The 71,494-nt window shown below is 44.2% G+C and overlaps 5 protein-coding genes across 6 annotated transcripts; 3 read left to right on the top strand and 2 right to left on the bottom strand.

The window, feature by feature from the left end:
* The first annotated feature begins 15,619 nt into the window (after positions 1–15,619).
* On the top strand, positions 15,620–16,483 carry LOC100277206 (uncharacterized). The gene has a single exon (NM_001150842.1). It carries the CDS (start codon positions 15,665–15,667, stop codon positions 16,061–16,063), a length of 399 nt encoding a protein of 132 aa, NP_001144314.1. The 5' UTR covers positions 15,620–15,664; the 3' UTR covers positions 16,064–16,483.
* An 8,048-nt stretch (positions 16,484–24,531) lies between these two features.
* Positions 24,532–29,694, top strand: LOC100281487 (uncharacterized). The gene is made up of 9 exons (NM_001154405.3): positions 24,532–25,170; positions 26,620–26,909; positions 26,997–27,168; positions 27,269–27,391; positions 27,484–27,612; positions 27,715–27,909; positions 28,009–28,095; positions 28,195–28,467; positions 28,929–29,694. Exons 1-9 carry the CDS (start codon positions 24,532–24,534, stop codon positions 29,088–29,090), a joined length of 2,070 nt encoding a protein of 689 aa, NP_001147877.2. The 3' UTR covers positions 29,091–29,694.
* Positions 29,695–31,648: 1,954 nt separating this feature from the next.
* Positions 31,649–32,218, bottom strand: LOC103646162 (uncharacterized). Its single transcript, XM_008670883.3, has one exon. The coding sequence runs from the start codon at positions 32,165–32,167 to the stop codon at positions 31,826–31,828; it is 342 nt and encodes a 113-aa protein (XP_008669105.1). The 5' UTR covers positions 32,168–32,218; the 3' UTR covers positions 31,649–31,825.
* A 25,249-nt stretch (positions 32,219–57,467) lies between these two features.
* LOC103646161 (uncharacterized) lies at positions 57,468–58,311 on the top strand. Its single transcript, XM_020549271.2, has 4 exons — positions 57,468–57,550; positions 57,629–57,738; positions 57,827–58,049; positions 58,133–58,311. Exons 2-4 carry the CDS (start codon positions 57,647–57,649, stop codon positions 58,268–58,270), a joined length of 453 nt encoding a protein of 150 aa, XP_020404860.1. The 5' UTR covers positions 57,468–57,550; positions 57,629–57,646; the 3' UTR covers positions 58,271–58,311.
* Positions 58,312–61,370: 3,059 nt separating this feature from the next.
* LOC103646160 (uncharacterized protein At1g65710) lies at positions 61,371–63,778 on the bottom strand. Of its 2 annotated transcripts, none has more exons than XM_008670881.4 (2): positions 62,427–63,778; positions 61,371–62,302 (listed from the first exon to the last, which is right to left on the bottom strand). In XM_008670881.4, the coding sequence occupies exons 1-2, from the start codon at positions 63,612–63,614 to the stop codon at positions 61,508–61,510; spliced, it is 1,983 nt and encodes a 660-aa protein (XP_008669103.1). In that variant the 5' UTR covers positions 63,615–63,778; the 3' UTR covers positions 61,371–61,507. The 2 variants fall into 2 exon arrangements, with proteins under 2 accessions (XP_008669103.1, XP_008669102.1); XM_008670880.4 differs by having other exon boundaries at positions 61,371–62,335; positions 62,427–63,774.
* Between the last annotated feature and the right edge of the window lie 7,716 nt (positions 63,779–71,494).

Below are 71,494 nucleotides of genomic sequence, written 5' to 3'. Positions count from 1 at the left end.
AGGAAGATGATGAGGGCCCAAGACCGCCACACCCAAGAGTCCACCAAGCAATCCAACGAGATCACCCCGTGAACACCATCCTCGGCAATATTCAAAAGGGGGTAACCACTCGATCTCGTGTTGCTCATTTTTGTGAACATTACTCTTTTGTTTCCTCTACTGAGCCACATAGGGTAGAGAAAGCACTTCAAGATTCGGATTGGGTGCTGGCGATGCAAGAAGAGCTCAACAACTTCACAAGGAATGAGGTATGACATTTAGTTCCACGTCCTAACCAAAATGTTGTAGGAACCAAGTGGGTCTTCTGCAACAAACAAGATGAGCACGGTGTGGTGACAAGCAACAAAGCCCAACTTGTGGCCAAGGGATATTCACAAGTCGAAGGTTTGGATTTCGGTGAAACCTATGCACCCGTAGCTAGGCTTGAGTCAATTCGTATATTACTTGCCTATGCTACTTACCATGGCTTTAAGCTTTATCAAATAGGCGTGAAAAGTGCCTTCCTAAGTGGACCAGTCAAAGAGGAGGTATATGTTGAGCAACCTCCCGGCTTTGAAGATAGTGAGTACCCTAACCATGTTTATAAACTCTCTAAGACGCTTTATGGGCTCAAGCAAGCCCCAAGAGCATGGTATGAATGCCTAAGAGATTTTCTTATCGCTAATGGCTTCAAAGTCGGAAAAGCCGATCCTACTCTCTTTACTAAAACACTTGCAAATGATTTGTTTGTATGCCAAATTTATGTTGATGATATCATATTTAGGTCTACTAACGAATCTACATGTGAAGAGTTTAGTAGGATCATGACTCAAAAATTCGAGATGTCAATGATGGGGGAGTTGAAGTATTTCTTAGGATTTCAAGTGAAGCAACTCCAAGAGGGCACCTTCATTAGCCAAACGAAGTACATTCAAGACATACTCACAAAGTTTAGAATGAAGGATGCCAAGCCCATCAAGACACCCATGGGAACCAATGGGCATCTCGACCTTGACACGAGAGGTAAATCCGTAGATCAAAAGGTATACCAGTCGATGATAGGTTCTTTACTCTATTTGTGTGCTTCACGACCGGATATTATGCTTTCAGTATGCATGTGTGCAAGATTCCAAGCCGATCCTAAGGAAGTTCACCTTAGGGCCGTGAAACGAATCTTGAGATATTTAGTTTATACTCCTAAGTTTGGCCTTTGGTACCCCAGGGGATCCGCATTTGATTCAATTGGTTATTCCGATGCTGATTGGGCAGGGTGTAAAATTAATAGAAAGAGCACATCAGGGACTTGCCAGTTCTTGGGAAGATCTCTGGTGTCTTGGGCTTCAAAGAAGCAAAATTCTGTAGCTTTTTCTACCGCTGAAGCAGAGTATTATGTCGCAGGCCATTGTTGCGCACAATTGCTTTGAATGAGGCAAACCCTTAGGCACTATGGTTACAAATTAACCAAAGTTCCTCTTCTATGTGATAATGAGAGTGCAATCCGCATGGTGGATAATCCCGTTGAGCATAGCCGCACTAAACACATAGCCATTCGGTATCACTTTTTAAGGGATCACCAACAAAAGGGGGATATCGAGATTGCATATGTTAACACCAAAGAACAATTAGCCGATATCTTTACCAAGCCATTAGATGAGCAAACATTTACCAAACTTAGGCATGAGCTAAATATTCTTGATTCTAGGAATTTTGATTGATATTTTGCACACATAGCTCATTTCTATACCTTTGATCATATCTCTTTCTTTGCTATGACTAATGTGGTTTTCAAGAGTAATTCAAGCTAAGTCATAGATTGAAAGGGAAATGGAGTCTTCGGCGAAGACAAGGCTTCCACTCCACTCCATCGAATTATTCATCCTTCGCCGTCGCTCCGCACCGCTCTCCAACTTTGGTATAATCTTCACTCATACATTATTTACCATAGGGGAGAAAGTAGTTGAAAGGGCTTATATTTCACTCACAAGTATCCGTTTTTGGCGATTCATGCCAAAGGGGGAGAAAGTATTAGCCCAAAGCAAAAGGACCGCACCACCACCAATTTCAAAAATGTAGTCTTTCAAATATGGATTAAGAAAAGATTTTTCAATTGGTATGTTTTTCAATAGGTATCTTATTTCAAATTAGTATACCCTCTTCAAAAAATAACATCTAAAATCCTCTTGAACACTAAGAGGAAGATTTCATTAAGGGGGAGTTTTGTTTAGTCAAAGGAAAAGCATTTGATATAGGGGGAGAAAATTTCAAATCTTGAAAATGCTTCTCAAAATCTTATTCATTTACCTTTGACTATTTGCAAAAGGACCTTGAAAAGAACTTCCAAAAGAGTTTGCAAAAACAAAACATGTGGTGCAAGCGTGGTCTAAAATTTTAAATTAGAAGAAAGCCATCCATGCATATCTAGTAGAAATAATTATTGGTTTCATTCCAAGTAACCTTTGCACTTGCATTATGCAAACTAGTTAAATTCTGCACTTTTATATTTGCTTTGGTTTGTGTTGGCATCAATCACCAAAAAAGGGGAGATTGAAAGTGAGAGCACCTAGAGGGGGGGGTGAATAGGTGATCCTGTAAAACTTAAACTTATAGCCACAAAAGCTTGTTAAGTGTTAGCACAATAATTGCCAAGTGGTTATAAAGGAGTCTCAACAACACAATACCACAAGAGATTAATCACAGAGATGACACAGTGGATTATCCCGTGGTTCGGCCAAGACCAACGCTTGCCTACTCCACGTTGTGGCGTCCCAACGGACGAGGGTTGCAATCAACCCCTCTCAAGCGGTCCAAAGACCCACTTGAATACCACGGTGTTTTGCTTGCTTTTTCTCAATCCCGTTTGCGAGGAATCTCCACAACTTGGAGCCTCTCGCCCTTACAATTGAAGTTCACAAAGAAACACAGAGCAAGGGGGGAATGAGCAACGCACACAAGACTTCAAAAGATCAGAGCAACAACACGCACACAAGTAGCAACAAGAGCTCGCAACACAACTCAAAGAGTTCACAACTCCACAAGAGCTCTATATGCTATCACAATGAAACGAATGCGCGAGATCTATGTCTTGGTGCTTAGGAATGTTGTAGGAATGCTTGGTGTTCTCCTCCATGCGCCTAGGGGTCCCTTTTATAGCCCCAAGGCAGCTAGGAGCCGTTGAGAACAATTCTGGAAGGCCATCCTTGCCTTCTGTCGTCGGGTGCACCGGACAGTCCGGTGCACACCGGACACTGTCCGGTGCCCGATTTCTTTCCTTAAACAGCGCAGCCGACCGTTGCAGATCTGGGAGCCGTTGGCGCACCGGACAATCCGGTGCCCCCTTCCGACCGTTGGCTCGGCCACGTGTCTCGCGCAGATCGCGCGGCCGACCGTTGGCCCGGCCGACCGTTGGCTCACCGGACAGTCCGGTGCACACCGGACAGTCCGGTGAATTTTAGCCGTACGCCGTCGGCGCATTCCCGAGAGCGGCCTCTTCACGCCGAGTCAGCCTGGCGCACCGGACACTGTCCGGTGCACCACCGGACAGTCCGGTGTGCCAGACCGAGCTGAGTCTTGGCTGTACACAGCTAAGTCTTTTGCACCTGTTTTCTTTTCTTCTTCTCTCTGTTTCTAACACTTAGACAAGTATATTAGTACACTAAACCAATGTACTAAGGCTTAGAAACATACCTTTACTCATGATTTGCACTTTGTTCATCCATGGGCATAGATTCACATTTAAGCACTTGTGTTGGCACTTAATCACCAAAATACTTAGAAATGGCCCAAGGGCACATTTCCCTTTCAATCTCCCCCTTTTTGGTGATTTATGCCAACACAACATAAAGCAACTAGAACAAGTGCAAAATCACTTCAAATAAAACTCAATTTCATTTTGATTCAATTTTGGCATATATGGATCATCCTTTGCCACCACTTGGTTTGTTTTTGCAAATCAAACTCAAATCTCTATCTCTAAGTCAAACACACATGTTGAAGCATAAAGAGAGTCATTCCAAAGGAGATTGATCAAGGATTTCAAAAACTCCCCCTTTTTCCCATAATCACCACTTCTCCCCACAAGAAGCCAACTTTTGACAAAAGAGACAATAAAAAGAGTTTTGACAAACCAAAAGCTCTACTCTACTATTTTAAAATCTCTCAAGTGGTAGCTGATCCATTTATTGCTTTGGCCTTTATTTTCTCCCCCTTTGGCATCAAGCACCAAAACGGGATTAATCTTGGCCCTTTAACCCCATTGCCTCACCAAAATCTTCAATTAAGATCAAATGGCAATAAGAGTTCATGAGATGGACTTGGAATAAGTTACCCTCTCATCGGAGTGCAGTGGAAGTCTTTTGTGGTCCAAGTCCACCTTTTCCCTTTCACTTCTCCTTCGAGACTGAATCAAGCAAACTCAAGCATATGGTTAGTCTCAAAGGGTCAAGTTGTAACACATCTCCCCCTAAACATGTGCATCACTTTGCAACGGACTTGTGAGGTCCAGGGAGTGTTTGTACAACTTGAGCACCACAATAAGCAACAAAATGCAGAATGAACATTATCAAAGGCATAAACACATGTATGCTACAATTCAATCCAAGTTCCGCGAATCTAAGACATTTAGCTCACTACGCAGCCTGCAAAAGGTCTTCTCATCTAGAGGCTTGGTAAAGATATCGGCTAGCTGGTTCTCGGTGCTAACATGAAACACTTCGATATCCCCCTTTTGCTGGTGATCTCTCAAAAAGTGATGCCGGATGTCTATGTGTTTTGTGCGGCTATGCTCAACAGGATTTTCCGCCATGCGGATAGCACTCTCATTATCACATAGGAGTGGGACTTTGCTCAGATTGTAGCCAAAGTCCCTGAGGGTTTGCCTCATCCAAAGTAGTTGCGCGCAACACTGTCCTGCGGCAACATACTCGGCCTCAGCGGTGGATAGGGCAACGGAGGTTTGTTTCTTAGAATTCCATGACACCAGGGACCTTCCTAAGAATTGGCACGTCCCCGATGTACTCTTCCTATCGACCTTACATCCAGCATAGTCGGAGTCTGAATATCCAATCAAGTCAAAGGTAGACCCCTTTGGATACCAGAGCCCGAAGCAAGGCGTAGCAACTAAATATCTAATAATTCGCTTTACCGCCACTAAGTGACACTCCTTAGGATCGGATTGAAATCTAGCACACATGCATACGCTAAGCATAATATCCGGTCTACTAGCACACAAATAAAGTAAAGACCCTATCATTGACCGGTATGCTTTTTGATCAACAGACTTACCTCCTTTGTTGAGGTCGGTGTGTCCGTCGGTTCCCATCGGAGTCTTTGCGGGCTTGGCGTCCTTCATCCCAAAACGCTTCAGCAGATCTTGCGTGTACTTCGTTTGAGAGACGAAGGTGTCGTCCTTGAGTTGCTTCACTTGGAACCCAAGGAAGTAGTTCAACTCGCCCATCATTGACATCTCGAATTTCTGCGTCATCACCCTGCTAAACTCTTCACAAGATTTTTTATTAGTAGAACCAAATATTATGTCATCGACATAAATTTGGCATACAAACAAATCACCATCACATGTCTTAGTGAAAAGAGTTGGATCGGCTTTCCCAACCTTGAAAGCATTAGCAATTAAGAAGTCTCTAAGGCATTCATACCATGCTCTTGGGGCTTGCTTAAGTCCATAGAGCGCCTTAGAGAGCTTACACACGTGGTCGGGGTACCGTTCATCCTCGAAGCCATGGGGTTGCTCTACGTACACCTCCTCCTTTATTGGCCCGTTGAGGAAAGCGCTCTTCACATCCATTTGGAACAACCTGAAAGAATGGTGAGCGGCATATGCTAGCAAGATACGAATGGACTCTAGCCTAGCCACAGGAGCAAAAGTCTCCACAAAGTCCAAACCTGCGACTTGGGCATAACCTTTTGCCACAAGTCGAGCCTTGTTCCTTGTCACCACTCCGTGCTCGTCTTGTTTGTTGCGGAACACCCACTTGGTTCCCACAACATTCTGCTTGGGACGAGGCACCAGCGTCCAAACTTCATTCCTCTTGAAGTTGTTGAGCTCCTCTTGCATGGCCAACACCCAGTCCGGATCTAGCAAGGCCTCTTCTACCCTGAAAGGCTCAATAGAAGAGACAAAAGAGTAATGTTCACAAAAATTAACTAATCGAGACCGAGTAGCTACTCCCTTGCTAATGTCACCCAGAATTTGGTCGACGGGATGATCCCTTTGAATCATCGCTCGAACTTGGGTTGGAGGTGCCGGTTCCGCTTCTTCCTCCATCACATGATCATCTTGTGCTCCCCCTTGATCACATGCCTCCTGTTGATGAACCTGTTCATCGTCTTGAGTTGGGAGATGCACCATAGTTGAGGAAGAAGGTTGATCTCGTTCATCTTGTTCCTGTGGCCGAACTTCTCCAATTGCCATGGTTCGTATAGCGGCCGTCGGAACATCTTCTTCATCTACATCATCAAGATCAACAACTTGCTCTCTTGGAGAGCCATTAGTCTCATCAAATACAACGTCGCTAGAGACTTCAACCAAACCCGATGATTTGTTGAAGACTCTATACGCCTTTGTATTTGAGTCATAACCTAACAAAAACCCTTCTACAGCTTTGGGAGCAAACTTAGAATTTCTACCCTTCTTCACTAGAATGTAGCACTTGCTCCCAAATACACGAAAATAAGATACATTGGGTTTGTTACCGGTTAGTAGCTCATACGACGTCTTCTTGAGGAGGCGATGAAGGTAGACCCTGTTGATGGCGTGGCAAGCCGTGTTCACGGCTTCCGTCCAAAAGCACTCGGGGGTCTTGAACTCTCCTAGCATCGTCCTCGCCATATCGATGAGCGTCCTGTTCTTCCTCTCTACCACACCATTTTGCTGTGGTGTGTAGGGAGCGGAGAACTCGTGCTTGATCCCTTCCTCTTCAAGGAACTCCTCTACTTGAAGGTTCTTGAATTCGGTCCCGTTGTCGCTCCTTATCTTCTTCACTTTGAGCTCAAACTCATTTTGAGCTCTCCTGAGGAAGCGCTTGAGGGTCCCTTGGGTTTCAGATTTATCCTGCAAAAAGAATACCCAAGTGAAGCGGGAAAAGTCATCAACAATAACTAGACCATACTTACTTCCTCCTATGCTCAGATAGGCGACGGGTCCGAAGAGGTCCATATGCAGCAGCTCCAGAGGTCTTGAAGTGGTCATCACATTCTTGCTGTGATGTGCTCCTCCCACTTGTTTACCTGCTTGACAAGCTGCACAAGGTCTATCTTTTTCGAATTGAACGTTAGTCAAACCTATCACGTGTTCTCCCTTTAGAAGCTTGTGAAGGTTCTTCATCCCCACATGTGCTAAGCGGCGATGCCACAGCCAGCCCATGCTAGTCTTAGCTATTAAGCATGCATCTAGACCGGCCTCTTCTTTTGCAAAATCAACTAAATAAAGTTTGTCGTCTAATACACCCTTAAAAGCTAGTGAACCATCACTTCTTCTAAAGACAGACACATCTACATTTGTAAATAGACAGTTATATCCCATATTGCATAATTGACTAACCGATAGCAAATTATATCCAAGAGACTCTACTAAAAACACATTAGAGATAGAGTGCTCATTAGAAATTGCAATTTTACCTAACCCTTTTACCTTGCCTTGATTCCCATCACCGAATATAATTGAATCTTGGGAATCCTTATTCTTGACGTAAGAGGTGAACATCTTCTTCTCCCCCGTCATATGGTTTGTGCATCCGTTGTCGATAATCCAGCTTGAACCCCCGGATGCATAAACCTGCAAGGCAAATTTAGGCTTGGGTCTTAGGTACCCAACTCATGTTGGGTCCTACAAGGTTAGTCACAATTTCCTTAGGGACCCAAATGCAAGTTTTATCACCCTTGCATTTTGCCCCTAACTTTTTAGCAATTACCTTTCTATCCTTTCTACAAATTGCAAAGGAAGCATTCAAAGCATGATATATTGTAGAAGGCTCATTAACTTTCCTAGGAATATTAACAACATTTCTCCTAGGCATATTATGAACAACATCCCTTCTACCAACATTTCTATCATGCACATATGAAGAACTAGAAGCAAACATAGCATGAGAAAAATCATCGTGCGCATTATAACTCCTATAAGCATTTCTAGTTTGTCTCCTATCATGATACAAAAAGGCATGGTTCTTTTTAGCACTAGTAGCCATAGGGGCCTTCCCTTTCTCCTTAGCGGGAATGGGAGCCTTATGGCTTGTTAAGTTCTTGGCTTCCCTCTTGAAGCCAAGTCCATCCTTAATTGAGGGGTGTCTACCGATCGTGTAGGCATCCCTTGCAAATTTTAGTTTATCAAATTCATTCTTGCTAGTCTTAAGTTGGGCATTAATACTAGCCAACTCCTCAGTTAGTTTAGAAACTGAAACTAAATGATCATTACAAGCATCAACATCAAAATCTTTACACCTAGTGCAAATCTCAACATGTTCTACACAAGAATTAGGTTTACTAGCTACTTCTAGTTTAACATTTAAGTCATCATTAACACTCTTTAAAGTAGCAATGGTTTCATGACAAGAAGATAGTTCACTAGAAAGCACTTCATTTCTTTTAACTTCTAAAGCATAAGATTTTTGTGCCTCTACAAATTTGTCATGCTCTTCATACAAAAGGTCCTCTTGTTTTTCTAAGAGTCTATCTTTTTCATTCAAGGCATAAATCAATTCATTAATTTTATCTACTTTAGTTCTATCCAATCCCTTGAACAAACTAGAGTAATCTATTTCATCATCACTAGACTCATCATCACTGGAAGAATCATAAGTGACATTGTTTTGATTACATACCTTCTTCTCCCTTGCCATAAGGCATGTGTGACGCTCGTTGGGGAAGAGGGATGACTTGTTGAAGGCAGTGGCGGTGAGTCCTTCATTGTCGGAGTCGGAGGAGGAGCAATCCGAATCCCACTCCTTTCCGATATGTGCCTCGCCCTTGGCCTTCTTGTAATGCTTCTTCTTTTCCCTCTTGCTCCCGTGTTCCTGGTCACTATCATTGTCGGGACAGTTAGCAATAAAATGACCAAGCTTACCGCATTTGAAGCATGATCGCTTTCCCTTGGTCTTAGTCTTGCTTGGCTGTCCCTTGCGACCCTTTAGTGTCGTCTTGAATCTTTTGATGATGAGGGCCATCTCTTCATCATTAAGACTGGCCGCCTCAATTTGCGCCACCTTGCTGGGTAGCGCCTCCTTGCTCCTTGCTGCCTTGAGAGCAATGGGTTGAGGCTCATGGATTGGGCCATTCAACGCGTCGTCCACGTACCTCGCCTCCTTGATCATCATTCGCCCGCTTACAAATTTTCCAAGAATTTCTTCGGGCGTCATCTTGATGTACCTAGGATTTTCACGAATATTGTTCACCAAGTGAGGATCAAGAACAGTAAATGACCTTAGCATTAGGCGGACGACGTCGTGATCCGTCCATCGCGTGCTTCCGTAGCTCCTTATTTTGTTGATAAGGATCTTGAGCCGGTTGTATGTTTGTGTCGGCTCCTCGCCCCTTATCATCGCGAATCGTCCGAGCTCGCCCTCCACCAACTCCATCTTGGTGAGTAAGGTGACATCATTCCCCTCATGAGAGATCTTGAGGGTGTCCCAAATCTGCTTGGCATTGTCCAGGCCGCTCACCTTGTGATACTCGTCCCTGCACAAAGAGGCTAGCAACACAGTAGTAGCTTGTGCATTTTTATGGATCTGTTCATTAATAAATGAAGGGCTATCCGAGCTATCAAATTTCATTCCACTTTCCACAATCTCCCAAATGCTTGGATGGAGAGAAAATAGGTGAGTACGCATTTTGTGACTCCAAAATCCGTAGTCCTCTCCATCAAAGTGAGGAGGCTTGCCAAGTGGAATGGGGAGCAAATGAGCATTTGAGCTATGCGGAATGCACGAATAATCAAAAGAAAAGTTTGAGTTAACCGTCTTTTGTTTGTCATAGTCGTTGTCGTCGTTGTCCTTTTGGGAAGAGGAAGATTCGTCGCTGTCGTCGTAGTAGACGATCTCCTTGATGCGCCTTGTCTTCTTCTTCTTCCCTTCCTTCCGTCTATGGCCCGAGCCGGAGTCGGTAGGCTTGTCATCTTTGGGCTCGTTGACGAAGGACTCCTTTTCCTTATCGTTGATCACGATTCCCTTCCCCTTAGGATCCATCTCTTCGGGCGGTTAGTCCCTTTCTTGAAGAGAACGGCTCTGATACCAATTGAGAGCACCTAGAGGGGGGGGGTGAATAGGTGATCCTGTAAAACTTAAACTTATAGCCACAAAAGCTTGTTAAGTGTTAGCACAATAATTGCCAAGTGGCTATAAAGGAGTCTCAACAACACAATACCACAAGAGATTAATCACAGAGATGACACAGTGGATTATCCCGTGGTTCGGCCAAGACCAACGCTTGCCTACTCCACGTTGTGGCGTCCCAACGGACGAGGGTTGCAATCAACCCCTCTCAAGCGGTCCAAAGACCCACTTGAATACCACGGTGTTTTGCTTGCTTTTTCTCAATCCCGTTTGCGAGGAATCTCCACAACTTGGAGCCTCTCGCCCTTACAATTGAAGTTCACAAAGAAACACAGAGCAAGGGGGGGAATGAGCAACGCACACAAGACTTCAAAAGATCAGAGCAACAACACGCACACAAGTAGCAACAAGAGCTCGCAACACAACTCAAAGAGTTCACAACTCCACAAGAGCTCTATATGCTATCACAATGAAACGAATGCGCGAGATCTATGTCTTGGTGCTTAGGAATGTTGTAGGAATGCTTGGTGTTCTCCTCCATGCGCCTAGGGGTCCCTTTTATAGCCCCAAGGCAGCTAGGAGCCGTTGAGAGCAATTCTGGAAGGCCATCCTTGCCTTCTGTCGTCGGGTGCACCGGACAGTCCGGTGCACACCGGACACTGTCCGGTGCCCGATTTCTTTCCTTAAACAGCGCAGCCGACCGTTGCAGATCTGGGAGCCGTTGGCTCACCGGACATGTCCGGTGCACACCGGACAGTCCGGTGCCCCCTTCCGACCGTTGGCTCGGCCACGTGTCTCGCGCAGATCGCGCGGCCGACCGTTGGCCCGGCCGACCGTTGGCTCACCGGACAGTCCGGTGCACACCGGACAGTCCGGTGAATTTTAGCCGTACGCCGTCGGCGCATTCCCGAGAGCGGCCTCTTCACGCCGAGTCAGCCTGGCGCACCGGACACTGTCCGGTGCACCACCGGACAGTCCGGTGTGCCAGACCGAGCTGAGTCTTGGCTGTACACAGCCAAGTCTTTTGCACCTGTTTTCTTTTCTTCTTCTCTCTGTTTCTAACACTTAGACAAGTATATTAGTACACTAAACCAATGTACTAAGGCTTAGAAACATACCTTTACTCATGATTTGCACTTTGTTCATCCATGGGCATAGATTCACATTTAAGCACTTGTGTTGGCACTTAATCACCAAAATACTTAGAAATGGCCCAAGGGCACATTTCCCTTTCAGAAAGGGAAATAGGCTTACACCTTTTCCTAATTGATTTTGGTGGTTGAATTGCCCAACACAAATAATTGGACTAACTAGTTTGCTCTAGATTATGAGTTCTACAGGTGCCAAAGGTTCACAACAAACCAATAAAAAGACCAAGAAAGGGTTGAAATAAAAAGAGCATAAGACAACCGAAGTGTGCCCTGGTCTGGCGCACCGGACAGTGTCCGGTGCACCAGGGAACTCTACTCCGAACTGCTCACCTTCGAGAATTCTGGGAGCCGCTCCGCTATAATTCACCGGACTGTTCGGTGTAACACCGGACTGTTCGGTGTAGCACCGGACTGTCCGGTGTGCCAGCGGAGTAACGGCTACTACAGCACCAACGGTTGTCTGCAACGGCAGTTAATGCGCTACAGTGCGCGCAGAAGTCAGAGCAGAGCCAGAAGGCGCACCGGACAGTCTACATGACCTGTCCGGTGCACCACCGGACTGTCCGGTGGCCCAGATGTCAGAAGCTCCAACGGTCAGAATCCAACGGCCGGGTGATGTGGCTGGCGCACCGGACAGTGTCCGATGGCGCACCGGACAGTGTCCGATGGCGCACCGGACAGTGTCCGATGGCGCACCGGACTGTCCGGTGCGCCATGCGACAGAAGCCCTCACCAACGGTTCTTTTGGTGGTTGGGGCTATAAATACCCCCCAACCACCACCCTTCAATGAATCCAAGTTTTCAGCCTTCACACCTCATACAAGAGCTATAGCATTCAATACAAGACACAACCAAAGAGATCAAATCCTCTCCCAAGTCAAAAACAATTCCAATCAAATAGTGACTAGTGAGAGAGAGATTCTTGTGTTCAATTGAGCTCTTGGGCTTGGATTGCTTTTCTTCTTCATTCTTTCTTGATTTCAACTCAATTGTAACCAAGGCAAGAGACACCAATTGTGTGGTGGTCCTTGTGGGGACTTAGTGTCCTGTTTGATTGAGAAGAGAAGCTCACTCGGTCTAAGTGACCGTTTGAGAGAGGGAAAGGGTTGAAAGAGACCCGGCCTTTGTGACCACCTCAACGGGGAGTAGGTTTGCAAGAACCAAACCTCGGTAAAACAAATCACTGTGTCATCTGCCTTATTTGCTTGTGATTTGTTTTCACCCTCTCTCTCGGACTCGTTTATATTTCTAACGCTAACCCCGGCTTGTAGTTGTGCTTAAAGTTTGTAAATTTCAGATTCGCCCTATTCACCCCCCTCTAGGCGACTTTCAGAGGACAACATGCTACCAGTCGCTTACACGTCAACCTACCGGAGCCTCAGAGGCGTGCTCCAGTATGTAACCTTCTCCTAGCCAAACATCGCTTACGCTGTCCAGCAAGTGTGCCTTCACATACACACACACCGGGACCCTCATCCCACCGCTCTTAATCGGATCCTCTGCTACCTCTGTGGCTCCATCAACTATAGACTTCTACTTCGACCCTTTCCAACGTTGGAGCTCGTGGTCTAGACCGACGCTGACTAGGCTAGTTGTCTGACATGCATGAGTCCACTTCTGGTTATGTCGTGTTCCTAGGCGCCAACCTTGTCTCCTAGGCCGCCAAGCGACAGGCTGTTGTCTCCCGCTCCAGCGCAGAGGCTGAGTATCATGTCGTGGCCAACGACGTAACAAAGGCCTCATGTCTGCGCTAACTTCTCCAGGAGCTTCATTGCCCCCTCCGGCACGGTACCCTCATCTACTGTGACAACGTCAGTGAGATTTATATGAGTGAGGACATCGATGCAGAACGCGATCCCACTACATATGAATAAACTATGAGAAGTCAAAATTCATCCAAATGGTTTTCAACCATGGAAGATGAATTATAATCCATGAGAATGAACAAATTTTGGGACTTATAGTTCATTCCCCAAAGAGCCAAAACAGTAGGTTGTAAGTGTCTACAAGACCAAGCGTGATACCAAAGGGAAAGTACAAAGATACAAGGCTAGACTTGTGGCCAAAGGGTTCACATAGAGAGAAGGTATTTACTACCATGAAACCTTCTCATCTGTCTCAATGAAAGATTCATTCAATATCATTATAACATTAGTGGCATATTTTGATCTAGAGCTCCACCAGATGGATGTACAGACATCATTCCTAAATGGAGAGTTTGTAGAAAATGTGTTCATGGCACAACCAAAGGGTTTTTGTCATACGCGGAAAAGAACATGCAAGATGTCGCCTAAGGAGGTCCATTTATGGATTAAAAATAAGCCTCCATACAGTGGTACATCAAGTTTGATCAGACTATCAGAAAGTTTGGTTTCGAGAAAAACAAGGAAGACAATTGCATTTATGCAAAGTTTAAGAAAGGAAAGTATAGCTTCCTTATTCCGTATGTCGATGACATACTTTTAGCTAGTAGTGATAAGGATCTACTGTCGGAAACAAAAAGGTTTCTTTTCTCGAACTTTGATATGAAATACATGGGAGAAGTCTCTTATGTTCTAGAAATAGAAATTCACAGTGATAGACGTAAGGGAGTATTAGGACTCTCACAGAAGTCATATATAGAAAATTTATTAAAGAGGTAAAGTATGCATCAGTGTAGGATCACGCCTGCACTAACAGTCAAGGGTGATAAGTTTGGGAATCATCAGTGTCCCTAGAATCAGTGCCAGAAAGATCAGATGAAGTTAGTACCACATGCTTCTACTATCGGAAGCATTATGTATGCTCAAATATATATTTGCCCTGACTTAGCAATTACTACTGGGATGTTTGGGAGATATCAGATCAACCCAGGCATAGAACACTGGAAAGCAGTTAAGAAGGCTCTAAGGTACCTATAAGGTACTAAAGGTCTCATGCTAATATATAGAAGATCTAGTTCTCTACAGATAGTTGGCTATGCTGATGCTGACTGAGGAGGTTGTAAAGATACACTAAAGTCTACTTCGGGTTATGTATTTACACTCTCCGGGGGAGTTATTTCTTGGAAGAGTCGCAAACAGACAGCGAGAGCATCGTCGACAACACACAAATTACACGCTGAGTTTGTAGCCATGTATGAGGCAAATGGGCAGGCAATATGGATGAAGAAATTCATACCGAATTAAGACTAGTTGATAGCATACTAAGGCCACTAAAAATTTACTGCGGTAATGAGCCAACAATGTTTTAATTACTCTTATAACAACAAGTCAAGTGGCGCTGCCAAGTTCATTGATACTTAGTGTTATGTTGAGTATAACAGAACATAGCAGATGCTAGCGGATCCGCTCACAAAAGGCCTTTCACCTAACGTGTTAAGACAACACGTAGCCGGCATAGGTTTAAGGGAGTGCCTATGACCTTGAATCACATAGGCTACAGATTGCAACATAATAAAGTATCTTTTCGTTCTGAAGCAGGGGAGCATGTCGTAGTCAATGCGTGTGGTGATACTTAATAGGTCATTGCACACAACTTGTGGAGGGATGAAATCTAGAAAAATTGAGTATAAAGAATGTAGAGAACAGATAGGAGATTGTTGGATGCATCCTCTACAGTTGGTCATCAGAGACCGGATTGGGCTTAACCCAACTAACCATCTCTCTAATCGAGCCCTTGATTGGGAGGGACCGGGCTAACCTCGGTTCGAGCCCCGGTCACATGACGCTATATAAAGGATTAGCCGTAGAAAAACCAACGCTAGTACCTCGTCCTAAACCCTAATCCACAGAATAACCTCATCTCTTAGGTGTCGGAGTGACTAGAAGAGCGACACCCTAACGGTGGCATGCGAGAACGGAGCCGACGTCGGTAAGGATCAAATCCATCTCCACTACTGCGGGGCGAAGGTATGTCTCTCTGTTTATGCACATAGATCCAAGAGGATCAATCTATCTGTTATTATTTAGTACTCTCTGGTTGATTAAGTGAGACTCAGTAGATCCACAACTTCTATCAACATCATCTAGTAGCTAGCGCTGAGAGACTTGGACATCGTGTGCTTTCCCTCCAGTCCATGGCTACTCACGCCCGAGCTGTTCGCCACCACGCATTATTGGACGTTCGCTGAAATTAGTTAGCTCATGCAGATGTTTCCATCCCCATCCTCACGACTTTCTTTGTCCTATATAAAAAGAGAGATCGACATTGTTAGTTAACGTGGAGACTCGTTGGTCTACAACGTAAACGATAAAGGCTGCGGCAGCAGCAAGCATGACGAGGTCGCGAGCTGTAGTGACGTTAGTGCTCCTGCTGGCCGTCGCCACGGCGAGCTGCAGGCTGTCGCTCGCCGCCGACGAGACCATCGCGGCCATCTTGGGCCGCGACCTGCGGGGGTTCATCGCCAGGGCCGGCAACCTCTTCAGGTCGGACGGCGGCGCCTGGCGCGCCGCGAACCTCACCGCCGCCGAGGCGAAGAACCTGAGGGCCGCCACCGCCAGGAAGTCGTCCTCCGGCGGCAGAGCGGGCTGCGTGAGCGCCGCGGCGTGCGGGAAGAGGCGGGTGATCTGCGGCAAGAGGTGCTCTGACGTCGCCTCCTCGCGCGCCGCCAGCCTCAGCCACGTCCCGTCGCGATGCGTCGTCAAGTGCAGGGAGTGCGTGCCCACCTGCTAGATCCTCGGCCCCTCTCTTCGTTATGCGATGGGTCTCCACTCTCGCCTCTTGGTGCTCAGCGCATATGCAGGCAATGCAGCTCCGACTCCGGTCCACACTTGTGTGTCGTAGGTTCAGTCATCAGTGGAATAAAATAAAAGATGCAGAGACTGTTCCACACGGCAGTAGGTAGTAGGTACACACGTACTACCAGTGACTATACAGTGACTATAGTGAACAGTGACTTGGACACTGTACTCCGTCTGTGAGTTCTTTCTTTTTTTTTTGGAATTTGGATTCTTTTTCTTTTCCTCCATGCTTGCAGTTGTTGTAGCTAGGGTATGGGGTACCGGGCGCCTATGGCTCCTTTCATTTTCTTTCAGTCATGAGTGAGCTTGCAGACGACTGACGGGCCTGACAACGGGCGTGAAGGCTCCGCTGAACGAACTGCTAACCACCGTTGGATTTGAAGGAGACGATTGTGAGTGAGATGGGCTCGACCGACCATTAACTGAGCAGCAGGTGGTAGCCCGTGCTCATTCGCCGAATCCCCATCTCACACCAAAACGCTGGAGCTGCAATGGAAAGAGACGTGGCCATTACTGCGTGCGGTTTGCAGTTGAGAGTCCGGCGGGGCTGTTGGCAGCCATAAAAATTCTTCTTCTGTACTCCAAACCCGAGTGCTCCGCGGATTTCAGACACGCAAAGTTCACGGCGGGGTGCGCTCCTGCTGGTCCACAGGTTCTGCCGTCATGGGTCATGCATGACGACGGGCGAAGTAACCTTAGCGTGCGCAGACACGCCGCTTCAGTGTATTCCGAACGGGCCGGCGGCGAACGGCCTTGCTTGGCGGCAGGAGAGAACCACGCGAATGGGCCATGCATTGTCAGTGACCCATGCCTGCCGGCGCATTGACATTGTCACACGCGTATTAGTGCAGTCGCCATCGCGCGGTTGCGCATTACCGCTCGACCGGAGCCGATGCGGATCGATGGACGTAAACCTGGGGAAGGCAAGTGCTTTGCTGCCTGCTACTGTACGCTCGCCCGGAGGGATGATAGGAAGACGGGTCTCATTAGTTGCCCGGCCGCGGCGCCGCGAATTGACGCGCAACCACACAACGCCACCATGCTGCGGTTCTCTCGCACGCACGCGCGCCTCGGCTAACGTCGTCATTAATTTGATTGTTTCAACCAGGCGACTGGCTGGTGCTCTGTATGCGCAGCTAGCAGGAGCAGGCGGCTGTTGCTAGGAGTGTTGTTGGGACGATGGCAGGTGTTAGGAGTGGCTCTGGAGTCTCAACTCGATCGGTCTCATTCATCTCCCAGTCATAGGCCGGCCACAGCAGGAGTCAACCATGTCCGTCCGTGCGAGAGAGTTTCAAGGGATTTTTTATTTGAGCCGAGCAGCCAGCCAGCTAGCTACTAGCGGTCATCACGCCTTCCTTGCCTCCGTCGTCAGTCGTCCTGGGTTGCCGGGCCAACGACGCGTGGAGAACTGGAGGCGTCCAACCATTTGCTGCTGCCTGATGATGGTGCCAGATATACATACAATCGCAGTACCACACCGTACGTTTTTCTTTTCCCCTTCCTTCGTGTCCTTCTTTCGCCAATCATCAACTCCAACGTCGACTGCCACAAATGCGATGTACTCCACGTCAGTACTAGTACTACGCATTAGTACCAACAACAACAATTTCCCTTTTCGATCAACATCAAAACTTGATTAACTTGCTTTCAGACCAAACATCACGCAAACATACTAGGAGAATACATATTAGGTTAGGTCAAATTCACGTCCATATATACAATAGAGTAGCACCCACATAAGAGCAATAAACGCAGCGACACAACACCAAGAATGCAGACCACAAGAGCACACTTTATCTAGAACGACTGTCTCTACTCAAATAGGGTGCTCCGATCTCTCAGAATGGCTTCAAACTGTTGCACAAGTGTTTGGGAACGATGCTCGGCTCTATTGGTGATTGATGTCTCGAATGTGCTGTTTGGAGAGGTATTTATAGACTCAAACCCCTCAAAGAGTCATTGAGTAGATTGCTGAAATTATGCTTTCCTTGGGTGCGCCACTGGACCTCCAATGGTCAACTCAATCAACGTGATCTGCTATGACCTTGCCTTGCTCGGTGGCACCGGACCGGTTCGGTGCACCACATGACCCCCGCCATGTGTCCTGCCATGTCAGCTAGATGTTGCAGCTAACCGTTGAGAGTTGAAGTTTATGCTGGACCTGACTAGTCTAGTGCACACCTGACTAGTCTGGGTTGCCGAAGTTCCTTAGTATCCTCTGTAGACCTCTCTGGTAAAGTGGTATGGTGTGCCAGGCCACAGGAAGTCATTTACAGATGTCTCTGGTTAAGTGATCTGGTGCAATAGGCCACATGAACTCCTTTGCAGGCGTCTTGGGTAAAGTGGTCGTGTGCCCCATGGGATAACAGAACATCGAGTCTTTTTGGATTTTCTTCTCCAACTCAATTATACTGTTCTTGAGAGCTTTTCTATGACCTAGACAAACTTATTTAGAGAATGTCCAACTGATCTAAGTCATAGGTTCTTACTTTTGCTCATCTCCAACTTAGATTTCTAGTTTAGGCTGAAACTTGGCTCCAAATGCAACTTTCTAAAATTTGACTTTCCAAACTCTCTAAGGTTCTCAAAAAACATTACAAGAGCATTTAGAACTTATCCAAACTTGTGAACTACTCAAAGCTCACCTTATCTAAAATATGTCATATTTTGCCTTTGTTTGAGCTAAGTGTTGAGTAGAATTTCTCAATTTGACACTTATGAACCTATAAACACATACTTAGCAAAGTAGTTAGATCTCAGGGTTGTGTTGGTCATTAATCACCAAAATCAAACTAGAAATGGCATATAGCACATTTCCCTTTCAATCTCCCCCAAACTAATCAATCGACATTAAGATTATTCTTAAAGATCTCCAACTGTTTGAGTGTTAACGAAGTAGTGAAGCCATCTATAATCAATTGAGGAGACAAAGTCAATTTTTATTTTTTAGTAGCCACCTTACAACACTTTTTCTGAACGAAGTGATATTCAACCTCGATATGTTTCGTGTGAGTAGCAAATATTAGATTAGCAGACAGATACTTAGCCTCTAGATTATCACACCACAGCTTTGTTGCTCTAGGCGTCTGAATCCAATTTTATGCAATAGTTTTTGTACCCACATCATCTCTGCAGTAGCATTATCAGCCCTATATTCTGCTTTTGTGCTTGATCTCGACATAGCCGCTTATTTCTAAGCACACTAAGATACAAAATTCAGTCCTAGAAAGACCACAAAACCACTTGTAGACCTTCTGTTATCTAAGCATTCTACTCAAACTGTGTCTCAACAGACACTAACCAACATCGACTCGGACCTACTTATAAATTAATATTAAGAGTAGCTGAATGTTTGGCATATCTTAGAATACGCTTGATGACGATACAATGGTTTGTTTTAGGAGCATGGATATATTGACAAACCGTATTCACTACAAACCATCTGGTCTCAATGTCAGGTATTATAAAGCTCCAATAATAATCTTGCACTGAAAAACATCATTGGGCCTAAGTGGTGTGCCCTCTATAATGGACAACTTTTCACTCGTTGATATAGGTGTGCTAACCGATTTGCAATCATTCATAACTACCCTATTTCAAAGACCCTTTGCATATTTTACTTGAGGCAACAATATTCCATCATAAAGTTTGTTAATTTACATCATAAGAAAATAATGTAGATCACCAAGATCCTTTAAGATTATTGGGTTTAAATGTTGAAGGCTAAAGAAGCCAATTTGGCTTGTTAATTGCTACATAAAGCCCTTGATTTCATAATAATCATATGGCAATATAATATTAAGATTGCTTAAGAGCGTATTCTTCAACCAATAAATCAACATGTTGTTTTACCCTCTAATTTCTTAAGTCGTTCTACAACCTTATTAATAGCAACTGCAAGATTATTATCGACTACAACTTTATGATCATATGATGTATTAGAATAATTAACATAGGTGGATAAGGATTAGTTGCCCCTTCATTAACCATTGCCTCTAGTGGTGTAGTATATGTAAATATATAAATGTTGAAGCAACGATATCACCAAAATTAGCCTCATAGATTGGGTCACCTTGTCTCACTGATCTTTAGTACAACTGCCCAATAAAACATTCAGATCAGCGTGAAGCTTGATTTGAATCTTCTGATGAACCTCATCGGGGAGATCTTCAAGCGAGATGTCATGTGGTTGATGTTCTTAAAATTGAAGGGATCGGTGTGATTCTCTCCATCTTTAGGTCTATGATTGCTTGATATGTTGTAGTAGATTCAATCTTGATAGTCTTTTTTCTTCTCTATCGAAGTCACCAAAAAGTATGTTGACACCGGAAAAGATTCAAATCAAACACGATTAATGGCTAGCACTCTTGCGAGCGACACATGATTTTACACACGATGGAGAATGTAGCAGACCAACAAAACCGATCTAGAAACTAGTTAAGCCAACATTGGTCCTATTATTCACCTATAGACTTGTGAACTCCTCCCTAAAAGACCCATCGAGGAGGAGCATCAAGAGATTGTCCTAGGATCGATAAGGCCCCCTAAAACATAGTTAAATCTCATCAAAATATGCGACGAACAATAAAATAAAGAGGACAAAATGATAAATGAGATAGTAGATATATTTTTGACCAATTAGATGTTGGATACCTCAATTAATCATGATTCTCTCACATATATAAAAGTATAGAGGGGATGGTCTTATCCTTACAGGAAACAACACCAAAACATGTAAGACAAGTTTCTAAGTCCCAAAACTGACTTGAAAATAAAACAATTAAAAAAACAGTAAAACCCGCCTAGTCGACCACCAGTCGACTAGATCAGATTTTACGAGAAAATCTACAAGACCCTAGCGACTAATGGACCAGCGGTAGTTACTCCTGACAACCGTCTAGGATCATAGAACCAAACATGCTTAACCCAAACATTCTTTTGAGATAGGCTTCCAAAAAGGTGTATCACCTTATTGGTATGAGTATTCTATCAATCCCATGAAACATTAAGCCAAGATGTCACAATGCACCCCCTTAAAGACTATAATCCTCATTAGCCAACCCCAAGCTAGGAGCTTCCACTCTTGGCCACGTTCGTGTGTCTAGTGTCGTCATATGCCATGTCATATGACCACTCCGATCCATATGCATTATGCACAATATGTCTGAATCCCTACACCACACACGCCCGTGAAACTATGAGGATCAGCTACTATTGAATATGTTACATACACGTGTTGCTGCGTTTATCCGATTGATCCACGAACGACAAATTCCTCTTTTGTTTGGCTGCCTCTATTTTTATGAGAAGAAACTAAAGCAATGCTTACTTGTTGATTAATCATTTGATTAAATCTTAAATGAGCCGTGTCTAAGGCAAATGAACGCATTTTTGTTCCAAAAAAGAAAGTGCACCTTACTAGTAGGAGTATTATATCAATTCTATTAATCCTAGGATCAGGATGTCAAAAACAGCTACTACAGTCCGATCAGCCTAGGTTACAGTTTGGCCGACTTTGCTATGGTGACATGCGAGGGAATCTGTTATTTGCCATTACAACAAAAACACGTTCGCAAAATGGCCATTGGACCAACATTTCTAGACCTAGATGGACCCACAGTTCATATACACAATGGTAATCATACTAAGGAGACAACATTTCACATGAAAAAATACCAAATATTTCGGACTGACCCGGCTCTGTATCGGTACATTTGTTAGTGGTCTTTATTTATATTTCCTGCCCTAGGAGTAGACGTAACGTAGCTTTAGTCGTAGCTTTGAGCATATCCACCACAGCCTCTATTCGACTCTATACCGTCTAAATCCGTCTTGGGTGGCATGCTGACCCTAGGATCTTACCCCTTCCGAGGGCAAGATCCACTTCATTTAAGATTTGATCGTCGCAGTGAAATTGAATCTTGATATCTCAATCCCTAGGTGACTCCATGTAGTCCGGGACGCCCTAGGTGACCTATCGAGCTAGAGCAACCTAAGGTCTCTCCCCTAGGGGGCGAGACCTAGGTTTCTATGAGGAACAAGACGACCCTGCGTCATTGCGGACCATCCGGTCCAGAGCACAGACCATTCAGAGCGACACAGGGAAGATCCACTCCCACAGTAGGGTCGTGAACAGTCCGTGCCACCGCAAGGGAGCACCGTCATGTGGCCCGGTGACCTGTCATGGACCGTCGCCATCCACCTCATAGAGCAGAACTCAAGGTATTGCTCATCACGAGAAGGTCTTAGGCTTCGTTGTTGTTTGGTCCTAAATAGATGGTGGCTATCATAAAGATGATTTAGTGTTCTAAAGATATTCTACTTTATTTGACCATACATCATCTAAAGGTGTCTTGGCTGGTTTGCCAACCGCAAGATCACTCGACACAAAGAGAAATCGCTTCTTGTAGCGAGGCTGCAGATCGTCTGCAACGCCACAAAGGGTATCGTTAGATGGTTCATTCTAGTGATTGGTGCCAAATCGACGCCAATAGTATGCTGTTAGGATTTTCATACAATAAAAATAAGTAGGTGTAGCTTTTCTACCTTGAATTGATCGAATATAAAAAAGAATACTAGTCGCTCCAAGCGCACACCATCACTGGCTGTCGTCTGGGGTGCTCCGCCGGTAAAAAAAAAGGAGACGGTCCGGCGGGGCACGATTGGATGCTCGCGCAAGAGCCGAGAATTACGGGGATAAAAAGGAGCGAGTCGGACTCGGAAGGTATGGTGATGAAAGTATACATTGCCAACGTCTTCCAATACCGCCATAAATGCACCTGCTGGCTGGACCTCCCATCTATCTCCAACCTCTGCTCCTCCTCGATCTCCTCTCTCTCTCGAACATGTCATGTGGCGACCTTGGCGTGCGACCATTCCTGTGGATGGTGTCGCGCTTGTAACCAAAACGTGTTGTGTCGTGCCCTGCTTGCCTGATGCCTAGGCCGCAACCGCTCGGCTTCCCTCGCCGGACGGCGGACGCCGCTCGCTCCCTTCTATCCGGCAATGTCGCTTTTAGGAAGACTGGAGTGGTCTTTTGCAGTTACCATGCATGCGCACGGCAGTCAGCTACATGGGTCTGTGCAATTGACCACGTACTTGTGAACTGGCAGTTCAATATCCGATTTATTCAAATGAATGAGGATGAATCCAGACGCATATACAAAACAACAACTAATTCTCTAAAACAACAACTATTTTGGGACGGGGAGTACTTGTTTTTCATACCGACTTCATCTCAAATTTAAGTTCACTTAAGTGTAGACCATCTCTAGTAATGGTCAAAAGTGAATGACCTGGTACACGCATCAGTAGAGGCGTAGAGCACTAGAGCATGCAAACCATAGAGGAAGGATAACCAAACCTTTCAGAGTCGCGCGCTGCTACTCCCCCGGCCTCCGTGCACAAATAAATGCACTCATAGAAATAGAATTACACTATGTCAAATTGCCTTGAGTTTAACTAACTATATTGTAAACAATATATATAACACCAAATTAATAAGTTATGAGAATACTCCTACATATTTTATGGTGTACTAGCTAGTATCTAATAATAATAGTTTGATTTTTTAAGTGTAAGCAGTATTTTTTTTTTATATAAATCTAGTAAAACTCAAAATAATTTAACTTAGAACAAGTCTAGAAGCTGATTTATTTTTGGGCAAAGAAAGTTTTCTCCCTCTATTCATACAATGAAATTCGTTTTAGTTAATCAATGAATTCATACAATATTTGATGGATGTGTTTTTTTATATGTTGAATATAGACATAAAAATAAAGAGAGCTAAAACGAGTAATAATTTGGAATAGATGGAGTAACTTTTAGCAGATCGAGGAAGAATCCCTTCTACATATAATAAACGAGTGTCTAGCACATTTTCTAATGTATATATAACACGGTTCACGTTTGGAGTAATATGTTGCAACTACTATTTTCTTCGCAATACAAATGCACGTGGTCCTCCACTCCTCCGGTGTATTTGATTTGACAAAAAAAATGTGGGAATGCCTCCAGCGTGATCAATGATTTGAAAATATTTTTTAAGAAAAAAAACATAATTTTGCCATGACATGCTATTTGATGTGATTAGCATTACTATATGTTTCATCTATTATTGTACTGACATATAGTACTAGTCGAAAAATACGAAATGCTACACCATGGAAATGAGAAATTAATATTATTGGCATTCCAGAAAGAACTGTAGGGGCAGATGATTGTACCAGGTGTGAAGAAGAGACGGGATGGGAGCCCAATGTGAGGAGGAACGAAGACAATTTCGTTGGCAATTTGTTAAGTGGCGGGCTCAGGCTCAGCCCACCCTCCATGTTCCATGGCTCGCTGCTCTCTGATTGCTTCATCCATCCATTAACTCCCCCCCTCCTTTATTGTGCATGCATGCTTTCCTCCTTTATAACCCCTGCCGCGCTAGCTGTCTCTCCACCGCATCGACCGGACGGTCTCTCTCTCGTCTCTCCCGACGCGCCTCCACGGCCGGCCCCGCCCCGGCTCGCTAGCCTCCTCCCACTCCCAGTACCAGCCCCCGCCCCTCCAGCACCACCAGCAGCTCGCCTTCGGACCATGAGACGGGTCGGAGGAGACCTGCAGGGCGACGGCACGACGCCTCGGTCCGCGGCGGCGGGGCAGGCCATGATGGAGCTTCAGGCCAACGGGTCGGCCGCCGTCGGGGGCGCCATGGTGGTGGGGCTCAGCCCGCTCAGCGAGGCCCTGTGGCGGGACAGCAAGGCGCTCCCGCCGGGGGCCGGCCCCGCCGCGCTCATCGGCGACGTGTCCGCCAGGCTCACGTGGAAGGACCTCTGCGTCACCGTGGCTCTGGGCCCCGGCAAGACGCAGACCGTGCTGGACGAGCTCACCGGGTACGCGGAGCCCGGGTCGCTGACCGCGCTCATGGGGCCCTCGGGGTCCGGCAAGTCCACCCTGCTCGACGCCCTCGCCGGCCGCCTCGCCGCCAACGCCTTCCTCTCCGGCAACGTGCTCCTCAACGGCCGCAAGGCCAAGCTCTCCTTCGGCGCCGCGGTATGTGTAAATATCCATTACGCATATATACACCTGTGACCTGACCTAAGCTAAGCCTGCTTCCTCTTCCCCACATGAGCTAAGCTTGCTTACCTAGATCATGCACTACTCTCAAGCTCAACCGGGAAAAGAAAATTAGAATCATGGATCACTCTTCTATTTTTGAGCACCAAACACTCCGTATTGCTACTTCCGTCAGATCATCCATATATAGCAGGTAGAAGTACGGTTAAGTGTTTTCTTAGGTAAGGATCTGTGTTGAAGTTCGTTGGAAACTATCATCCATAACTGGCATCTCAGCGCAACACGCGAATCGTATTTGAAGGGATCGGGATCTGGGCATCCGGTAATCTGTTTGATGCCAGTAATAAAACGCCCGTTGCTAATTAATTGGTGTGCCTTTTTGTCTATGTTTTTCCAAAAGAAGTATGGCTCACTTTTTAAAATTATATAAAAGATGTTTTGATTTTTGTAGACGCAGTAGTTTTTATCCAAACTGTCTAGCGTACTGTATGTCTAAGCGCATATAGTAAAACAAATATATTTTTTTAAAAAAAGTGAATATAAGCGAGAACGAAGCCAGTATATGCGGCCGGATCATCACTATACTCATTTAATGACTTAACTAGTACTCTCATTCTGTTTTTTTAAGACCTAGTACTATACAGGCATACAGCTACACTTTGACCACTAATGCTATAAGCAGAGGGGCGAGGGGCTTTACTTCACGTCGGGCAGTTAGTAGGCGCTAGGATACCCGTCCAATCCAATCGATTCGGGTCGTTTTTTTCGCATCCGTCCGAGATGTCGAAAGCACGGGTACGCGTAGAGATTAGGTGCATGGATTTAATGCAATTCGCCAGCCATCGGTGCGCCTCTCCACTTCCAGTTCATCCAAAACCCAAAAAAAAAACTCTGGTGCCGATACAGCGAGAACGGCTGAAGCCACCTACCTACACAGCATAAATACTGACAGCTGGATTTGCTCTCTGATCCTGCTGCGAATTTATGGTGATACGAACCATCCGGCTGTGGCCTGTCTCACTCTCACGTCTCACCAGCAGTTATACGGAACGGAACGGAACGTGATCCTGCAGGCGCAAACGCGTAGCAGCTCCCTGTTGGGAGGAAGTGCGGTATTTGTGTAGTTCTGAAACAATACTGTGTTATTTGATGACTATATTATTGAAACTCTTATATTTGATGATAATTATATTTAATGATACTATAGTTTTAAAAATATCCTTATCATTTTTGAAACAATAATATGATTTTACTGTGGTAAAGTAATACCATAATATTTGTATCATGTACGATTATAAACTATGGTATATCAAAACTACGACACTCCTTTCTTGAAGCAGCGAGATGTGCGTTTGTTGTAACAGAACGTAGTAGTATGGCTAGTACCGGAGAAGACTACTGATCCATCCAGAGGCGTGGTTGCAGGCGTACGTGACGCAGGACGACAACCTGATCGGGACGCTGACGGTGCGCGAGACGATCGGCTACTCGGCGCTGCTGCGGCTGCCGGACAAGATGCCGCGGGAGGACAAGCGCGCGCTGGTGGAGGGCACCATCGTCGAGATGGGGCTGCAGGACTGCGCCGACACCGTCATCGGCAACTGGCACCTCCGCGGGGTCAGCGGCGGCGAGAAGCGCCGCGTCAGCATCGCGCTCGAGCTACTCATGCGCCCGCGCCTCCTCTTCCTCGACGAGCCCACCAGCGGCCTCGACAGGTGAGCGCCCTGCCTCCTCTTCACTGTCGCTGGCGTGGTCGTGTCTGCGTTCTTGTATGTATGTGCGTGTGCTTGCTTGGCTTGCAGCTCGTCTGCGTTCTTCGTGACGCAGACGCTGCGGGGCCTGGCGAGGGACGGCAGGACGGTGATTGCTTCCATCCACCAGCCCAGCAGCGAGGTGTTCGAGCTCTTCGACATGCTCTTCCTGCTATCCGGGGGCAAGACCGTCTACTTCGGACAAGCATCGCAAGCATGCGAGGTTGTGTAGTAGTAATTCTGTCTGTTTTCCTTTTTTTCTTCTAAAAGGAACGCATGCATAACACAGCCTGTCTGACTCAGTACTCCTTGCTTGTTTGCAGTTCTTTGCTCAAGCCGGTTTCCCTTGCCCGGCTCTGCGGAATCCGTCCGACCATTTCCTGAGGTGCGTCAACTCGGACTTCGACAAGGTGAAGGCCACCCTTAAAGGATCGATGAAAGCAAGGGTACGTAAGAAGAAGAAGAAGCATGTGTCCATGGGCAAATCAGAACCAATAAATAAAGGATAAAATGACGTTTAATTGGTGTTCATGAACAGGTCGAGAGGTCCGACGATCCACTTGACAGGATGACCACATCGGAGGCCATCAGGAAGTTGGTTGCATCCTACAGCAGGTCCCAGTACTACTACGCCGCAAGGGAGAAAGTAAATGACATCTCGCGAATGGTACGTAGGCGTTCTGGCTCATCAAACAGAACACTAATACATAGTACTCCGTCCGTTGTATCTGTTTCCTGCGTCCACATAATAAACTCTGCAATGTTGCAGAAAGGAACCGTGCTGGATTCCGGTGGCAGCCAGGCCAGCTTCCTGATGCAGGCCTGCACCCTGACCAAGCGCTCCTTCATCAACATGTCGCGGGACTTTGGGTACTACTGGCTCAGGCTCCTCATCTACCTCCTCGTCACCGTTTGCATCGGCACGATCTACCTGGACGTCGGCACCAAATACACATCCATCCTGGTAATTAAGTAGGAGGTTACGGGCTGGAGTGGACTTGACATGAACGCAGTCACATGGCTGCTTTTTTTAATGCTTTCGCTCTACACCTTGCCTCTGCAGGCCAGGGCTGCCTGTTCCGCGTTCGTCTTTGGGTTCGTTACGTTCATGTCCATTGGAGGATTCCCTTCGTTCGTTGAAGAAATGAAGGTGTGCATTTAAGACGGGGTGTGATTTTCATTTCATTCGCAGCTAAACGCTAGCTGTGAGTTTCGCTTCATTTTTTTTTCTTTTCTTCTTCTTATACAGGTCTTCCAGCGGGAACGGCTGAACGGGCACTACGGTGTCGCGGCGTTTGTCATCAGCAACACCATCTCGGCAACGCCGTTCCTGATTCTGATATGCTTCTTGTCGGGAACCATATGCTACTTCATGGTGCGCCTCCATCCTGGCTTCGAGCACTACATCTTCTTCGTCTTGAACCTGTACGCCAGCGTTACGGTGGTCGAGAGCTTGATGATGGCGATTGCCAGTGTCATTCCCAATTTCCTCATGGGTATCATCATAGGGGCCGGGATTCAGGTATGGCATTTCCACCCGATTCGGTTTATGTAAAAAACATGAAACATTTCCATTCAGATATATCAGGCCCGCCCCATGCATCCTGAACAAACGTAAAAAGAGAAGGAAAAAATGTTATCTTTTGAACTCGGTTGTTAAGGCTGCTTTTAGATGTGGCATAAGGTGACACAGCCATGTGATATTTAAGATGAATTCATGAGCCTAAAGAACCTCCATAGTTGATGCGGTTTTCTGTTCTGGGACCAGCAGACATCAAAGGACTTGAACATCTATTTTGATCCAACAAGGCATCCAGCTTGTGTGTGTGACCAACATTATTTGGAGTGTTGGCCAACATTCTAGCGCAAGCTCAGCATATACATTACTGGCGATTCAATGTTTTAAAGTTGTGTTCTCCTTGAAAAGATTGTGGCTTTTGGAATTTATCATGATGAGATCTTCTCAACAATTTTCCTGGACAGGGAATATTCATGCTGGTCTCTGGCTACTTCAGACTTCCATACGACATCCCGAAGCCCTTTTGGAGATACCCCATGCAGTACATCAGCTTCCACTACTGGGCACTGCAGGTAAACTCGGTTCCACTCCCACACAGTGGAGCAAGAGCAACCCACGACACTTAAACTCCATGCGTGTAAAACAGGGCCAGTGCCAGAACGACATGAAGGGCCTCGTGTTCGACAACCAGTACCCGGACCAACCCAAGATCCCCGGGGACTTCATCCTCAAGTACATCTTCCAGATCAACGTGGACCGTTCCAAGTGGATCGACCTGTCGGTCATTTTCAGCATGATCTTCATCTACCGCATCCTCTTCTTCCTCATGATCAAGATCAACGAGGACGCGCTGCCGTGGATCCGCGGCCACATCGCGAGGAAGAGGATGCAGAAGAAGGGCCCTACCCCCACCATGGGCAAGACGCCTTCGCTGAGAGGCTACGTCGTCGATCCGGAGCTCGGTTCCAACGAGGGCTAGAGGTCGTGCTTGTTCTTTTGGGTAGCGGAAAAAAAATAGGGTGTTTCTCCCCCCCGGCTCTTGGTGTTATATTGTATATTTAAGATCAGGGGATAAAAAAACTGGTATCACACGTTTTGGAACCGAAGCTAATTTGAGTACAGGTATACATACATGCATGTAATGTGAGCGAAGTGGCATCGGAGAGATCGATGCCGAGTGACACATGCATGACTCGTTGTTCAGAATTTATTGCCTTCGACTTCGACAGACGAACAAGTGGTTGGAGCACTAATTAAAGCGGCCGGGTACCGGCTCGCATGGCCGTGTATTATTATCACATTGATTTCGATTGCTTGCTGCTTACATAAATCAGTACTACTAGGTATTGGCAGGATTGTAAATGCCCCATATATAAAGTGTAAACTAACAAATAGGATCCGTGCCGTACTGCTTGTGATTAGGTAGATTGACAAGTTTCAAACATTCCACATGGATTCATTCAAGTCGTGTCTGTAATAATCGACCAGTTCTTCTTCAGGATCGTCAACCCTAATTGGTGCAACAACCGGTCTACGTTTCCAAAGCCACCTTTGGAGAACTTAAAGGTATGGAAACAGAGGCGTCGGTCAGATAATATTCATTTTAGCCCCTAGATGCCATGGCCGTACGTGGGAGATGAGAGGCACAGTACAGATACCATGTGGTATGTGGGCAGATGATACAGTCACTTGACTTCTGAAAATCGGTATCTCGAACAGCGTAATTGGAATTTTAGTATTATAATCCGTTGAACTTTGGAATTTCGGTATCTGAGTAAGATTTAGCCGGCGCTCAACTCGTTGTTACGTCATAGAACGGATCCACGGCCCCGGCGCTCGACTGGGCTCCCCGACGCTCTCCCTCCCGAGCCCTATCCACGCCCGTGCAGGAGCGGCGGCCGCGCTCGTCTGCTCCTCTCCCTGGTGCTTCTCTGCCCGGCTCCTGTCTTCTCTGCCCGGCTCCTGTCTGCGCTTCTCTGCCCAGCGGACGGCGCGCCTCTCCCTGGTGCTCGGCGGCGCGCAAAGCGTCGTTCATGATCCATCACTCCATCAGACACAAAACGCAGTCCAGTCATATACGGAATACGGCTCGAACTTCCAGTGTACCGACGAAATGATACAGCATGCGTATCACCTGCATATATCTAGCTTTCCTTATTGTTTTTACTTTGCTGGACGAAGTTATGTGCTGTCTGATGCATCATGCCCTGTGACTGTCGTCAAGTCAAAAGTAGTGGCTGGCCTCTAATTTCCAGAAATATGAATCTGCAATTAACCTAGGCAAACCCAAACAATAAATCCGATGTATTGTTGCACCTTACTTTCAGTTTCAGCTGTTAGCACCATACTTTCTCTAGTTGCAACTGGACTCTTTTTTTTTATGTGTGCAGTGAAAGGCTGGCAGATAAACTGCCCAGCTTGTTTCACTACACTACAGGAGAAAGTCACTGGACAGCATGACTAAACCACTGAACACTAAAATCTGATAGCTGGTTTCTTTCTTAGTTACTGGGAGTGCTATATGCGATTAGATAGGAACAGATATCAGAACACTGAAAGATGCACATATTTGCACTAGTCACTCGATGAATTTCAAATTGTTGTTGTAAAAAAATTGGAATCAGACACTGAAAATCCACGATGTGCCATACTGTGCTATAGATGGCCATAAAGCACGAGGCCCACGAGCCCGGCACGAAGCCCACTGTTTGGGCTCGGTCCGAGCCCGGCCCGGCACGAATAAGCGGGCCGAGCTCGGACAGGAAACTAGGCATGGTGGGCTAGCCTGGCACGGCCCGTTTACCTCTAAGCACGTTAAGCCCGTTTTTTGCACTAAAACGTGCTTTTCGGCCCGCTTTTTTCGTGCTAAACGGGCCGGTCCGGCCCGTTTAGGTCCGCTGTGGGCCTAGCTTGGACAAAGAATCAAGCATGCGGGCTTAGCAGGCCTGGCCCGATTTCCTAACCGTGTTTGGCGGGCCGGGCCCAAAACGGGCCAGGCTTCACCGGGCCCGGGCTGGGCGGGGCGGCCCGTTTGGCTATCTCTATACTGTGCTATGTTCTGTTAGTGTTTTTTTTAAACCATGCACGTCATGCTGCAGGAGACGAAAATTGGGACGAAACTTCGGTCCAGATAAACTGACACACTGAAGCCTGAAACTCTGAAGCAGACTAAAAGTTTTCAGGAAGCAGGGAAACTTCAGTTCTTTATTGCCCAACGGAAGCTACGGATCGCATATTACGTATATAATCCTCTGGTTCATAAGGTTACAAAGCTATTAAAAGGGCCCAAAACTGCATCCCAAGAAAGAAGAAACTGAAACATGCTAGAAGCTTGTGTGAAGGGGTGGGGAACACGCTCACCTCAGATGTAGAGGTGAGGCTGCAGGATGACGAGGAAGAGCATGAGCAGCAGGGAGTAGATGACGACGTGGACGAGCATGGACGGGAAGCTGGTCTTCATGTTCATGAGGTCGACGGGGCGGTGCCGGTCGGGCATCTGCAGCACGCCGCCCGGGCACAGGAGCGCGAACAGCGCCGTGGCGATGATCGACGGCGCCCAGTCCCTCATCGCGCCGGCTGTGCAGGCACGCCCCCCCCCCCTGCTGTGCTCAACGGGCAAGCAGCAGCCAAGCACAGGAGAGGGAGAAGCGAACCAGTGGAAGGCAAAGGCAGGCAGGTGGTACAGACTACCGACGGAAAGCATGGCATCGGGCACCGAGCGCCGGGCAGACGAGCTCCTGCACGGACGTGGAGCAGTGGCGGACGCAGAAATTAGCCAGACCCGGGCCAAAACGACTATAAACTTTAATAGTAGCATATAAAAAAATTGTACGTCAAAACAACGTTGTCATAGATAGGAATGAACACATTTTTACCAGAAACTGAAACGAACCGTACCGAACCGAACTGAAATTTCGGTTTTTTCGGTAGTTCGGTTCGATTTTTGTATCTCAAAAGTTCGGTTTTCGGTATCGTAATCGGTTTTCACCGTATACCAAAAAACCGGATTACCTAACTTTATCAATTCTAAAATTTGGCTATTCGATTATGTGAACTAAATGTGTGAAACAATTAAATTGTTATTCACTTATTTATATGTGATGTATGATGTATCTCTAAATATTTGTACATATATAATTTTGACTTTTTAAAATTATCTGTAATCTATCATATAAATTTTTTGTATGTGTTGTCTTGAGTATAAGTTTGGTATTCGGATTTTACCGAAAAACCGAAGTAAAAAACCGAAACCGAACTTCTCGGTTTTTCATTTTCAAGAAAACCGATCGGTTTCTAATGTCTAGAAAACCGAAGTTTTTTAAAACCAAAAAACCGAACCACAGTTTCAAAAAAACCGAATGCCCAGCCCTAGACATAGATGTTAAAAATGACATACAAGTTATGATGCAACTCCTTCCAAATGTATCATGTCAATGCCAACATCAGAAATTCTTGCTCCAGAACCTTGAAGGAAATTATATTAAGAACGTGACTTGAAAGATAATGTTGAATAAATTTAACAATATTAGTAATTGGTACATACCACTAGTACGAGGTAGATTCACCCTGCGGGTTCTCATGCCTTGAAAATAATCCAATATCTTTGCATCCTCGATGCTTGTAAATATATCCCTCTCAATATAACACACCATATGATGGTTAAGCCATTCGTCTCCTGTCTTATTCTGCAACTCAGTTTAATGATATTCATAGATGAGAAAGCTCTATCCACAGACATAATAAATCTCTATAAAACATCTAATTGAAGCCTTAAAAATTAAAAGGGATTAAACACTTCTGTAATACTCAAAGTTGTATACAAAGAATAATAGAGAGAGCTCCTCAATTTTATGTGCCTCATTTGCATCATAAGAAGAGCATATCTAAAATTTAGAAGTGAATTAAAACAATGATGAAAAAATATATGCATCATGTTGGAGTTATATGTTTGTGCATTAAATAAAAATAAGAATAAGAATAATAATAAGATAATAATTCTAAGGTTGGACTAAACCCTAGATTGAAATTAGGGTTTTGAAAATGAGAAGAAGAGAAACGATATAAAAATATAAATAATTCTCAAAGATTGGTATTTTTAATCTCACAAATATAATTTGGGGTGATGAGCCATAGAAGCTAGAATTTAAATTTGAGTTCAAATTTAAATTTGGAGATAATGCATAAAATAAAATAAAAAGAAAGGGGGGAAGACTTACCTGGGCTGCAGTATCTGAATTCGGCCCACCAGAGGAAATACATCGCGCAGCCCATCTCCGCGTCCAGACCGCGCTGACAAGCCGGACCCGCGCGTCAGCCTGGGCGCCTCGCTCTCCCTTTTTACCGTGTGGCTTACATGTGGAGCCTGCCTGTCACCAGCCACCGTGCGGTCGCAGCAACTGAGCTTGCTAAATCCGCGGCGGTGCTCGCCGGTGACCTCGGACTCCGTTACCGGGACCTGCGCACCATCTCGCCGTATAAAAGGGCCCTAGCCGCAACCCGTTTCTCCCCTTTGCTCTCGCAGTTCATACTAGACACCGCCATCGCCTACTGTCGTGCGCGCCGTGAGTGAGGGAGTTCCGCCGCCGCCGTGATTACGCGCCCTAGTCAACGCTCTAGCCTCGGACGAAGGTCGGGGACTTCGTTGGGGCATCTCGGAGTTTCTGGTGCCCTCATCGGACGCGATTCGGGGACTGCGAGCAAGGAATTTGTCGTCGTCGCACCAACTCCACGGTGGACCCGCACGACGCCGTGGCCGGAGCTCTCTATGCCGCGACCCCCGGTAAGAATCCCTCTCCTGGGTTCGCTTTTCACTCGGCAACGCGTATGTGCTCTCGGTTTGTGAGATCGGGGCGTGTGCGCGCGGATTGGTCACCCCCCCCGACGAGGGCGCGCTGCGGGCGGGGCGCCGCCGCCGCGTAAGGGTGCGGTTTGGAGACGATGGGTTGTGGGCCATTGATCTCCCAGGGAACGGCCCCAATTAGATCGCGATACCGGTTCGGGAGAACAAATCTGAGCCGTTAATATCCGATCGGATGGATCGGGTGGCTCTGGGTGAAATTAAATCTGCGCCGTAGGATCGCAATCCACTGGAGGGCATTGCGTACCGCTTCATTAGTACTGCGATTTAATCTGGAGCGTTGGTGGCCGATCGGGTGGCCCACATCATCGGATACCCCTTCGGCTTGCATATTTTGCTAAAGAGTCCCCGGGAAACTAAGAAACTAACCCGCCGTCCACCAGCAGGGCAATGTGAGTCTAGGGAGTTTTTGTAGATCAGACCCTGCGCTTTTCTATATTTGGCGCGCACACCAGGAGATTGGGAAAATAGGGAATCAATGTTAGAAATGGATTTTTAATAAAAAAATAAATCCAGAAACTTATATAATTCATATTAAATTCATTTTAACTCCAAATTAATTCATTCCAGAGACATTAATTTTGTTTTAATATGGTCTACCACTTAGTACCTCTGTTTAGCAATGAAACATGAATTAAAATTATTCATTTGAATTAATCTATACCATGTACTCAATAACTCCAGAAATTCATAACTCAATAATCGTAACTCCGTTTTGATCCATTCTAGTTGCATTAGTCTCACAATAATATTTATTATCATCTGGTAACTTTGTTTTGTCATGAAATATAGGTTAAAATGTTGCACTTAGTATATTCTATACTTAACCACGTGGATCTTCAGAAAACCATAACTTCATAACCGTAACCCCAAATTTAGCGGTTCTTGAACCCACGATCTCATAGCGACGAGTAGATCATTATTATGCAGTTTGTGCTTATGTTTGGTGTGATGTTAATTTTGTCTATACCATGTTTGTTTGTATTGCTACGACTAGCGTGAGGTCACGAGTCACCTGAAGATCATCCTGGTACCTGGAATCTCAAGTCCCAGGCAAGTTGTGCCCTTGATCACTTCTTTTTACCCACTCATGTTCTAATTAATCATAATGATCTGCATAGGTTAATTTTGATGAGACCCAATAGGTTACCCTAGTTTGATTATCTTTATACCTTGTTTACCACTTAACTTTTTGGGTAGTACTTGCTAGTGCTTTATGTGGTTTTGGGTATGAAGATACATTATTCATGATCACACTTTTATTATCTATTTATTATTACTATTCATGATAAGATCATTATGTTAATTGGAACATGGAGCGACCACCCGAGAAAACAGTGCTACCACAAGGGTTTATGGATGCCCTTGGCTGATTAATTAGGAAAGCTAGTGGAGGACTACCTTACCCGAAAGGGGCAAGGGCAGTAGGGGAGTGGTCAGTGTAGGGAGGTCCTTGGTTGATTTTGCTGTGATGTCGGTCAGGCAAGGGATCCCTGCATTGGAGCTTCCTATAAACTGTAGCGGGTTTTCTGAAGCTAGTGGAACTTTGTAAAGGCCTCGTAGTGTTACCCTGCCTCGCCTCCTCGGTAGAGGTGTATGGGAAGTCGCGATCCCTTGGCAGATGGGTAACATGACTTGTGGGTAAAGATGCGCAACCTCTGCAGAGTGTAAAACTGGTATACTAGCCGTGCTCACGGTCATGAGCAGCTCGGACCTTCACATGATTAATTTATGGAACTAAATTCAATTGTCATATGCATTGCATTACAGGTGATGTTGTTACTTTTGTTCTACTATTTAATTGGGTTGGTATTTACTTATACTTAGTAACTGCTAATAAAATTTTGACCAACTTTAAAAGCAATGCTCAGCTCTAACCATCCTCTTTGGTAAGCCTTACACTTCACGTGAGCTCCCATATTTGGCGAGTTCATGCACATTATTCCCCACAACTTGTTGAGCGATGAACGTATGTGAGCTCACTCTTGCTGTCTCACACCCCCCACAGGCCAAGAACAGGTACCGCAGGATGAGGCGCATGGAGGATGATGTGATAAATTCATGAGTGGTATAGGCCGTCGTCTCCCAGTCAACTTTGGGTTGCTGGACCGTTGTCTCCTTATAATGTAATTATTTATTTTGTATAGAATTCCTGTTAAGTAGTAAAGATGTGACATTCGATCCTGTGCCATGATTCATCATATGTGTGAGACTTGGTCCCAGCACACCTGGTGATTATGTTCGTGCCCGGGTTTTGGACCCCTAAAATCCGGGTGTGACAGAAGTGGTATCAGAGGAATGTTGATTGTAGGACGAAACCTAGATAGAACTGGACAACCATTCTCTACTTAACTTTGCTATTGTGATTCTTTCTAAACTTCTCTTAATCTTTTCTCATCTATTTCCGCTTTACTCTGATTATTCTTACCTTTTTCTTCTAAAGACAAAATTGGATTTCACACTTTGAAATCCTATCCCTAAGATGACCTTTAGGAATAGGAGTCCTACTCTTAGGAACAAAAACAAAACTATTTTTATAGATATCTGTGAACTCGAATGTTTGTCCTTACGATACTTGTCTGATTTGGATCTTTGATTGAGTGTAATGAGTTGTGGAGTAATGTCCACAATTGCATCTGTATATACATATAGCAAAAAAATGTTGATAAAATAACTAGCCAACTTAGAATATCCCACACAAAAATATATCAAGTCTAATAGATCCATCTTATCTTAAGAGGTTCTCTCTTATCTTAATAGATCCATCTTATCTCAAAAGGTTCTAACATATCCTAATAATATATATCATATCCTAGTAGATCTATCTAACCTAATCTAGTCATACCCAATCCTATCTAATCTATTATGATCAAACCTAATGTGAGTCACTCAAACATGATTAGCTAATGCTAAGGAAATACATTAGACCCTGCTCCTATAAACAAGTTTGAGATCTTAGATCAACTCGACCCTACCCAATAACTTGACCTACAAAACAAGTTACATAACTAATCCCACCTAACATATAGCTACCCACTAAACCCTCTATCCATCTGTTACCTACAAATCTATCTTAACTTCTTGTCCCAAACCTGGAAGGAGACACCAAAGCTCAAGAAGGAAGAGATCAATTTCATTAAAGAAGAACATGACTCAAGATCCACAATCTTGGAGGAGTCTTTCCCTTACCCTACTCTTTCTTACCAACACCTACTCATACTTCTAGGAAATCTTTTATCCTACATAATATGGTGGCCATACATATGCCTTCCTAATCACCTGATAATTGGATATAGACTATAAAAAAATCTTTTCGTACTAGAACTAATTAGAAAATGAAATCTAGACTACAAGATAGACTTGTATCCTCTTTTTTGCAAATCTCGAGGACGAGATTATTTTTTTAAGGGGGGGGGGTAGGATTTGTAATACTCAAAGTTGTATACAAAGAATAATAGAGAGAGCTCCTCAATTTTATGTGCCTCATTTGCATCATAAGAAGAGCATACCTAAAATTTAGAAGTGAATTAAAACAATGATGAAAAAAATATATGCATCATGTTGGAGTTATATGTTTGTGCATTAAATAAAAATAAGAATAATAATAAGATAATAATTCTAAGGTTGGACTAAACCCTAGATTGAAATTAGGGTTTTGAAAATGAGAAGAAGAGAAACGATATAAAAATATAAATAATTCTCAAAGATTGGTATTTTTAATCTCACAAATATAATTTGGGGTGATGAGCCATAGAAGCTAGAATTTAAATTTGAGTTCAAATTTAAATTTGGAGATAATGCATAAAATAAAATAAAAAGAAAGGGGAAGACTTACCTGGGCTGCAGTATCTGAATTCGGCCCACCAAAGGAAATACATCGCGCAGCCCATCTCCGCGTCCAGACCACGCTGACAAGCCGGACCCGCGCGTCAGCCTGGGCGCCTCGCTCTCCCTTTTTACCGCGTGGCTTACATGTGGAGCCCGCCTGTCACCAGCCACCGTGCGGCCGCGGCAACTGAGCTCGCGAAATCCGCGGTGGTGCTCGCCGGTGACCTCGGACTTCGTTACCGGGACCTGCGCACCATCTCGCCGTATAAAAGGGCCCTAGCCGCAACCCATTTCTCCCCTTTGCTCTCGCAGTTCATACTAGACACCGCCATCGCCTACTGTCGTGCGCGCCGTGAGTGAGGGAGTTATGCCGCCGCCGTGATTACACGCCCTAGTCAACGCTCTAGCCTCGGACGGAGGTCGGGGACTTCGTTGGGGCATCTCGGAGTTTCTGGTGCCCTCATCGGACGCGATTCGGGGACTGCGAGCAAGGAATTTCTCGCCGTCGCACCAACTCCACGGCGGACCCGCACGACGTCGTGGCCGGAGCTCTCTGTGCCGCGACCCCCGGTAAGAATCCCTCTCCTGGGTTCGCTTTTCACTCGACAACGTGTATGTGCTCTCGGTTTGTGAGATCGGGGCGTGTGCACGCGGATTGGTCACCCCCCGGCGAGGGCACGCCGCGGGCGGGGCGCCGCCGCCGCGTAAGGGTGCGGTTTGGAGACGATGGGTTGTGGGCCATTGATCTCCCAGGGAACGACCCCGATTAGATCGCGATACCGGTTCGGGAGAACAAATCTGAGCCGTTAATATCCGATCGGATGGATCGGGTGGCTCTGGGTGAAATTAAAATCTTCGTCGTAGGATCGCAATCCACTGGAGGGCATTGTGTACCGCTTCATTAGTACTGTGATTTAATCTGGAGCGTTGGTGGCCGATCGGGTGGCCCACATCATCGGATACCCCTTCGGCTTGCATATTTTGCTAAAGAGTCCCCGGGAAACTAAGAAACTAATCCGCCGTCCACCAGCAGGGCAATGTGAGTCTAGGGAGTTTTTGTAGATCAGACCCTGCACTTTTCTATATTTGGCGCGCACACCAGGAGATTGGGAAAATAGGGAATCAATGTTAGAAATGGATTTTTAATACAAAAATAAATCCAGAAACTTATATAATTCATATTAAATTCATTTTAACTCCAAATTAATTCATTCCAGAGACATTAATTTTGTTTTAATATGGTCTACCACTTAGTATCTCTGTTTAGCAATGAAACATGAATTAAAATTATTCACCTGAATTAATCTATACCATGTACTCAATAACTCCAGAAATTCATAACTCAATAATCGTAACTCCGTTTTGATCCATTCCAGTTGTATTAGTCTCACAATAATATTTATTATCATCTGGTAACTTTGTTTAGTCATGAAATATAGGTTAAAATGTTGCACTTAGTATATTCTATACTTAACCACGTGGATCTTCAGAAAACCATAACTTCATAACCGTAACCCCAAATTTAGCAGTTCTTGAACCCACGATCTCATAGCGACGAGTAGATCATTATTATGCAGTTTGTGCTTATGTTTGGTGTGATGTTAATTTTGTCTATACCATGTTTGTTTGTATTGCTACGACTAGCGTGAGGTCACGAGTCACCTGAAGATCATCCTGGTACCTGGAATCTCAAGTCCCAGGCAAGTTGTGCCCTTGATCACTTCTTTTTACCCACTCATGTTCTAATTAATCATAATGATATGCATAGGTTAATTTTGATGGGACCCAATAGGTTACCCTAGTTTGATTATCTTTATACCTTGTTTACCACTAAACTTTTTGGGTAGTACTTGCTAGTGCTTTATGTGGTTTTGGGTATGAAGATACATTATTCATGATCACACTTTTATTATCTATTTATTATTACTGTTCATGATAAGATCATTATGTTAATTGGAACATGGAGCGACCACCCGGGAAAACAGTGCTACCACAAGGGTTTATGGACACCCTTGGCTGATTAATTAGGAAAGCTAGTGGAGGACTACCTTACCCGAAAGGGGCAAGGGCAGTAGGGGAGTGGTCAGTGTAGGGAGGTCCTTGGTTGATTTTGCTGCAATGGCGGTCAGGCAAGGGATCCCTGCATTGGAGCTTCCTATAAACTGTAGCGGGTTTTCTGAAGCTAGTGGAACTTTGTAAAGGCCTCGTAGTGTTACCCTGCCTCGCCTCCTCGGTAGAGGTGTATGGGAAGTCGCGATCCCTTGGCAGATGGGTAACATGACTTGTGGGTAAAGATGCGCAACCTCTGCAGAGTGTAAAACTGGTATACTAGCCGTGCTCACGGTCATGAGCAGCTCGGACCCTCACATGATTAATTTATGGAACTAAATTCAATTGTCATATGCATTGCATTGCAGGTGATGTTGTTACTTTTGTTCTACTATTTAATTGGGTTGGTATTTACTTATACTTAGTAACTGCTAATAAAATTTTGACCAACTTTAAAAGCAATGCTCAGCTCTAACCATCCTCTTTGGTAAGCCTTACACTTCACGTGAGCTCCCATATTTGGCGAGTTCATGCACATTCACTACACCAAAATCATACACTTCCTACGGTTTTTAACTTCCTACAGCTTTTATATAAAACCATAGGAAATACGTAACTTCCGAGAGGCAACTGATACCTCTAGGAAATAAACATAACTTCCTACAGTTTTTTATAAAAGCTGTCGGAAGTTACAAAACCGTAGGAACTTAACTAACTTCCTACGGCTGGTTCTAGGAAGTTAGGTTTCATCCGTTCACAAGCCAATAGAATAGCTAACTTCCTACGGCTGGCTTTAGGAAGTTAGCTGCCCAGTTAACTTCCTACGGCCTCCTCTAGGAAGTTAGGTTTCATCCGTTCACAAGCCAGTAGAATAGCTAACTTCCTACGGCTGGCTCTAGGAAGTTAGCTGCCCGAATAACTTCCTACGGCCTCCTCTAGGAAGTTAGCTTTGAGCTGTTGACCAGTCAACCGAAAACATAACTTCCTACGGCTGGCTCTAGGAAGTTAGCTGCCCAGCTAACTTCCTACGGCCTCCTCTAGGAAGTTAGGATTCATCTGTTGACTGGTCAAACGAAAATCTAACTTCCTACAGCCGGCTGTAGGAAGTTAATTAACTTCCTAGAGGCAAAGCATAAACTCTAGGAAGTTACCTAACTTCCTACGGCTTTACTCTAGGAAGTTATGTTTTTAGCTTTTACCTCCCTCTTCTCTCACCTTTCACAAAATATCTACTCATTCTCAGACGCCCGCCGTCCTGCCCGCGAGGAGCCGCCGCCGCAAGGGCTCTCCCAACCGCGGCCGCCATCCCGGCCTCGAGGACTCGCCGCCGGCCTGCGTCCGCCCCCGAGGAGCTCGCTCCGGCAGCGCCCGCCCCCGGCAGCTCCCACCCCGCGACCGTCTCTCCCACCCCCGGCAGCGCCCGTCCACGAGGAGCCCGCCCCGGCAGAGCCCGCCCCCGGTAGTGCCTGGCGTTCGTGCGCACGGCCGCCCCGCCCCCTGTCGACCCCGCTCGTTGGCGCCCGCTGCGCAGCCACCGACCCCGCCGTGGACGTTCCCGACCCAAATCATCGATTCGCACCCGCTGCAACCGTCAGGTACCGTGTTTATACGTTTTTTATTTTTTTATTCAATGTGCTAACTTCCGAGAGTTTACTCAAATAATGCCGTAGGTAGTTAGGTTAATTAACTTAATTGGCTAACCGCTGCATATAGTTTAGCTATGCTAAACTCTTGTATGTTATGGCTAAAATTAAGTTTATGTTTGATTAATAATATGGTGGGTGAGGACCTTCGATGAAAATTAATCTTGTATGTTATGGTTAAAATTAATCTTGTATGTTATGGCTAAAATTAATCTTGTATGTTATGGATAAAATTAAGTTTATGTTTGATTAATAATATGATGGGTGAGGACCTTCGATGAAAATTAATCTTGTATGTTATGGCTAAAATTAATCTTTTATGTTATGGCTAAAATTAATCTTGTATGTTATGGCTAAAATTAAGTTTATGTTTGATTAATAATATGGTGGGTGAGGACCTTCGATGAAAATTAATCTTGTATGTTATGGCTAAAATTAATCTTGTATGTTATGGCTAAAATTAAGTTTATGTTTGATTAATAATATGATGGGTGAGGACCTTCGATGAAAATTAATCTTGTATGTTATGGCTAAAATTAATCTTGTATGTTATGGCTAAAATTAATCTTGTATGTTATGGCTAAAATTAAGTTTATGTTTGATTAATAATATGGTGGGTGAGGACCTTCGATGAAAATTAATCTTGTATGTTATGGCTAAAATTAATCTTGTATGTTATGGCTAAAATTAAGTTTATGTTTGATTAATAATATGGTGGGTGAGGACCTTCGATGAAAATTAATCTTGTATGTTATGGCTAAAATTAATCTTGTATGTTATGGATAAAATTAAGTTTATGTTTGATTAATAATATGATGGGTGAGGACCTTCGATGAAAATTAATCTTGTATGTTATGGCTAAAATTAATCTTTTATGTTATGGCTAAAATTAATCTTGTATGTTATGGCTAAAATTAAGTTTATGTTTGATTAATAATATGGTGGGTGAGGACGTTCGATGAAAAATTAATCTTGTATGTTATGGCTAAAATTAATCTTGTATGTTATGGCTAAAATTAAGTTTATGTTTGATTAATAATATGATGGTGAGGACCTTCGATGAAAATTAATCTTGTATGTTATGGCTAAAATTAATCTTGTATGTTATGGCTAAAATTAATCTTGTATGTTATGGCTAAAATTAAGTTTATGTTTGATTAATAATATGGTGGGTGAGGACCTTCGATGAAAATTAATCTTGTATGTTATGGCTAAAATTAATCTTGTATGTTATGGCTAAAATTAAGTTTATGTTTGATTAATAATATGGTGGGTGAGGACCTTCGATGAAAATTAATCTTGTATGTTATGGCTAAAATTAATCTTGTATGTTATGGCTAAAATTAAGTTTATGTTTGATTAATAATATGGTGGCTAACCGCTGCATATAGTTAGGTTAATTAAGCTTATCGTGAAAATTTATAAATCACGTGTTATTTTATTTTAGCATCAAATATGGTGGATGAGGACCGTCGATGGATGTATGAAGGTTGGTGTATAAATCATCCCTCGATGGAGTGGATAAGAAAGACAGAGAATTTTATTGATCGTGCTTTTGCTTTGTCAAGAGGCATGGATGTGCGATGTCCATGTAGTATGTGTCGGGTTTGTAGATGCCAAGACAAGAGAACTCTGTCGGGGCACCTTTGCAAATATGGCTACATGCCTAACTATGAAGTCTGGGTGTATCACGGCGAGGAGTTGCCCCTTGAAAATGTGTTTGAAGCCCACAACAATGATGACGTGGAATATGATAGAATGGAAGAGATGCTTCAAGATTTAAGGGAGGATCCTGATTTTGTGTTTCCACCACATAGTAAGGAGCTACCTCCAGATGTTAAAAAGTTCTTTGACCTCCTTAAGGCTGCAGAAGAACCATTGCATGAACACACAAAAGTTTCCATCCTTGCTTTCGTGACTCGACTTATGGCTATTAAGTCTAAGTACGTGTTCTCGAACAATTGTTACAACGAGCTCTTGATCTTAATCAGCGAAGTGTTTCGACCAAATCACAAGATGCCGAAAGACGTGTATCAATGCAGGAAACTGCTATCTGGTCTAGGTATGGACTATCAAAAAATCGATGTTTGTCCAGATAATTGTATGCTTTTCTGGAAGGATCATCAGAATGATAAGAAGTGTCAGTGTGGCAAGTCGAGATATGTAGAGGTAAAAAACGATGATGGTGAAATGGTCACATCAACGATAGCTAAAAAGCAACTTCGTTACATGCCTCTTGCGCCTTGTCTTAAGCGTTTGTTTCTTTCGAGAAACACAGCTAGGCACATGAGATGGCACAAAGAACATGAACGAGAGGACACTCATGTGATGACACACCCATCTGACAGTGATGCGTGGAAGGCTCTAGATGACTTTGATCCAGAATTTGCTAGTGAAGCGAGAAATATTCGAATTGGGTTAGCAACAGATGGGTTTACACCTTTCAATACAAATGCAGCATCATATTCTTGTTGGTCTGTATTTGTTATTCCATACAACCTTACACCTCATCTGTGCATGAAATATGATTACATGTTTCTTTCCCTAATTATTCCTGGACCAGACCATCCTGGGAAAGGGCTGAATGTGATGATGCAACCCTTGATCGATGATCTCAAAAAGTTATGGGAAGGTGTTGAAGCATACGATTGCTACAAAAAGGAGAGATTCACACTCCGAGTTGCATATTTGTGGTCCATTCATGATTTCATGGCATACATTTTATTTGCTGGATGGAGCTGTCATGGAATTCTAACATGTCCAATATGTGGCAAGGATACAGATTGTTTCCGCCTTGAGTTTGGGGGGAAGATCTGTTACTTTGATTGCCACATATGCTTCTTACCCCAAACTCACCCGTATAGGTTTGAGGTTAACACCTTTAAGAAGGGCACTATCGTGACAAAGGGACCGCCCAGGCGTCTGAGCGGACATGAGATTGAGGCTATGCTTAATAATTTGAAAGAGAAAGAAAGTGGTGATGGATACATCGGGTTTGGAACTGAGCATAACTAGACCCATAAATGTGGTTTATGGGAACTCCCATATGTTAAGACATTGATTCTGATGCATAACATTGACGTTATGCATCAGGAACGTAATGTTGGTGAAAGCATTCTAAGTACTTGCATGAATCTGGGAGACAAAACAAAAGACAATATAAAGGCTAGAAAAGACTTAGCAAAACTTTGTAACCGACCAACCCAGGAACTCGACGAAAATGGAAAAAAGCCACATGCTCAATTTTGTCTAAAACCTAAACAGAAGAAAGAAGTAATGGAATGGTTGAAAAATTTGAAATTCCCAGATGGTTATGCAGCATGGTTTAGGAGAGCTATGAACTTGAATACAAATAAAATAACTGGATTGAAGAGCCATGATTATCACATAATGATGGAAAGACTCCTCCCTATAATGTTTCGTGGGTACTTCAATGTCAGTATTTGGAAGGCGTTAGCTGAATTAAGCTACTTTTATAGACAACTTTGTGCCAAAGAAATAAAGAAAGAAGTAATGGAGAAGCTAGAGACAGAAATTCCTATCCTTGTATGCAAGTTGGAAAAAATAGTCCCCCCAGGATTCTTCAATCCAATGCAACATCTACTTGTCCACCTTCCATATGAAGCTAAGGTTGGAGGTCCTGTGCAATACAGGTGGATGTATCATATTGAAAGGGCATTAAAGAAACTTAGTTCTATGGTTGGTAACAAAGGAAGAGTTGAAGGGTGCATAGCTGAAGAATTCAAATATAAAGAGGTAGCAGCGTTCACGAGTGTATACTTTGCAGACGAGCACAATATCAATGCCCCTACATTGAGGTATCATGATGACAAAGTAGGGACTCACAACAATCTCCAAATTTTTGAGATTGAGGGCAAGACTGTCGGAGCATCCACCGAATATCATCCCGAGCGCGAAGAAAAGTTGGATGCTTTGCTCTATATGTATGAAAATATGGATGATATGACTCCGTATTTCAAGTAAGATGAAATTTGTCATTTGTGTATCTATGTAGTAATCGTGACTTAATACGCTATTGTTTATTTGTTGTAACAGAGAATTCCAATCGCGACTTAATGAGAAATTGTCCTCGAGGCAGTATGAAAATGTGAAAGTCGCCTAGAGGGGGGGTGGATAGGCGAAACCTGAAAATTAAAACTTTATCCCCCAACTAGATCCTTTGATTAGTGGTTAGAACAAGATGAACAATTATCGGAGTATAAAAACTAAGTTCTTGCTGGTAAAGAGTATAGCTTTCAAATAAAGCGGAAGTGATAAATCAATACAACTAATAATTCTATGATAACAAAGCAAGAAAGCTTAGATGAAAAAGAGCACTAACTCAAGTTCTTTTCTTGCGGAGTGTTGCTTCACTTAAATGAGATTTTAACTTGAAGCAACACCAAATGATATGAGCAAAGAATAGTGCAAGAGAACTTAGAGTAAGGGAAAGCAAACAAATCACAAGCAAAAGCACAATGAACACGGGTGATTTGTTTTACCGAGGTTCGGCCCTCGAAGGCCTAGTCCCCGTTGAGGAGTCCACTTAAGGACGGGTCTTTTTCAACCCTTTCCCTCTCTCCCGATCACACAAGGATCGGCGAGCTCTTCTTCTTCTCAAGGATCACTCTCGATCCCACAAGGACCACCACAATCTTTGGTGTCTCTTGCTAGCTTTTACAAGCCTCCAACACTTTGGAGGAAGTTTGAATGGGAGTCAAAACTCCACGCGCAAATGAACACAAAGATGAAGCACACACTATCTCTCAATGAATCTCACAAGGCACTAGGGCTAAACTCAATTGAGTAGCTCTCAATTGCTCGCTCTCTCTTTTGTGGCACTTGTGTTGGTTGTAGTGGGCTAGATCTTGTGTATAGGATGTATCAATGAATATATGTGGTTGGGAGGGCTTGAGTATGTCAACTAGATGACTTGGAATGTTGCTTGGACTCCCACACTTGAAGTGGCCGGTTGGGGTGGTATTTATAGCCACCATCCAAAAACTAGCCGTTGATGAAGTCTGCTGGCGATGGGCGCACCGGACAGTCCGGTGCACACCGGACTTGTCCGGTGCCCCAGCCACGTCATCCTATCCGTTGGGGTTGGAGCTGGTCGACCGTTGGAGGCTTTGTCCTCATGTGGCACCGGACAGTCCGGTGCACACCGGACAGTCCGGTGCCTCTCTGATCCTCTGCTCTGACTCCTGCCGCGTGTACTGTTCTGCACTGTTTACTGTCAGAGTCGACCGTTGGGCACAGATGACCGTTGCTCCGCTGGCACACCGGACAGTCCGGTGCACACCGGACAGTCCGGTGAATTTTAGCGGAGCAGTCTTCGTGAAATCCCGAGGCTGCCGAGTTCCTGAGGCCGCGTTCCGTTGGAGCACCGGACACTGTCCGGTGTACACCGGACAGTCCGGTGAATTATAGCGCGCCGGCCCCAGACTTTCCCGAAGGTGGCGAGTTTGAGTCTGAGTTCCCTGGTGCACCGGACAGGTACTGTTCACTGTCCGGTGGCACACCGGACAGTCCGGTGCGCCAGACCAGGGGTGCCTTCGGTTGCCCCTTTGCTCCTTTCTTTTGACTTTTGTCTTGTTCTTTTTATTGGTTTTATGTTGAGTCTTGGGCACCTGTAGAACATATAATCTAGAGCAAACTAATTAGTCCAATTGTTTGTGTTGGACATTCAATCACCAAAATCATTTAGGAAAAGGTTTAAAGCCTATTTCCCTTTCAATCTCCCCCTTTTTGGTGATTGATGCCAACACAAACCAAAGCAGAAATATAAGAGCATAATTGAACTAGTTTGCCTACGGTAAGTGCAAAGATTGCTTGGAATTTAAATCAATATTGATTTCATAAGATATGCATGAATGGTTCTTTCTTATTTAGTATTTTGGACCACGATTGCACCACATGTTTTGTTTTTGCAAATTCTTTTTGTAAATCCATTTCAAAGATCTTTTGCAAATAGTCAAGGGTAAATGAATAAGAGTTTGTAAAGCATTTTCAAGATTTGAAATATTCTCCCCCTGTTTCAAATGCTTTTCCTTTGACTTAACAAAACTCCCCCTAAAAGAGATCCACCTCTTAGTGTTCAAGAGGGTTTTGATATACCATTTTTGAAATACTACTTTTTTCCTTTTTTTTTGAACATAATAGGATACCAAATGATAAATACTTTTGGAAAGCACTAAGTTTTTGAATTTGGTGGTGGTGGTGCGGTCCTTTTGCTTTGGGCTTATTTCTCCCCCTTTTTGGCATGAATCGCCAAAAACGGAATCATTAGAGCCCTTGAAGTGCTATCTTCCCCTTTGGGCATAAATAAATGAGTTAAGATTATACTAAAGGCGAGGTTCGGTCTTTTAGCTTTGGGCTCTTACTCTCTTCCAGAGACGAAGTCCTTTTCTTTGATGCTCATTTCTCCCCCAAAGAATAGAGAGTTGCTTGGAGTGATGGCGAAGTATGATTTACGGAGTGGAAGCCTTTGTTTTCGCCGAAGACTCCATTTCCCTTTCAATCTACGACTTAGCATAGTAATATACTTGGAAACATATTAGTCGTAGTCATGGTACGGGAATAATAGGATATATGCATTTGTACCAAAATGAAAGAGATATGATCAAGAGATATGTCAATTAAGTATGATCATAGTTCTATATAATATAGATTTCTCCCCCTAAATATGTGCCTTGAGAGGAATACATATTTTGGCCTTAAATGCCAAGTGCACATAATTAGGTTAATGAGAACAAGTCTATATCATAGAGAAAGTGAAGTGCATTGTGTCATAGTATATGAGTGATGCTCAAGACAGTTTATGCACTTATGAAAGCATGTTGCAGATATTTTAAGCATTTTCCTTTAAGGATTTCAAAGAGACTTAAGGACCATCCACCTTTGGAACAAAGGCAGCTTATCCTCGTTACAAGGTTAAGCTTTAAGCTCTTTGACAATAGAATCACTTCATCTAGTTTTAGCAAAGATGCAATAATGCATGAGTGAAATTTTAAGAGGTTAAACTAGGTATGAAGCAGGGATAAAATGCATGGACATGCTTTCTCTTCCTTTTATGCAAGATATGCAAAGAGTGTATATAAGAGGAAGATTTTAGGTACATATGTAAATGATAGGAATAAGTTTTACCCGTTTTGTACCTTTACTTGTAGACGCTCTCTTCATTGTGCTTTTGTCCTTAGTCTTGTTTGCTTAAGACCTATGCTCAATGACAATGTGTGGAAATACTTTGCACAAGAGAGAGTTCTACAACTAGTGATCTTTTTCAAGTTATTGTTAGCATATATCAAATGGATCACAAGTTGCATAAATGAATCATGAATTCTCCTTTTTCCTTAGTGCATATCAAGATAGATGTCAATTAAAATTATCAATTGAGATCAAATTGAAATTACATGAGGCACTAAGAAACATAAGTGATACTCGAAGTTGTTTAATGATCAACCAATATGCGATCAAGAGAGCAACAAGGACATTAAACTTTCAATCAAGCTTAAAAGTAGGAGAATCCAATAAGCAAGCTACTTTAGAAATGAAAGCAACAATCTTTGATAAAAGCGACATTATTTTAACAAGTTGGATTGATGTGAAGAAGCATACTATATGAGAAACATTATTCTCATGCAAGAGACTATATGAAATTATTAAGATAAAGCAATAGTCTCAACATAATCAAAATATAAGAATGGACTCCCCCTAAAGATATGCATCAGGTAGTTGAAAGAATTGATTTCGATGCATTCACTTTTAAGGACATAAAGGGGGAAGCATTATACATTTTGATCAAGGCTCATAAATTTTGCAACAAATAACTTAAGCTTTGTATTCTCACAATGAAAAAGATTTAGAATGCTTACAACTACACCATTGATTGTTGTGAAGACCTTATTGTCCAAGTAGGTGTTGTTGTTCTTGATGTTCTTCCTTTTTCATTTGAGTGTCCTCCCTTTGTAGTTGTCTCTTTTTCCTTCCAAACTTATTGAAAATACTTGAGAGAGATGTCAATAGCGCAAGGGAGTGTATGATGAAAGATGATTGCTTTAGATGATTAGCATACATAATTCATCATCCACAAGTCACACAGACATGAAGTAAAATCCTTAACATTAGTGCATTTCATTTGAGAAATATGAGAGAGCACCTTTTAAGCTTTTTAATAATCATTGGAGATTTTACTTTATCATATTGAATTTAGTTAATCATTACTTGGAAGTAAAACAATATGATAACATATATATAGATATCGCAAAGGCATTAAATAGATTCTAATGGACATGAGCATTAAGAAAATGATATTTGAAAGCACACTTAGTTAATTTCGGTCCAATAGCGAATCTATTCCTCACAAGGGTAGAATATGATAATTTAGATTAAATACCCATTGAGATGGGAACCAAACTTAAGAGAATGAGTTCCCATACCTTTGCTTTTACCTTTCTTCCTTTGGGTGAAGATCAACCCATGAGGCTTGTGCACTTTCTTTCTTGTAGATTTTCATAATTTGAACTTAAGAGAAATGTTAGTAGCAACACAAGCACTAGTTTCCTTTTAGTAATCATTTTGATAGGGAATGAAAAGGTGAATTACTAAAGCATGGAAACTTTATAATATGAACTAGATTATTCCATGAAGTATGCCTAGTTTTAACTCATAAAACAAGCATGGTTAAATTCTTGAGACTTAAGGGAATAAATCTAATTCATGACATGGAGAGCGATAAATGTAGAAGAATCATATCCAATTAAGCAATAAGAGATACAACATGAATTATTGGATAGAATTTCCTAGACATGATGAGATACGCATTTCCATAGAGAAACTTATTCTCTACAAGTGAGACTACTTAAATTACTTTAGATAAAAACATCAGTCTCACTTTTCTAGTTATAGAGAGAACTTTCCTTTTATAAGTGTCCTAAGTATTTGAATTCCTTACATGACACCTTATTCTTTTAAGAACATGAAATATCTCTCTATATCTAGAACATGGCAATAATAATTAATGTAAAAACATGCCATGAAAAATTGCAACAATTTAAAACATGTAGATTGTCATAATATAGAATTGATAAATACACAATCTACCATATGAAAGGAATTTCTTCAAAGAATGATGACATAATTTTAAAACATCCTTAAGTGCTTTCTATTTCTATGTGACTACACAAGACACATGACAAATTAAGATAATTGCACTTAAGAATATAAATGTTACCATCCTTTGACTTTCCTCCATGTTGTAGGCTTTGAAATTCCGCACATGATAATTCTTTAATTCCTACAACATCAATATCTTCCCCGAGATGATATGGGTTTTGAATAACATATTGAAACAACCTTGGGTCAATCTTGAATATGTAGATCATTTGAAGATTGATAGCTTGAGTTGATAAGAATTGAATTAACTTCCTCAAACATCCCAAAGGTTCATATCATCTCCTTCTCCTACAAATCTTGTCAAGCACATTTTGGTACCCATCGCTTGATGGGTCCGTTAAGGTTAGTAAACCAAGATCTAGGAACCCAAGTGTCCTTTGTGCTAGCGCTTGGTAAACTTGTTACCTTTCTAGCACAAGTTGCAATTTTGGGTTGCCTAGTTACATGAAAATTAATTGACAAGCTAGGAGTGGAATTGTTACCAATGGGACAATCCTTGCATTGATGTCCCTTTCTTCGGCATGTGTAGCATAGGCGTTTTTCAAGTTTTGAAGTTTTCTTCTTTCCTTGCTTGTTGCCTGCTACATGGTTAGTAAAAACTTTCTTTTCTAACCCTATGCCTTTTTGTTTTAAATGGGGACAAGATCTAAGCAAGTGTCCTTTCTTAGAGCATTTAAAACAAAGTCTATCATCCTTGTTAATAATCAAGCCATTAATATAGGGACATGACCTAATCAAGTGCCCCATTTCAAAGCATTCACTACACCTCTTAATGTGAAGTGTGGCTTGATCATTACCTTGGATGTTACCTTTTGTGGAGGCGTGGTTGAGGCTTTTGGAGGAGGTGTTGAATTTCATTTTTTGTTTCCTCCTCATGGCAATCCTCAAATCCTTGACATTTTCTTCAAGGGATGTAGTGCATGCCACGGTTGTTCCCGTCTCAAGCTTCTTCACCATGTGATCACGGTTATCTTGAGAAGGTTGGGCAATGCATTTCCCTTTTAGTTGTGTCAAGCTCTTCTTTAGCCTCTCATTTTCTTCTTTGAGCTTTTGATATGAATCATCATTTGTTCCTGCAAATTCTAGCTCAAAGGAAGATTTGCTTGTTGACAAACAACAAGCATTAGCACATGGTAATATAGTATCAATTTGAATACATGTGCATGAGTGAGGTTGTTGGGATTTTAAATTTTCTATCACAACCTCATGAGCAATGTTTAATATGATATGATCATCTATAAGATTTTCATGAGAACATAGAAGCATATCATATTTATTTTGAAAAGCTAGATTTTCAACTTTTAGCTTTTCTATTTGGTCCTTAAGCAAGGTATTCCTATTTACTAATTGAGCGATACAATGTAAAGCGTTATCTTGCTCAATTGAAATAGTTTCATACCTTTGGACCAAATCAACATGAGAGCACTTTAGCTCCTCATGTTCTTTAGTCAACTCGTCAAAGTGTTGCATCTTTATGGAGAGAATATCTTCTAGCCTTTGACGAGCTTCGCTTTGTTCTCTCGCTCTTTCTAGAAGTTTGAGCATGACCGCCTTATCTTCTTGGCTTAGGCGAGCGTAGAGATGCACAAAGCTTCTTTCTTCCTCCTCATCCTCGTTTGTGCTTCCGCTATCATTTTCATTAGCTACACAACACATGTGGGAATCGAAATGGGAAGACAAACCTTTTGGAGAGGTGGATTCATCGTTTGGTCTCCATCGTTCATTTTCTCCTTCTTCCTTGCAAGGGTTAGTATCACAAAAACTAAAGGAAGTTGAGGCATTAAATGAACTATTATGTTTGGACTCATCAAACTTGATTTTAATTCTAGTCCAAATATCATGCGCATCGGGAATGGATTCGTCATAGTTTGATATGAAGGCACGATAATCTTCTTTGCTAAGAGAATTGTTTAAGATGTCAAAAGCTAGGTAGTTTAAGCGATAACATCTTTGATCCTCCTCGGAATTAATTTTTCCATTAAAACTAGAGGGGAAAATACTCTTGTCAATAATTTGTTCTAATTGAGGATGTATGGTTCTAAAGGCATTTATCACACTAGTAGACCATGAATCATAATTAGAACAATCATCAAATAATATCTCAAGAGTTACCTCCTTTTGAGTTGCGTTCGTTGGAGGAGTCTTCTTGTTCTTTTGGGATCTTCTACGAGCCATCACTTCGAGTTGTTAGACTCAAGATGAAGTGCCTAGCTCTGATACCAATTGAAAGTCGCCTAGAGGGGGGGTGGATAGGCGAAACCTGAAAATTAAAACTTTATCCCCCAACTAGATCCTTTGATTAGTGGTTAGAACAAGATGAACAATTATCGGAGTATAAAAACTAAGTTCTTGCTGGTAAAGAGTATAGCTTTCAAATAAAGCGGAAGTGATAAATCAATACAACTAATAATTCTATGATAACAAAGCAAGAAAGCTTAGATGAAAAAGAGCACTAACTCAAGTTCTTTTCTTGCGGAGTGTTGCTTCACTTAAATGAGATTTTAACTTGAAGCAACACCAAATGATATGAGCAAAGAATAGTGCCAGAGAACTTAGAGTAAGGGAAAGCAAACAAATCACAAGCAAAAGCACAATGAACACGGGTGATTTGTTTTACCGAGGTTCGGCCCTCGAAGGCCTAGTCCCCGTTGAGGAGTCCACTTAAGGACGGGTCTTTTTCAACCCTTTCCCTCTCTCCCGATCACACAAGGATCGGCGAGCTCTTCTTCTTCTCAAGGATCACTCTCGATCCCACAAGGACCACCACAATCTTTGGTGTCTCTTGCTAGCTTTTACAAGCCTCCAACACTTTGGAGGAAGTTTGAATGGGAGTCAAAACTCCACGCGCAAATGAACACAAAGATGAAGCACACACTATCTCTCAATGAATCTCACAAGGCACTAGGGCTAAACTCAATTGAGTAGCTCTCAATTGCTCGCTCTCTCTTTTGTGGCACTTGTGTTGGTTGTAGTGGGCTAGATCTTGTGTATAGGATGTATCAATGAATATATGTGGTTGGGAGGGCTTGAGTATGTCAACTAGATGACTTGGAATGTTGCTTGGACTCCCACACTTGAAGTGGCCGGTTGGGGTGGTATTTATAGCCACCATCCAAAAACTAGCCGTTGATGAAGTCTGCTGGCGATGGGCGCACCGGACAGTCCGGTGCACACCGGACTTGTCCGGTGCCCCAGCCACGTCATCCTATCCGTTGGGGTTGGAGCTGGTCGACCGTTGGAGGCTTTGTCCTCATGTGGCACCGGACAGTCCGGTGCACACCGGACAGTCCGGTGCCTCTCTGATCCTCTGCTCTGACTCCTGCCGCGTGTACTGTTCTGCACTGTTTACTGTCAGAGTCGACCGTTGGGCACAGATGACCGTTGCTCCGCTGGCACACCGGACAGTCCGGTGCACACCGGACAGTCCGGTGAATTTTAGCGGAGCAGTCTTCGTGAAATCCCGAGGCTGCCGAGTTCCTGAGGCCGCGTTCCGTTGGAGCACCGGACACTGTCCGGTGTACACCGGACAGTCCGGTGAATTATAGCGCGCCGGCCCCAGACTTTCCCGAAGGTGGCGAGTTTGAGTCTGAGTTCCCTGGTGCACCGGACAGGTACTGTTCACTGTCCGGTGGCACACCGGACAGTCCGGTGCGCCAGACCAGGGGTGCCTTCGGTTGCCCCTTTGCTCCTTTCTTTTGACTTTTGTCTTGTTCTTTTTATTGGTTTTATGTTGAGTCTTGGGCACCTGTAGAACATATAATCTAGAGCAAACTAATTAGTCCAATTGTTTGTGTTGGACATTCAATCACCAAAATCATTTAGGAAAAGGTTTAAAGCCTATTTCCCTTTCAAAATGCACTTCGAGGAAGACTTGGGAAGCCCAATTTCATTAATTGGTTCCGAGCTCATGTAAATAAATTAACACTATTGTTCTACTTTATATATTATGTTTAAGAAATCTAATTTCACTATCTAATTGACAGTGTGATAAAATTCCAAATTTAGACGAGGACTTGCTTCAGATGTCTTACGCAATCGTAAAAGTCAGAAGTTACGATCGTTACGACATTAAGGGGTTTTGTTTTTGTTCGGCCAAATTTGAGTCTACTCGTCCATTTGCGGCGACAAAAAATACTGGAGTTGTATGCAGGGCAGTCGATGATCATGGAAGAGAGATGAATTATTATGGAGTTATTAATGACATACTCTTGTACGACTTTGCTGGTAGCAAAAATCTTAAGGTGTTGTTTTTCAAATGTGATTGGTTTGATCCTAATCAAGGGACTGTAGAAAACCAATTTGGCATGGTAGAAGTCAAACATGAGCTCAAAACAAATGCATGTAGCAAATTTGTTCTTGCTCACCAAGTTGACCAGGTTTACTACATACCATATCCATGTACAAAGCTGGAAGCCACGTGGGTAGTGTACAAAGTTAATCCTCGTGAACGGTTACACAACAAGGGTGAATGGTTTGAGACAGAAGTTGAAGAAATTTATCAAGAAGATGAACTCCCAACCAATTTTAATATAGATACTGAGGTTTTGCCAGAATCCTTAGTGGGAGATTCGGAAGATGTAGTAAGTCCTAACAAAAGGAAACGAAAGTCAAAGAAGAAAACATCGAATCGAAGGAAACAATTTGATCCTGATTTTGAATACGACTAAAAAGTAATTATGTATTTATTATTGTTTTCAATACATTATGTTCATTTAATTTATTTTCATTTACATTATCCTCATTTACTAATGTGATTTTGTTCTAATTATAGGATGTCTAAAAAGGTGAAGCAGTTCACTAAGGGACTTGCAAAGAGAGCGTTCTATGTTATGAGAAAGGAGGACTTAGTGTTTAAGGGCACTAGTTCCAGCTCGAGTAGGCGTAGAGCTTTGTTGGAGCATGTTCCAGAGTTACAGGGTCAGACAGTTGGCGTTCAGAGGAATGAGGTAACCAATATTTGTTTTGCAATGTAATATTTGTATGAGTTTGTATAACTAAATTATTAATATAATATTTGTTTTGCAATGCAATGTAATGTTTGTAGGGTGAGTTTGAAGATGGGGTAGAGACAGAGTAGGGGAGACACTTGGGAAATGTTGATGATGAGGTAGAGATAGAGGAGGGGAGACAGGTGGGAGATGATGATGAGGTAGAGACAGAGGAGGGGAGACAGGTGGGAGATGATGATGAGGTAGAGACAGAGGAGGCGGAGACAGGGTGGGGATGCCATGATACTGGTGGTTTTGGACATGATAGCCATAGTGGATGGCGTGAATGGCCTGAGGATGCAAGTGGATGGCCAAGAGATGGAGGGTCAGGAGTTGGGGGAGCTAGTGGGTCAAGGGAAGGAGAAGCTTGTGGTTTTGGAAGTGGGGGAGTTGGAGGGTCTTCACGGGTCCGGAAGCCGCGGAGAACTAGTTGGGTCCCCCCTCCTAAAGAACCAGTTGATAGGGTTGAGATAATACCAACTGGAGATGGGTAAGAGTATCCTTGCTTTGTTCTTATGTCTTACACTATTACGCGAATACATTTTGTATTTGACAATTGTTCTTGTGCTGTTAGGGCTTGGGTGGATAGTAGTTTCACTGGCACAGGTCGTCGAAGGCAAGTAAAGAAAGTGTTGGGCAACATATGTCGTATGAAATGGACTGGATTGGTGATAGAGGATGCTAAGGAGGTCCCTCTCACAAGATGGGATCAATATGCCCTTGCAATAAATGCGCAACATGGGAATGCACAAGCTGCAGTTTGGCATGACTTCTGGGTATGTTAAATTTTTTTGTTAAGTTGTAATCTCGATAGGAATGCGGCAAGTTGTAATTTTTTGTTAAGCTATCATATTATTGATTTTGACTATGCTTCTTTTTTTAGAAACATTACAAGTTGCCTGAAGGAGATACTCATACGGAACACGCACACTCCGTGTTCCATAGGAATGCGGCAAGTGTTGTTGGGGATATGATGTACTATGCTCGAATCCAGGTGATTAGTCAAGCCATGTTTGGTAGTGAAGGGCGACGTCCAGAGAGTAAGAACGAGGCGACACATTATGGACTCGATATGACTGAGCAACAATATCTTGAGGTAATGGATGTTTTTGCTTGTGTTGAAAAAATTTCCATTGCTTCTAGATATTACAGTTACTTATAAATGAATTGTGTTCATGCAGCATTCGATTCCATGGATAGCTGCCAATGATGCTGCTTGGCATGCGTTATGTCGTTACTGGGCTTCGGCTGAATTCAAGGCAAAGTCTGTGCGACACAGTTCCAATCGTGGAACCGAGTCGTATCACAGGTATGGAGGTGATGATCACTTTCGTTTGGCAAAACGAATGGTAAGTACAGTTTAAGCCATTTTCGTTGATTGTAGTTGACTTGCTGTAATTTCTGGTTATAGTGTTTGTCAAATGTACATACAGGAAGCTAGCACTGGTGCAGTGTCCAGTGATGTTCAAATATACCTTAGGGGGCACAGAGGACCAGATCCTGCAAATCCAGATGTGTTGTGCAGCCAAAAGGCAACAGATCGTGTGGTGAGTGTTTGGAAATGTTTGGTAGGTTCTGTTTATATGGATTTTTGTATGTAAGATTTCATTGTTCTTTTGTATGAGGCTGCATATGGCGAGGCGATGACTAGTCAGCACGGACCAGACTATGACTGGAGGACCTCACCTATTGATCCTCAGGCTGTGTATGCAAGTGGTGGAAAAGCTCATGGAAGGTGAGGACTCTACATATCTTATATTGTTTCATTGGTTGAGTGCAATACATGTATTCTTAATCCTGTCATGATGTTACTTGTTTTGTAGGTACACAATGTTTGCTAACGTCATCGACTCGAGCCAGGTTAGGGTTCAGCGTGGAGGTTCATCGAGGTCTGCTGCTCGTAGCTCCCGTCGCTCCACTCAAGATCCAGCAGAAGTGGAGCAACTGCGAGAAGAACTTAGGCGAGATCAGGATTACTTGAAGCAAAAAGCTGCGCAACATGAATATTATGCTACACAGATTCAGCAACAACAAACACTCATACAAGTAAGTTCAAAAGATAATAGCTTTCACTTTAAGATATGTATTGATTTAAAACGCTGATGTGAATGAGTTCGACAAATTTGTAGCAACTAGCACAGGCCCAAGGGATACACGTCCTGGTGCCCCCCCCACCACCTCCCGTTCATTATCCTTGGTCTTCACCTCCACCTGTACCTACATCTCCATCTACCGAACATCAGGTATGCATATTTATCATCATTTAGTTGTTGTTAGTTATATTATGATGTAACTCAACAAATGTCATTTGTACATGTATGTTAGACCCCTCCAGCTACCTTGCCGACGCATGAACAAGAGGATGGGTTAGACTTTGTCGAAACCCTCTTGAATAGTGGAGGTTTCGATGGTGATCGGCGACCGTGAGCTTCCATGTTATTGCATTCTGATACTTGAGACTTTTATTATGACTATGTATGAGATATTGTCTCTGGATGATGATATGTGTGAGACTTTTGTGATGATAAGACTATGGATGAGACTTTTGTGATGTAATAATTGATGAGACTATGGATTTAAATATTGTTATGTGATTGTGTGTGAGATGTTTTATGCGATAATATGTTGTGCTATATAGCTATTAATATATTTGTTATTTTCTGGAATGTGGTGTAAAATATAAACAGCATTTGTAATGTTGGTCAAATTAACTTCCTAGAGGCTACAGTAAGCCGTAGGACGTTAGCCAGCTAACTTCCTAGGGGCTACAGTAAGCTGTAGGAAGTTAGCCAGCTAACTTCCTAGGGGCTACAGTAAGCCATAGGAAGTTAGCCAACTAGCTTCCTAGGGGCTACACTAAGCCGTAGGAAGTTAGCCAGCTAACTTCCTAGGGGCTACAGTAAGCCGTAGGAAGTTACTCGTAGGAAGTTAGTCAGCTGACAGCGCTGACGGCGTGAAACTACTAACTTCCGAGAATCTACTAACTTCCGAGAGGTTTATTAAGCCGTAGGAAGTTAGTTAACTTCCTAGAGCCCTCTAGGAAGTTAAGCTAACTTCCGACAAAAAAATTTCGAGAGCCAAACTTCCGACGGGATGGCTTAACTTCCAAGAGTTTCGCTAACTTCCTAGAGTTTAGGCCTAACTTTCTAGGGTTTAGGCTCTAGGAAGTTTACTATTTTGGTGTAGTGATTATTCCCCACAACTTGTTGAGCGATGAACGTATGTGAGCTCACTCTTGCTGTCTCACACCCCCACAGGTCAAGAACAGATACCGTAGAATGAGGCGCATGGAGGATGATGTAATAAATTCATGAGTGGTCTAGGTCGTCGTCTTCCAGTCAACTTTGGGTTGTTGGACCGTTGTCTCCTTATAATGTAATTATTTATTTTGTATAGAATTCCTGTTAAGTAGTAAAGATGTGACATTCGATCCTGTGCCATGATTCATCATATGTGTGAGACTTGGTCCCAACACACCTGGTGATTATGTTCGTGCCCGGGTTTTAGACCCCTAAAATCCGGGTGTGACAGAAGTTTGGACCCCTAAAATCCGGGTTTTGTACCTGCTATTTCAAGTTTTCAATGGACGACGCGAGGGGAATGACAGATGAGCTCGGCGGGGGCGCCCAGTCGCCAGGGCGGCGTTGCGGACTGGGCTGGGTGACTGGGCGTTTGCGCGGGCGACGGGACGAGGCGCGACAGACTGGGCGAGCGCGACGACAGACGGCACTGCGGCAGCAGATGCAGAGGCGGCACGCCTAGGGTTCACGGCTTCACGCTCTACCGCTCTGGGCTGTGCGTGTGCGGCTGTCGGACTGTGCTGGCTGACCGGCTCTTCTAAAAAACAATTGGGCCTGCGTCCCGGGCCGTGGCCCAGGCGGCCATAGGCCTGGGTCCGCCTCTGACGTGGAGAGCGCTCGGGAGGGAGAGCGCCGTGGAAGACGGTCGGGGAGCCCAGACGAGCTCGACGAGCGCCGGGCAGAGAGAGCAGTCGAGCGCCGGGGAAGACGGCGCAGACAGTCGGTCGTGGATCCGTTCTAAGAAACGGACTGCCGTAACAACGAGTTGAGTGCCGGCTAAATCTTACTCAGATACCGAAATTCCAAAGTTCAACATATTATAATACTAAAATTCCAATTGTGTTGTTCGGGATACTGATTTTCAGAAGCACAGTGTTGGTGATATCATGGTTCCAAAAAGCTCAGCGCATGGAGCCATGGGCTCTACAGAGATCTTCCAAGAAAGATTCCAAGCATCAACGTTGGATCCAAGTTTGGGGAATTCGTCTTCTGTTTATATTTTCTGCATTTCATTTTATTTACACTGTTGGCAGCTCAAAACTACATTGAGTATCAGAATAACCGTAAAATTACAGCATGCAAATCTTTTCTGATTTAGGAGCAATTTACCTATATGGCGCTACCTAGGAAAACATATCACCTAGTTCTGTTTTGGGAGCAACAATACCAAAGTGGATCGGGTAGCCTAAAATCAAGCCCCTAGTGTATGTGTAACTACTCACCTATCAAGTTATGTCAACAGAGTAACAGACAAACATTTATCTGCTGTGAGTAGTATACCAGGTCTCTCATGTTTGATCAAGCGGAGACCTTGTCTTCCCGCATTAGGTTCAAATCCTCTTGAAATCCCTTTTTTTACTAGGACGAGGAATAACAAGAGGTGTTATTTTGAATAAAACATTTAGGATGTATTTTGGTTGAGGAGCGAAAGAGAACAGAACGGCTTCATTCCTATTTTCTGAATGTTTTGTTTGCAATGAGAAGCGAAACGGTTCATATAGTGTCCATATGGAAATATATACCGTAAATAGTTATGATGCTACCGCTCCACTGGACGCAAGCACTCTCCTTCCTCTTTTTCCCTCCATACGCTCTCCAATCAAACAAAAAAACGGAGCGACTCCGCTCTATTATACTCTTCAACAAAACAAAAATTGTAGCGACTATGTTCTTGTTGCCAAACACAGAATAGGACAACTCCATTCTCAGAAACTGGAATGGAGCCCCTCGATTCTAGTTTACACCCAACCAAACACACTTTTAGATAAGTGTTTGGTTTCGGAGCCTGTTGAGATGAAACGGCTCCATCCTCGGGAGTGGCTCTACCCGAGATGGTTCAATATTTGAGCATATTTTTCTATTTTTAAAATCACTCTGATTTATATGAAATCAATAAAAAACAACAAATTAGGAGAAACGCTACCTAAGGTTTTATTTAGGTGAGATTTTCTCTTTAGGTTTATCTCTTCTTGCTTTCAAGGTGGTCCTTGAAGAGTCTCGAAGAAAGGGCCCTGATGCCTGCGGTCTCGGAGGTCCAGGGGACTTCGAGGTGGATGCTCTAATCAACTGAACTATGAACGCAATTTTGATTAGTTTTGATGATGGAATTCCAAGAAAGAGTTGACAACAAAAACTGTTGCACCGTAAACAAAACTAAAACGAAGTACGATTGGAAGCAATACACTCTCGATATTTAGCTGGACGCTAAGCATAAACATTGCTAGTAGAACCACGGTGGCTGGGCTCCTGGGATGACGACAGCTTCTGCTTGCTCTGCCACGACTGCTCCACCTTGTCACCGTTGTACGACTTCGAGGCCGTCCTACTCCTGGTCCGGTCTGTGGAGTCAACGGACTTGGGCTCCCACGAGCACGTCCAGGCGTCACTGGCAAAGCTGTTGCTCCCCGCAGACTCCTGCGGCTCGGTCTCCCTCCTCTCCCCACGGATGTCACGCACGGAGACGTACTTGTGCATGCTCGGCTCCATGAGGTCGTCCTTCACGCCGACCTCCGACTCCACCACGAGGGTGGTGCTCGCACCATTGCCGCCGTACCTCCCGTTGACGAAGGATTCCTTGTCGTTGACCGACCTCTCCAGCTCGAAGCTCTTGTTGTCGGGCGACGAGGAGTTGAGGTTGGCGACAGCTTCAAGGATCGAGAAGGCATTCGACACGCACGCTGGGAGCGCCAAGGTCGGCGCTGGAGTGGCAGTGGCGGTGGCAGCGCTGGCGCTCTGCTGGTGGTAGTTTTGGATGTCCTCCAGTAGCAGGGATGCGTAGGTGTTGTCGTTGTGCTCGAAGTCACGCGAGGACCGCCTCGACGACCGGCTCCCCGGCCTCGGATTGGTGACGTTCTCAGCCACAATACTCACCGAGTGGGTCGCCTTCATCCTTGCGGGCGCTGCTCTGGTGTCCGAAGCCACGGCCTCCTCCACAATTTCCTTCTCCTTCGCAGTTGTTCGGCAGCTGGGGATCTGATCCTTTGCCCGCTCCGCAGTCTTCTGTGGCAATGCAATGGCACCATCAGCGGATTTCTGCAAGTCATTTCGATTTTTTTTAGCAAATTTAGTGGGGGGAAATTGAAGCTGTAATGGAGGGAAGTTCTAGACTTTCGTGGATTCGTACCTTTACAGGCTTGCCGTTGCTGTGATGGTGGTTGTTGCCGAGCGCATTCTCGTCGAGTTCCGCCATGGGGTTGCGACGGAATGGCGACTGCTCGGCCTTCTTCGAGGAGTTGCGGCTCAGCGACGGCCCGTGCGTCGACTGCACCCCGGCATTCTCGTTCCCCGAGGCCGCTGCCCTCGCGGGCGAGTTCGACCTTGGCGATGGGTATCTCTTGCCAGACGAAGCAGCCTTCACGGGCGACTGCGCGCGCCCCTTCTCCCTGGCCGGGACCGACACCATCTTGCCAGGATGCTGCCTCGCCCCTCGCTCGCCGGTTTCGGAGCTCCCCGCGGCGGGGACGACGTCCGCGCGCCGCCCCGGCGACCGGCTAATCCTCCGGCTCCGGCTCCCGCTCCCGCTCCCGCCGCCAGTGCGGCCATCGTGGCTCGATGAGCGCTTCCGCTCCGGCGTCCTCCGGCGCGGGGAGGGCCTGGTCACCGCGGCCCCCTCCCTGCCCCAATCGCACTCGTCGACGTCGCCGCCACCGCCCCTCGTGCCGTGGTCGAAGTCATAGCTCCGCTTGGATCCGGCGTACCTTCGGCGCCCGCCGCCGTGCTCGCCCGATGGCGGATTCCCCGACGCCGACGAGGTCCGGCTGAGGCGGCCGCACTGGATCAGGATCGCGTCCACCTCCTCCTTGGTGCAGCTCGACGTCCGCACCGGCGCCCGGGCCACGGCGACGGCGACGGGCATCGGCTCCTCCTCCGGCGCCTCCCTCTTCGCCTCCGCCTCCTCGGACCCGCCCTTCGCGGCGGCTGCGACCTCGGCGGCCGCCGCCGCCGCCGCGGCCTTGACGACGAACACCGTCCTCTTGTCGGCTGCCAGCTCCTCCGGCCTGGCTACAGCCTTCTTGGGCGGCGCCGGCGCCTTTGCCTGAGGCGCCTTTTTGGCATCGGCCACAAGCACGGTGTCGCTGCCGGATTTCCGGCGGCTGCTCTTCTTGGCGTCACTGGACGGCTGCTCGTCTCGGCGCTTCGCTTGCTGCTTCTTGCTGAAACAGAGCCCCATGGGATTCGGACGCGGTGGGGGAGGAGAGAGGCGAGGTGACCGGCTAACGGCGAACCGATGCGGCGGTGGTGTTTGAGGGGTAGAGCTTCCGGATGCGTGGATTGGAGTTTTGCGCTTCGTGGTGCACACATGACACAACATGACAGGAGATGCGGCATGGTGCAGGCGTGCAGCGGCGAGGAGCGAGAGGAATTTCAAATTTTCTGCCGTTTCGTCGGGGTCTGCGCCCACAGCGGCCGCCGCACGATGCGCACGCAGCACAGGAGAAAGCCGTTGAGCTCAGCCGACGGCCCCCGGACGGGGACTGATAGTGATGAGCTCAGCACTGAAGACGTGTACTGCAGTCTATAGTCGAGTACTAGTGCTACATGTACGCTCCACTGAAACATCCTTCCTTGTTCCATATCTTTGAAATTGAAAATGATTTTCTCCACTTGAGCTTAGGCTTTTAGAGTATTGTTTTTATGGAATGATTGCTTGATCAGATTCACATTGTCACTCCTCATGGCCATAAGTATGTCCTCTTTTTGATACACATGACAATGAGCTTATCTATTGTCCACTTTTTTGGATTCATGTTCACAACGAAAGTCTCAAACTCTTTAGATAGAGACACTAATATCAAGATAGCAACAAAATCATTCTTTAATTTCATATGAAAGCTCTTAAGCTTGTTAGCAAAGTTGATCGTCTTAAGTACATGCACCCTTGTTACATAGCCACATCATATTTTTAATAACAATTTTCTTAATTATGGTTTTAGCATATGCCTTTGAGGAACCGGTACTGAATCTTGTCAAGATAATTGGTGGTACTTCAATATTCTGGGATTGCTCCTCTAATAAACTTTACGATAGAGCTTCTAATGACTATCGTACATTTCTTATTCGATCTCTCCTACTTTATACATTCGAGATCATAGTTATTGTCAAGAAACATTATTAGTAGTATCAAGAATTCCTTATATTACCAATATAGAGCCAATAGGCTTATGATGGTCAACAACATAGTCTATCTCTACCAAAGTCGATATCATGTCGTCTCCCAACAAGAGGGATAATTGAAGCCACCTTCGGTCCAGAGATACCAAGCATGGTATTAAAGGTCCTAATAACTAAATAAACTTTAAATTAGTATGCATATAAAATTCAGCGTTGAATTAAATTGAACATGCATAATACTAAAAGTTACTCTATTTCTAAAAGCTATTTGGATAGAATTAGACCGAATAAAATTTTAAATAACATATTATCAATGTTTATAATATTTTTCAATTGAATTTATATGTTTCTTTCAGTTTAACATAGAATAGAACCCTTATGCAAAAACACTTAGGTTCCGTTTGTTTCATTGGAATTGAATTCCATTTTAATAATTATAATTTAGACAAAAACTAATTAAGTTTATATATTTATATATGTAATATATTTGTATATTATCCTAAATCATATGATCGAGATAGTTATATACTACATTTATGTTATAGCGAAGCAAGTAGAAGAGTGTGTTATAAGTTGTACATCAGAAAAATAGCATGTAAATCTATAGAATCAATTTTCATCTCTCACCCCATAAATTTGAGATAGGCTTATATGATAACTTTGGAAAGTAGTTGAATGTCACATTCTAAAAAATAGCATATTCTATTAGTAAGATTACAATTCCTTAAAATGAAAGGAAACAAACGGGACCTTAGCTAAAACTTACAAACTTAGACTAAAAATTTCTATGTCGACAGAGTTGGTCGGTAGGTCCACCTCGCAGAGTTGGTCGGCGATGTTGGGCACTGTTGGGGGCCTTCGTCCTCCGAAGGTCCTCAAAAACGTAATTTAACAATGTCTTCCAAGTATGGCATATGAACAGGTACCTTCGGACTCAGGTTAAAAGCATATACGATGAGAAAAGCATGACCGTGACGAAGGTTGCTGTTTCTCCGAAGCTACGCGCAAGAGAGCTTCGGCTCAATGGCAGAAAAAGGAACCGACTTAAAGGGGAAAATGATATCTAGTCATCATAGATTTGTCTATAAGTCAATAGTGAATATAAGGGGCATGAATGTAATTTCTCACAGGTTGTGTCCTGTGCCTATAAATAGATGAACAATACCCCCGTACTGTTCACGCTGACTTGTGCTCGCTTTTGCGTTACGCTTATACTTTTGCCTTCTATCAAGCCGAAGGTACATTTGTAATTCAGTATTTGTTTCTGTCTTTCCAGGATAATATAATGAGAATGAGTTAAAAATGTTATGTGATTGTTTATCTTATCTCTTATATTTCATATGCTCCTTCTTTTATTAATATATATCACGTTGATGAAGGTAAGTCCTTCATTACCTTTGTCTGAAGATCATTATATCCTAAGGGAAATAATGCCTCGAAGGACGAAGGACATTGACATTTAACATTTTGTGTTGCCTTGTTCTTAACTCATAGCATTTGAGAACAAGTCCCCAACATTGGCGCCCACCTCCGGTGAACCCTTTTCGACCACCTTCGGCAAGCACTGACCTTCATCATGCCGCCGAAGAAAGCTTCAGCGACAGGGGCTGCTGCACTGCAGCCACTGGACCCAAACCAGGAAACTCTTTCTCTCCGAGAAGCTCGGAGCCAGAAAAGGAAGGCCACCAGTCTAACACTCTAGGAGGAGGAGTTGGACCAAGAGATCAGGGACATGGAGATCATCCATCATCAAGTACAAAGAAAGAAGGAGAAGATGACACGACTGGCTGATCTTCAAAGGAAGATCGACGAAGCCACTGAAGAGGTGCGTCATCTTGCTCAAGATGAACAAGATCGAAGGCCCTAACACAGGGAGCTTCATCAAGAAGGCTTATTCAACGAGGATGGATGGTATGATGATTTTAAACATAATGCCTTTACTTTTGATGATGCTTCTCCCTTGGCAGCTGAACTGCAGGCTACCCCATGGCCCCCATCATACAAGACACCTCAGCTTCCCATGTATGATGGGCACTCAGATCCAAAGCAGTTTCTGATGAGCTACGAAGCAATTATATCTTCGTATGGGGGCAATACTGCAATCATGGCGAAGTCCTTCGTCATGGCAGTCCGGAATGTAGCCCAAACATGGTATTCTTCTCTTCGGTCAGGGACTATCACGTCGTGGCAGAAGCTTAAGGACAAGCTGGTTACCAGTTTCCAAGGTTTTCAAACAAAGCCAGTCACAGCTCAGGCTCTGTTCCAATGCACGCAAGACCACGAAGAATACCGTCAGGCATATGTACGAAGGTTCTTGCAACTGAGAGCACAAGCGCCTACAATGCCCAATGAAATTGTCATTGAGGCCATGATCAAGGGTCTTAGGCCAAGGCCTACTGCTCAATACTTCGCCAAGAAGCCCCCACAAACTCTAGAGAAACTGCTTCAGAAGATGGATGAGTACATCCGAGATGACAATGATTTTCACCAAAGAAGGGAGGAAGCTTACAAATTCTCGGAAATGACCAAGGGCTTCGGAGGAAGAATCCATCTGAGGCACGTCAGGTCAATCCATAACTCCACTCAGAGTGACGACAAAGGAAGTCAGTCTCAGAGGTCACAATACACCTCACAATCTTCGGGGCAACAACAAAGCTCTTTCAGGCCACCCGCTCCAAGCGGCAGAGGCGCCAGAGGCTTCGGAGGAAGATTTGGGGATCAGCCTAGAAAGATCTACTGCTTATTTTGTGGTGAGTACAAGGGCCATACTACAAGAATGTGCCACGTCACCATTTAGAAGCAAAAGGAGATAGCAGAAGCCGAAGCTCGGCAGAATCAGCTGAAGCAGGTCTTGCACATTGCTTCGTGTCACTCTCCTTACATACCAGAGTATGTGAGCAATCATCCTGCAACTTCTGTTGCTTCGGCTAGCCATTCACAGGCTTCCTGGCCACAACTCCCACCCCCACCACCACTACAACCGACCTATTCCCGAAGCCAGCAGCCAGAAGGGCGTCAGCACTCTCAACAACAACGGGAATTCAGGGAGGAATCTGAAGCTCGCATAGTCAACAGTACTGTGCCGGAATCAAAGCACATCTATTGAGAGATATCCTACCTCTGAAACATTTTTACGTTCATTGTAATTTTTTTGATAAGGAACAATCAATGTAAATCTTGTTTTAATTTCTTGTAATAGCTTCGCTCCTGTCAGAATGAAATATACCTTCTTCACAGACTTACGAAACTCAAAAGTCGTTCCTAAGGGAATGTAGAGCTAAAAAATTGCAGAAGCCACAAAAAGTCGTTCCTAAAGGAGCGCAGCGTAAGTTTTGCCGAAGCTACAAAAAGTCATTCCTAAGGGAGCGCAGTGTAAGTTTTCTGCTCAAAAGCCATTCCAAAGGGAATGCAGAGCCAAATACCGCCGAAATATAAGGCGAAGAAGTTCAAAAGACGTTCCTAAGGGAATGTAGAACTTACACCGAAAAGTCAACGGTGATACCGCCGAAATAGAAGGTGAAGAAGTTCAAAAGACGTTCCTAAGGGGATGCAGAACTTACACCGAAAAATAAGCGGTGAAGCCGAAAAATAAACGACAAAAAGATTTTGATCGTTCCTAAGGGGACGCAAAGATTGTGTGTTTCAGCGTGGGTGTGTGGGTGTGTGTCTTCGGCACTAGCATCATTCTTTGCATCATATCATCATATCATCCTGCATAGCATCACACCATACATCATACCGCACCAATGATACGAATTGAATACGAAGTCGATCTTCGGAGAATGCTTTACAAAAATGAAAAGGTGCTAAGGCACAAAGTAAGCTGAGAAATACAACTTCATCAACTCTGATGTGAAAGAAGGGATCCCTTGTTTACGAAGCATTGATGTTTTTACGAGGCTTGGATGTTCTTACGAAGCATGGATATTCTCATGAAGCATAGATATTCTTCTTTACGAAGCATGAAAAGAAGGGAAGGTGTTTTTTCGCCGAAGGCTCAAAAACGATATGTATATAAAAGTTTCATGCATCGCAAAGAAGTAAATTGCAAAATAGTTTACATATTATATTCAAAACTATACACATCAAATATTACAGACTTAGTTCAGCAAATGTTTCATTAATCGCCTAAAAACGTTTTTACAATAACTACTATTCTTCCTTCAGAACCTTCTCTGCAACTTCGTTAAGCAATTTGTTAACGACTTCGTCAACAACAGATTCGGCTATATTAATAACCTCCAGTGCTTCCTTTGTTTCTGGGTCGGCCAGGGGATCAAATGGTTCTGGTGGCGGAGGTAATTCAGCTACAAAAAAATTAATCAGTCCGAAGCCACAAAAACAAATGCCAAAGTTAGATGCCGCGAAACAATACCTATATGTTTTTAACGCTCATTAGCTTCTTCAGCTCGTTTTGCTTCGGCTCGGGCCTCATGGATATCTTTTTCACTTTTCTTCATAATTTCATGAACCATTTTTCGGCCACCATTCTCCCACACATCATTATAAAATTTTCCGCCCATTAAGGTTGCTTCAGCTGAAGGGTCCTTCGTGACGTCTGTGGAGAAGGCAGCTTCGTCCTGGGCCAATTTTTTGATGTGATTACACCCCGCATTCTCCAAGATTGCTGAAATCCCGTGTGCACTAGAAAATGCACATACATCCCCTCGATCACTTAAGATTTTTTCAAAAGCTTTGGCCTTTCCGCTTATCCATTCAATAACACCCTCAGGGTCGCCTTGTATAAAGTTATCTTCGTTGGAATAGGCGCCCACGTTGGCGAAGCTAGCCTTTATCTTCTCCACGCAGCCCAGGGATTTTTCGAAGCATCTTTCTTTAGATGCGTGAAGTTCTTCAACTGTTTGTTCTAAATAGTTTTTCCAGTACTCACTAATATCTCGGTTGGCCTCTTCAAGACCACATTTTTCTTTGGCTTCGACCAGCTGTTTCCGAAGGGCTTCAATCTCAATTTTTTGGGCCTCCGATTGAGTTTTGAAGCTAGACTCATCTTCCTTTACTTTATCCACCAATGAAAGTAGAATCTTGTCTTTTTCCGTAGCTTCGTTTCTCAGCCTGATAACCTCTGATCGAAGGTTGTTGAGAGCTATAGTGCAACTCTCATCTTCAGCATTCTTTTGCGCCCTTAGTGTGTTGCTAAGTATTAAGCCTTGCAAGACAGAATAAAGGATTAACATAAGAATAAAAAGACTCCATTCCAGAGTCCATAAGCTTCAAAATTCACAACTTCTGTACCTTCAGACTGTTGTATGCAAGACTATCTGCGAGATCATCCTTCGTCATGGCACAGAGGCCAGCTTCGAGCTTCGGAAAACCCAAACTTCTGGCCGTCTCCCGGAAGACAGATAATTCTTTGTTGTCTTGGAGGCAGTACAGGAAATCATCTTCGTCCGTACCATTAAACACTAAGGCCCCCTTCGGATACTTCAGTTCCCGGGCATAGTGTTTGGCTTCAAAAATTTCTTCTTTGGATAATCTTTTTCCCGAAGCATGTCGAATGATATAATCAAAATCTTCGGAGAGTGCTTCGGGAGCAAGGGATTCGGCTTCTTTGGCCGCACTTTTCTCAAACGCTATATTACTATCTGGAGTTATTCCTTCGGCCCTCTGCTTCGTTGTGGCAGGCTTCGTCTCAACAGGCATTGTGGGCCCTGCTTCGGTTTCAGCCTGGGTTATTGTAGCTTCAGATTTTATTTGCTTAGTATCAGTATTGGGTTGCGTTTTGTCAACTTCAGCAACCTTCCCTGTGGGAGCAGGACTTGTGGAGTCGATTGTTTCCAACACATCTAATACATCTACCATCCTTCTCCTTTTAGGAGTCACAATAGAACCTGTTTGCACCTTCGGTACTGTCGCCTTTGCTGGAGGGCTCAAAACCTCTGGTATCTTCGTTATTTTTTCAGTTTCTGGCTTTTCAGCCTTATCAACCTTCGTTTCAACTACCTTGACTGTAGGCGCTTTCGGCATTATAGCCGGCTCTTCAGTCCTTTGTAAGGGAGAAACGGTTCCTTTTGTTTTGGCAGCCGAGGAAGTCCCTTCGCCAAACTCAGGCAACACGATCGATTCAATATAGCGCGACCGGTGGGTAAGAACCTTTAACTTTTTGCCCTTCGGCACAGGCTCGTCTGGAGTGGCCAAAGTAGCAGCTTTTCTATTCTTTCCCTGTCCTCGCAGCGGATAGCGGTAGTCGGGGTAAACAAAGCCAATGGCATCAAAAACTCTGTTCAATCTCTTCTTTCCCCGGCCTCCGAAGGCTGTGGATAATGCATTATCTTCTGCCTTGGAATATGATCCAAGCAGTTCATCACATGTAGCTTCGATACATTTGAAAGTAGCCTAGAGGGGGGGGGGTGAATAGGCTAATCTGAAAATTTTCACAACAAACTTCGAAAGATTGTTAGATACACAGTTCGACTGGTGCAGGCCGGTTCAACAGCTACGTGCGCAAGTTGAACCACTCTGAACCAATCCAACTGTTTTATAAACTTTAGACTAAAATCTACTCGAAAAAGTATTTCACAAGTTCTTAAGAGAAGTAAGATATAGCTAAGTGAGGATGAAAAGATGAATATGTAAATGCTATTTTACTTCTAGATAAACTCTACGGAGAAATCTTTATGTCAATCTTGCAAGTAAAAATATCTCAAGTTAAAACAAGCAAGAACACAAGACACAAGATTTAATCCGAGGTTCGGCCACACCATAAAGGTGTCCTACTCCCCGTTGAGGAGCCCATAAAGGGCCGGGTCTTTTTCAACCCTAATCCTCCAAAAGCCGACCACAAAGGTCAAGGCAATCTCTTTTTATCTTAGCTCAAAGAGCGGGTGATACAAACTTCTTAGGGTCGTCCACAAATTTGGAGACTCCCAAGCAACCTCAAAAGATCTTGAAACCTAGGGTTTCAAGAACACCAAGAACGCACAAGAGGGGTTTGCACAAGCTCAAGTCTTTGAAAAAGAGATGGGAGAGGAAAACCAAATCGTGAGCACAAGCACAAACCTCACACCCAAGAGCTCCTCCAACAAGGTTGAATCTTGAGGAAGATTTAAGTGTGAGAGAGAT

This window comes from Zea mays, chromosome 2, assembly GCF_902167145.1.
Source record: "Zea mays cultivar B73 chromosome 2, Zm-B73-REFERENCE-NAM-5.0, whole genome shotgun sequence".
Classification (NCBI taxonomy): Eukaryota; Viridiplantae; Streptophyta; class Magnoliopsida; order Poales; family Poaceae; genus Zea; species Zea mays.
Note: the sequence above shows the minus strand (reverse complement) of the source record. Positions and strands in the feature narration are given on the sequence as shown.

Coding starts and splice junctions, on each gene's coding strand:
- LOC100277206 (NM_001150842.1), top strand. CDS start 15,665: ATGACGAGGTCGCGAGCTGTAGTGACGTTAGTGCTCCTGCTGGCCGTC.
- LOC100281487 (NM_001154405.3), top strand. CDS start 24,532: ATGCTTTCCTCCTTTATAACCCCTGCCGCGCTAGCTGTCTCTCCACCG. Junction 25,171..26,619: donor AGCTCTCCTTCGGCGCCGCG/GTATGTGTAAAT, acceptor GCGTGGTTGCAG/GCGTACGTGACGCAGGACGA. Junction 28,096..28,194: donor CGTTCGTTGAAGAAATGAAG/GTGTGCATTTAA, acceptor CTTCTTATACAG/GTCTTCCAGCGGGAACGGCT.
- LOC103646161 (XM_020549271.2), top strand. CDS start 57,647: ATGACTAGTCAGCACGGACCAGACTATGACTGGAGGACCTCACCTATT. Junction 57,739..57,826: donor GGTGGAAAAGCTCATGGAAG/GTGAGGACTCTA, acceptor CTTGTTTTGTAG/GTACACAATGTTTGCTAACG. Junction 58,050..58,132: donor AACAACAAACACTCATACAA/GTAAGTTCAAAA, acceptor ACAAATTTGTAG/CAACTAGCACAGGCCCAAGG.
- LOC103646162 (XM_008670883.3), bottom strand. CDS start 32,167: ATGCTTTCCGTCGGTAGTCTGTACCACCTGCCTGCCTTTGCCTTCCAC.
- LOC103646160 (XM_008670880.4), bottom strand. CDS start 63,614: ATGTTGTGTCATGTGTGCACCACGAAGCGCAAAACTCCAATCCACGCA. Junction 62,336..62,426: donor GCAACGGCAAGCCTGTAAAG/GTACGAATCCAC, acceptor AATGACTTGCAG/AAATCCGCTGATGGTGCCAT.